General features: G+C 37.5%; 1 pseudogene across 1 annotated transcript; it reads right to left on the bottom strand.

Moving 5' to 3' along the window:
* Window positions 1-31098: 31098 nt before the first annotated feature.
* On the bottom strand, window positions 31099-70911 carry LOC307057814 (vacuolar protein sorting-associated protein 45-like; annotated as a pseudogene). The gene is made up of 4 exons: window positions 70886-70911; window positions 69158-69270; window positions 33453-33559; window positions 31099-32579 (listed from the first exon to the last, which is right to left on the bottom strand). The product of its transcript is annotated as a vacuolar protein sorting-associated protein 45-like (transcript).
* Between the last annotated feature and the right edge of the window lie 1178 nt (window positions 70912-72089).

Raw genomic sequence — 72089 nt, 5'->3', positions numbered from 1 at the left:
TTATAATCCCCCCCTTTTTAGATCACACTTATAATTATTATACAGTTTAAGTCTTTATTCAGAAAAAAGAAGAGGATTGACTCACACTTTAGACATTTTCTCTCCATGTTACTAGTTTTAAAACTTGCTCAACTTAGTAATAACAACCAGTGGTTCCTCACCTGAGGGTTTCATGGTGGTTTCCTCAAACTGAAACCGAGCAGGACCCTGTGGAACCCTCCCGCGTACAAAAGCCTTGTTGTGTCCCCACCTTCCCTACCCCTCATTTCTTGTTTGCAGGAAAAAGGCTTCAGCCTCCTAGAACTTCCCTGAGCTCCGAAGTGCAGATTCAAACAGTTTGTGATTAGGGAAATGAAAGAATGCAGAAACAAAGGAAAAGCAGTCAAGAAACAATAGTGCAGCAAGAAAGCAGAATCCTAGTTCCCTGCTCAAGGAATACACATAACAATACACATTTGAGTTCTTCTAGAACTAAGACCCCCCCATCCAGGTGGAGAATGGTAAGTACATGCTGAGACTCCAGACCAATTGGAAGCAGAAGCCTCCTGATTGAGGTTGTGGGGACACTGCCTTGTTACCTCACCACCAACCAACCAGAAGAAAGTCACACACCCTGCAGCCCTCCCCCCAGATTCTGCCTACAAAAACTCTTCCCTGAAACCCATAGGAGAGTTCAGGTCTTTTGAGCACCAGCCACCTGTTCCCTTTGCGTGGTTCTTTCTCTGCTCCATATTCTGACGTTTGGGTTTATTTGGCCTCACTGTGCATCAGGCATATGAACTTACTTTTGGCAACAAAATGAGTCAACAGCATTAGCTCCAATGGCAGGAAAAAAGATGTCTAAATCACACATCAGTGTTCAGTTGACCAGTTGAGCTAAAAGAATATGAAAGATCAAACAACTTCTAAGAGGCCTTTTTCCAGATAAGAATGAAAGGATTTATTAATCCACTGAAAAATGACTGCCTTTTCTCTATAAGAAAGATTCTTTGCTCTTTGAAAATGAGAAACTGTTAAATTCTCAATTTCATTCCCAGGGATTTTCATAATTTCAGACTTTACTGTGAGTGAGTGTGCGCAGCATTTGGAAGGCTACAAGTAAAGGGAAGAAAGCTGCAGAAAAACACCAGCTTTTGGCATTTGCTCCTGGGCTTTGCAACCAAAGCACCACCGCTTATTTTTGGGGTGACTACACCCTCTCTTCTCCAGGCACTGTGGTCTCTTCTGTATATATAAGAGCATTTGTCTCTCTGACAAAGTTTCATTGTCAGGGAGTTTCTAGGTAGGGATCTCTGAGTCAAAATTCTGAATTATATGTATCCACCTACCCTTATAGTATAATTACTCTTTTGGGGCTTTTAAAAAATAACTACATACATCAACAGTTTCACAACCGCTTAAGTGAGTGGTAAGATTAGTAGGCAAACTCCTAGAGAAATTATGCAGGTGACAACAGTTATTAATGTACACACTGTTAAAATGTTTGCATGTTGTCATGATGGCACCGAGGGACAAAGTTTGAAGATTTCATCAACATGATGTTATTGGCTTGGCACTTCAGAACAAAAATAAAGGAATTTCTAAGGGTTGTTGCCTTAGCTGAATGATGCCTACTTTGGAGTTTTCCCTCATAAAGAACATTGTGCAGTATTTTGGGTGGACATTAAAGAATTTTTCCTTTAAGAACCACAACTAAAATTACATTCTGATAGCTGCTTTATTATTTCTATGTGATAAATAGTCATCAACATTTTTTTTTCTCTATTAACTTTGAAGCAGGAGATACATGGGCTCTGGCTAGGAATTTAAAACTGCCTCCTGTTTACATTTCTTGGGGCAAGAAAAAGATGGGCTTCAGGCTGGACACTTACAACTAGCCTCCTGTTTGCATTTCTTGAGACAGGAGATACTTGGGCTCCAGGTTAGATATTTACAACCAGACTCCTGTTTACACTTCGAAATAGAAGTAACAACAGAAACAGGGTAAATAGCCAGGTTTGTCTTCTGAGGACACTTTAAGATAACAGTCATGGCAGGAACAGATAGGGGCTAAACCTTGTTTGAGTAAAGGATCAAGAGGTCATATATTTCCCATCCTTGGGGCAAGGGAGACACCGCACATGCACAGAAAGGCTCCTTGGGGGTCAAAAAGGAAGGGGCACCATCCCATAATATGTGATGCCAAGGGCCCCCCATAGGTCTCTGGGCTGGAATCCATCTTGGAAAAAGTGGCACACCCATGTTGGGAAGGGTCCTAGGGCAGGTCAGGTGTGGAAAAAGAAACCAGGTAATTGGCCAAAGGTAAACAAAGACCTGAAAGAACTTCCATGTATAAATTACTTAACTGCCTCTTTACTGTGTTCCTCCTCATCAGGGAGGATGCCCACACTCTGTCTCTCTGGGTGTGCATCTCTGCCTTGTTTCTGTCTTAGCTAAACGAACTGTTTCTCTGTGTGCTCTCGCACTTGTTGTTGTACTGTGTCTCTAATAATAAACTTTGTACCTATTTTTTACAGTTTTTGCATCCTCGAGAAATACATTTTTCATGGGGGGCAAGAGCCAGGGAAAATTTGCTTCTAGCCTCTGCCCCTGCTGGTCTAGTGGTTGGGATTCCTGGTTTTCATCCAGGCCACCCAGGTTCAATTCCTGGGCAGGGAACTAAGATCTTGCTTCATGCCACTGCTCACTGCTGCCTCTCCGAGATCAATTTCACTTTGGTCAAATATTTCCCAGAATGAAATTAGAGGACAGGAATTTCCTCATATGAGTAAATTCATTTATTATGAAACAATACACATCATAGACTACTAGAATTGAGAAAGACCATAGAAATATTGATTTTACTAATGAATAAACAATTTGGTCCAGGAGATGAAGTGATTTGCACATTCTGGTGGTGTAGGGCCTGCAAATTTCCTTAAGTTATTTCTGGGCCTTTTACCTTAATTTCTAACTCAAATTAACATTATATAAGTGATCAGACAGTTCATGGAACAGTACTTGATACTACGAATAAATTGGGCTTGCTATCTCCATTTCAAATGCTTTCTAGTTGTCTATCTTTCTGGCCAGATGGAGGATAGGACTTGGTCTAGCAGCTCACTTTAGTAGAAGTGGTGAATTTGCCTAAGCCTGGACTATAGCTTACCCAGCTGGGCCCAGAACATCCTTCTACACTGGTAAGATAATACTTCTGCCGTTGCTGATTCATCATTTTTAATAGAGTATTTAAGCCTTTGTACTGTGCTGGTCTCCTAAATTCCATCTTTTTATGCTCCCAGCACTCAGGCTAAAAAAATAAACAATTTCATCATGAAAGTCTTTTTAGAAATAAAATAATTATTACTTTTTTCTTATTCTATATATCTATTATAAACATTTGAAAATTTACATTAAAATAGAAAGAAGAAGAAAATCACTTGATATGGGATAATCTTTTTTTTTTTTTTTTTGCGGTACGCGGGCCTCTCACTGTTGTGGCCTCTCCCGTTGCGGAGCACAGGCTCCGGATGCACAGGCTCAGTGGCCATGGCTCACGGGCCCAGCCGCTCCACGGCATGTGGTATCCTCCCGGACCAGGGCACGAACCCATGTCCCCTGCATCGGCAGGAGGACTCTCAACCACTGTGCCACCAGCGAAGCCCCTGGGATAATCATATTTTTTGGAGGAAAAAGAAATTTTGTGTTTGTTCTTAACCTCCAGATAGTAAATAAATGCCCATTACAGAAACTTCAGACAATACTGATAATCAAAATAAGTTAAAAATTTAGAAGTCCTAGATAGTAGGCTCATGCCTACTACCATACATTAGGCACTGGTTGGGATTCAGGTCTCACAGTCTCTCCTTGGTCTGTAGAATCTATGAGCTGGGTCTCACCATGAGATCAACAAGTGTCTCTTTAACAGGCTACATTTCCCATCCTTTTCACTGTTGGAACTCAATGAGATTATCCATTAAAAGAATGACACTGAACCTGGCACACAGTAAGCTATTTTTCCTACCTTTATTGAGGTGTAATATTTATCTTGCATAACTGAAAAACAAAGAACACTTTACAAATTTATGTGTCATCCTTGGTATAGGCTATGCTAATCCCTGTATGGTTCCAATTTTAGTATATTTGCTGTGGAAACAAGCACTAGGCTTGCTCGGATTTTTATTTGGGGTGTTTGTATTTTTTAATTATTATTTTGATATTAGTTAGATCTGAAAAATCATCTGAAAAGTCTACAACTCCAACTAAGTACTAATTTACAAGGAAAGACATCTGCTTATTTTTTTATTTGCATTTTCTATGTTACCTTTTAGCATAAGATCTTATATATATCATTTTTCAGTAATAAAACAATAAATACGTATTGAACTAAGAAGTCTAATCAAAGGAAAACTTAATTTTGAGATTGGAGGCAGAAAAAAAATCTTACTGATTATTTCATCCTTAGTTTGAACATTGGCCATAATTTAGTTGAAATATATGCATTTATATAACCAGTATTAAAAAAGGTTATAGAAAGATCCCCCCAAATGTCTCAGCTGTCTTTTCTAGGAAGACTGTATACAAGCATTATAGAAAGTATATATTCCTTTTCACCTTGTAATATTTATCCTTCTGCAATGTGAGGGGGAAACTTTTAGATAGTAGGCTGATCTAAGAAAAGTGATTTATTCTTTTGGCAAATATTTCTAAGGCAAATTTACTTTGACATACCTCTCTGGATACAAGTCTCTGTTGTGTGATGTAAATGACTATTTTCAAAGCACTTTTCAGAAGAAATAGCAAAATATATGTACCCATAGCACTGTTCTTAAGGCAAACTCTCTAGTTGTGTACGTGCTGTGCTAGGCAAGTTTCCTATAATGGCACATGCCACATGTCAGGATTTTTGCCAAAGTTAGTTTCTACATATCATTATGCATTTGTCATCCCTAATGTGAGCTTGTGTATACACAGGTGGATGTGTCAGGACCATTTGGCAATTAATCCATCAAAAACATTGCTATACTGCTTTTCAAAAAAAAAGGAGGTAAGGCATAAATTATTAATGCATACCACTTTCCAGAAGAAATGAAAGAGATATCTTAAATTTTTTTTAAAATCCAGGTAAGGATATAAATTGATGAACAAATAGTGGAGAACAGATGAAAGAGTTTTCAGTTAAGGAAGATTTGAATTCTTTATGTATTTTCTTTGGACAAGATTTATTAACTATTTGTCTGGTTCCTCGCTGTGGTTGATTTGAGAACAGAGGACATCTTGCCTTTGACTATTAATGCTTTCCGGTCACCCTACTCCTTTTTTAGTAGATTGAAAGTATCCTGGGATGGTTTTCTGGCTCATCTATTTCTTGGTTGTCATCACCCTCATTTAATTTTACCCGTTGTTATTACCTCATAATGCCTCTGCCTCAGGCAGCAACCCTCACTTCAGCTGCCAGGGTCAGCAGACTACAGTTTGCCAAAGAGGGTGGTTCTTCTAGGCCCATACACCAAGTGTATCTAAGGGCCCAGCTGGGCTCTGGTGATAACTGGTAACTTCAAAGTTATCTTGTTTCTTCAGTTTTTCCAGTATGTATATATATATTTTTGCATACTCTCTAAAGTTATACATGATAATTGGAACAATTTGAGAAGATAAAAACAAAACAAGAAAACTAGAATGTATATCAATTAGTTAAAAAAAACAGACTGTAAAGAAAATAAAAAGAGAAAGGAATCATTTCAAAATACCATTGGATTAGTGTTTTCTTCTCCTCGTCCTCTTCCTTTTTCTTTTTCTCACTTCCTCCTCCTCCTTATAGTTCTTCTTTCCCTTTCTTTAAGTAATTTCTAAGATATCCAAGGGCAAGGCTATGCATTTACAAAATATTCTACTCCTGACTAAGAAGACTATACATTCTCTCTCTCTCTCTCCCTCTCTCCCTCTGTCTCTGTCTCTCTGTCTGTCTCTCTCTCAATAGATAGATCTGTATATCCACACGGTAGCATGCAAATTTTTAAGATACATGTATAACATATTCTAGATTGAGTTCCAGCACAGACCATAGTGTTAGGTTTCTGCATTAGGAATACTTGTAGGAATAAATATTTGTTGCATGAATAAATGAATGAACCAATAGCTTACTGTGTGCCAGGTTCAGTGTCATTCTTTTAATGGATAATCTCATTGAGTTCCAACAGTGAAAAGGATGGGAAATGTAGCCTGTTAAAGAGACACTTGTTGATCTCATGGTGAGACCCAGCTCATAGATTCTACAGACCAAGGAGAGATTGCGAGACCTGAATCCCAACCAGTGCCTACTGTATGGTAGTAGGCATGAACTTGGATTTTGTAGAATAGGACTGATCAAAAATTCTCAATTTAATTCTGCATTCTATATACTTAATGTTTGAGATCTGTTACATTGTATTGATGGTACAAATGCTGTCCAATATTTCAGATATGCCCTATGAGTGCCAGGAAAGGAGTGAAGGTAGTGAATATTTCATTTGTCAATATTCCAAGAAACTATTGATTTAGGGAAATTTGTGAAAAAGCTCATAGTGTCCAGTCTTACAGTAGACCAATGAAGTACATATCTCTGAGTATAGCTAAAGTTCAAGTCCCTCAGTTAAATCAGCAACGCTTTCAGAGATAAGTAAAATTTCCCCCTTCATTAATTGATATTTATGTGCCTATTAAATATGGTTATGCATTGCACATTCTTTGAACTTTTTAGCATCAAATTAAAAATTAATGTGATCCAATTAAAGAATAAAATTTAACCCTATCTCTTCAGTATATAGAGACACTAGGGGATCACAAAGAAACAATGTTATGTTATATCCTTATTATAGGATGCATAGAACACAGATGGAAGACTGCGGACAATGTTATCATTTGCATTGTTTCACCATCATACTATGCTGTGACTGTGTTTTGACTTCCTGATACTGTGTGCCTACTTCTTTGGAAAACATAGTCCTAGCACTGTTGAAGTCAATGAATGTCGAGCCACTACTGTAGGTATTCTTTCTCTCAGAACTTTAGATAAATTTAGAATTCTTTTGTGTTCCCAATATCTGATCATCTTTTGGTTTCCCTTTCCCTTGCCATTGTATTGGAAAATAATCCTTCCTGAAGTGAGTAATACAAGGAAGATGATACAGAAATATCCCATAGACAATAAAGTGTGTGAGGAGGACAATCAATACTAGCAGATTAACTTGGAATAAACACGTCATTGGATTGAACTAAAATTGGGAAGCCACAATTTGGTGTTAAAGATGGCAACCAGGAGTAAATGACTGAATTACAAATCAGGAAAGATTAGACAGAGAAAGGAATGGAATACAAATGATGGCCGTCAGTGAGAAGGTGGCCAGGGTAAAATGAATTATGAACAGGAAAGAAATATTTTAAGATTGACACCATGGATCTTGAACTACAGCCAGAAATATATTGACAACTGTGAACACTGTGGGTCTAGGGCTGAGAATAAAGGCATAGATGGTCTGGCAGACCCACTCTGATTTCTAGCTCTGGGATTTTTTCTAGTTCCACTCAATGCCCCATCCTCCTTAAAGTCCTTTGCATCCTACTATCTTTCCCCCCTAAAAGCCCATAGTTTCTAGGATACTGCCTTCCAGAAACTGGGGTCTTGCCTTCAGAGTTAAGGTTCCCACTGGTAAGAACTCACTGAGGTAGTCACATTGCTGCCTGGATCTCTGCATATTGCCTACTGACAGACTGCCTACCTGCCATGCCTTGGCCATCTTCTGTTACATTTTTCTCACCTGGGATTTGATTGTTTTCTTGCCACTATTCTTTCCAGGTAGTATGTTCTACTTTGCTTCTCTGAGCAGACCCTTGTGTAATGCTGGCTCTGCCCCTACTTGCTTTTGTTGGAGCTGGTGCTGGACCTGTGTTTTGGACTATCCCAATGGTAAACAAACCATGGTCTTCATTTATTCATTCATTCATCAGACATCACTTATCCTCCTACTATGTGTTCAGCATTGTGCTATGTACTTGAGATATAATGACAGAAATAACCATGGATGGACACAGGAACTCTCACATACTACTGATGGGGATGTAAATTGATAAACTACATTTGGGAGCAATTTGACACTATTTTGTAAAGTTGCACATGGACACTTTCTATTATCCAGCTATTTCCTCTCTCTGTTTACACTTATAAAAGCACTTGTTTCTCTGCATGTGCTGCACTATCATTTACAATATACTTATAGATTACACAAAATTTATAATCAGTAGACATTTTGCATAGGTACTTTTCATAATTATAAAATGAATTAAAACCTAGTCACATCAATAGAATGAATTTGTTAAAAATAACCCAACACACAGAAGGCTTGTTATCCTTTGCTTGCTCTTTTCTGACATGTTGTAGTCTGTACAACATTGCACAGCTTGAGTTCACAATGACTCTTTAGTGACTTTCCATCAAAACTAAAATACTTCTTCTCCTTGGACAATGATGCTTAGCTGGAGTTTCACCTCTTGTGTTTAAGCAGTTCATTCCAAACAGAAGATACCCACCCCACTTCCACATTACATCCAATCCAGATAGTTCACCTCCTGTCAAAATTCTCAGTCTTGAACTGCAGGGCAGCAGATCCTTCCAAATGCAAATACAAACATACAGACCTATACAATGTCAATTTTTTAACATACAGAATTCTCTTCTTCTTTGTCTGCGCCATGCAGCATGCAGGATCTTCCCAGACGAGGGATCAAATCCATGCCCCCTGCATTGGGAGCGTGGAGTCTTAACCACTGGACTGCCGGGGAAGTCCCAGAATTCTCTTCTATACAATTCTATTATACATGTGTGCAAAATATTCATACAGATTAAACATTCATGACAACAGAGGAAAGTATAAGTTTTAAGATGTGTTCTCTGTGAGAAGGCGTGACCCATATCTGAATTGGTGGTACCCTGTAGCCATTAATTTTGTTACTGTTTTTATTTTTTTCCTCATTTACTGACTCCAAAGGAAAACTGCTTAATTTCTGTTCTTTTTAAAGCCAAAGCCTAGCAACATGCCTTCTCAAGAAGTTAAGACTGAGTGAAAAACAAGTGAGAAAATGGTTGTAGGTAAATGTGAAGAGGTGACTGTGAGATGACCTCCCCACCTCCTCCCCCAACATGTGCAGCTTCATCAGCTTGTCACTAAAAACTGAGGTTACCTTTTATTTTTGTGTCTGGATAATTATGGGAAAACTCTTAGTTGCATCATGTGGGATCTAGTTCCCTGACCAGGGATAGAACCCAGGCCCCCTGAATTGGGAGCACAGAGTCTTAGCCACTGAACCACTGACAAAGTCCCCAGAAACAAATTCTTAAACAAAAATTATAAACACAACTTCTAAGACCAAAATAATAATTTTCTGGTAGAGGATAGACTAAATCCAGATTTAAGAGAAACTATCTTCAGCTCTGTGGAAGTGGTCTTGCTAGTAAACCAAATTTATATTTTTATACAATTTTATGTTTATATTTATATACACTTAAGCCCAGTGTCAGACCTCTGATGGGGGCTGCTTCCCCACATTCAGGACTCTCCTCAAGAATAATGGAAAGCTACTTGTGTACAAGTGAAAAAGGGCCCACCTAATTTCCACATCAGAATGCGGAAAAGCTGCATGCCACTTTCTAATTGGAAGTTTCTCCTGATTCAAAATTTAAAGTTCACTCTTCATTACATAGTTCCAGAACCTTGATTGAAGGCAAAACAAAAGTAGAGAAAGAGCAATTCAGACACAGAAGCAGAAACAAGTAGAGTCCCAAAGTTGACCTCCCATAGTAAAAAGCAGCATGATGCTAAGGAGAAGGTGAGATGTCATCTCTAGTTTTTGGATAAGCCAGCTATAGATATCCATTGTAGGGAAGAAACATTGGGTACACTGGAACTACATAACTAATGCCTTTTGTTCTGATTTCATGCTTGCTAGAGAATATTCTGATACTTTTATTTTCTCAGTAGATTTGCCTCCCAGAAGAGGATGTGCTGGTCAGGCCAAACTGAAAAATATATCCCACTTAACTAGATTGACAATATTTCTCATTGTAAATTAACAAACAAGTGTTCTGGTTAAATAGTTTAGTTATACAACTATATTATATAACTATATGTATAAATATATTGGGAGTGTTTTATGTATGTTACATACTCAAATATTTGATAATTTGATTTTAAATAGGCATTCACAGATGGCAACATGGGTAAATTAAAATATCATCTTGTGTATTCATTTTAAACTTTATTCATGGACTTGAAAAATGAAATTTTATTTCTATTTCTCAAATTATTTTTCAAGGATAAATAAATTCACATTTCTCTTAACAGCAGAATTTGCACTGCTGTTAAGAGGGAGGAGTTAGAGAAAATTCACATTTATTGACAGCCTAGTATTGTCTGGCTCCTTAAATATATTATGTCATTAAATATATTATGTCATTTATTCTGCACAATAATCCTGGGGTAAAAAAGTTATTCTTCTCATTTTATAAAAACAGGTTTAGGCACGTTTAGTAAAACTTGCCCTGGGTCACACAGCTAATAAATTGCAAGGTTAACATTTAAATTTAAAGAAATTAAGGATTCTTTTATTTCTTCTGATTTATTATGGACACATTATAGCCTAAAACTCTAAAAGAACATATAATCTTGTGTGTTTTACTAAAAGTTTCAATCTGTCCTAACCAAGGTTTAAGTGGTATTTGAATGAGCCAGATTGGGAGAGGTGGAGACTGAAGTCTGGCAGACATGTGAGGTTGTAGAAGGATAGGCTTTACAGACAGGAGATTCAGACCAGAGACATTAGCCTTCACGTAAAGTTAAAACTTAGATCATTGTTTGTAAGTTGGTGGGGAGGCACAGGGGAATGGATAGAAAATCACCATATGAGCCAAAGGAACAAACTGAGTGTAGCTCCCAAAGAATCAATTTAGTTGCAAAGAAACAAATATATACATGCATACGTAGTAGGCAATTGGCAGGAGGCTTAACGGTAGGATCAGCTATATATTATATCTGAAATATATAAACTTACTTACATATTTAATGTTAAACCAAACTCATACAGAATTGGAAAACAAGACCATCAAATTCTCAATTACTGTTTTCTCTGAAAATGGCTTTGTTTACCCGTTAATTGGACCAGGTATAGAATTTCAGGTTCAAAGTTTTTTTCACTCAGTGTTTTGTTCTGTTGTGTCATTGCAAGCAGTATGCTGATGAAATCTGTTTTTATTATCCTGTAAGGAATCTGTCTTTTCTCTCTAGTAGCCTCAAGACTTTCCTCTTTAACTTGATATCTAAGATTTCATCGTCTAGTCTTTGTGTTTCTAAATTTGTGTGGCACTCGTGGCCCTTTTGAAGTCTCATGTCTCTGCAAAGTTTTGGAGAATGCTAGGTTGTTACCTCTTGAAATATTTCTTCTACCACATTCTCTCTAAATCTGCTGAAGGGTGTTATGCTTGGTGGTTACAACCAGAAAGACTTGATGAAGGTCTTCTGGGTTAGGAGTGCTCCTCATTCCTCTTAGTGTCACCAGCCCTCTAGCATGCTGCCCTATTTCTCTGCAATAAGTGTCCATATTCATCTTTCCTGAAGGGAGGTAGATACTATTTATCTTACAGGAGCGGAGGAGAGAGAAATGCTAGGGTTGACTTGCCTGGCTCCTCCCTTTGTGGTACTCCAACTAACCATCCTGTCAGTTGCACCTGGGTCTAGCTCTTTTTCCTAGATTTCATCTCGAGGCATGGAGTGCTTGTGCTGCTGGTCTTACCTCCTAGGTTAGAACTTTCCTAAGAGAATCCTGGACTGTGACCTTTCTCTTGTCTGCTTGTATTTTTGAAAGGTCAACTACTATTTCTGTAATTCTTTTTCTGTTTGTTTGTTTTATACTATGGCTATTTTATTTATTTTTAAAATATATTTTCCTTAATTTCTATGATTTTAGTGTAAAAGGGGAGATCATATCAAATGTTTACCATTTTGAAACTGGAAGTCTGTCCTCTACCCTTTTTTTTTAATTATTATGTTTGTTTTGTACTTAATAATATGGTCAAATAATTACTAATGGAATTATCTCAAAAAATAAATGAAAAAAACTAATTAGATTTTTCCCTTGTATTCCATATTTATTCCTTATAAACTTACCTCAGTCCTCATTCCCCAGATCTATTTTCCCCCAAACATACACATACACATCATACACTTATCATAATCATATACATTTATTACAGGTAGATCTAACTATAGTTTGAGGACATAACTCTTCACTAAAGGATGATGGAGAAGCAATGAAGGCAAATCTGGTGGGTATGGTTGATAGCATTAAAACAATTGACTTTTAACCTATGGTTAGTCATTACCATGGAACAAAGATGGGTGAAACATTCATTCAGATTTTAAGTTAGTTATTTATAGCTTGATAATATTTTTCCTTTTAATTTTTCCTAATGCCTAAATATTAGGTTTTAGGGGAAGAAATCATTTTCTTCAGTCAAAATAACAGTCCCAAAAGGCAAAGTTTTTCTTGTTTTCAAAAACATTTTTTTTTTTTTTGGGGGGGGGTATGTGGGCCTCGCGCTGTTGTGGCCTCTCCCGTTGTGGAGCACAGGCTCTGGATGCGCAGGCTCAACGGCCATGGCTCACGGGCCCAGCCGCTCCGCGGCACGTGGGATCTTCCCGGACCCGGGCACGAACCCGTGTCCCCTGCATCGGCAGGCGGGCTCTCAAGCACTGCGCCACCAGGGAAGCCCCTCAAAAACATTTTTAAAGTTATTAATAGATTAGATCTATTATTAAAATATTTCTTTTTAACTGTAGGTATTTGGCATGGAGAGTTTAGCTGTATTCAACCCTGTTGATTTGTTCCTGCATTTGTGTAATTTTATTTCTAAGTTTTCTTCAGGTCTTACATATCAAAAGCAAGTGAGAAATAGACTCTGTATGTGCATGTATTGTGAGTTTTTATTAACTGACTGCAAGAGGCTTTTATTTTAGAAAATAAATAGTATTTGTATTGTATCTATCCTCATAGCTATTATTCTATATCCAAGTAAGTACCTTGTTACAGCTCTTATCTTTTACCTCTCAAAGTAATGAAAATGAAAACGTTTATCATTTGACAACTGTCTCAAATCCTTAAGTATACCATATCCTAGATAAAAGGTCTACTACTGGTAAGAAGAATGAGCTTTTCATGGGTATGATATCAAGAACTGACAAACAATATGGAATAATGGAGAACACACAAAGAGAGTTCCCAGAAAAAGTTCTTAGGGATTTGTATTTTGTGTACTTTGAATATTTTGATAACTAGCCTAAAGGAAAGGATCTCAAATCTCAGGCCGGTTTATGGAAGGGACCACTCACTGTCATTATGGCTCCATGAGTATTCATGGAAAGTCCTGTTTGGTGGGACTTATACCATTTTCTTACATACAAGATCAAGTTCAATCATGCTTCTCGTTTACTTAGACCTCTTACTTCGATCCTCCATGGTTTTCAGGAATGCTGCCCTGCTGCATCCTCAGCCATTACTTTCACTAATTTCTCATTTGTTCCCTATGCTCATCCCTGATATAGTGGTTCTGATTTTTTGAACCATGGTTCAAAACCTCCTACTTTTGTCCTCAGCATACTCCCCAAACAACCTCTGCCTCACAGATCTTCTGTCTTGAAAGTCACTGCTAATGTCCCTTTAGCCTGATCCAGCAATCTCTTTCTGATTCCCTTTATGGACTCAGATCTGTAGCCAGACGGCCTGTGTCCTAATCCAGCTACACTATTTACCAACCGGGAGACTTGTGGTACATTATTTATCTTCTCTAGGCTTCTGTTTCTTTATCTGTAAAATAGGGCTAATACTTGTTGTGAGTGTTAAGTGAGCTAAACATATAAAGAACTTAGTATAGTGCTCAGCACACTATAGAAAGTTCTCAGTAATTGGTAACCATTATTGCTGTGGTTGTAAATCTTTCTCATTCATTTATTCAGTAATATTTATTGAATTCCTACTACATGCTAGGCACTGGAGCTATAGAGAAAGGGGTCTAGTCCCTGTGTTAAAGAAGATCATAGTCTAGTTAGGAAAATATACAGGGAAAGAGAAAATAATAATGATGCAAGATGAGAAATACATACAATGAACCACCAAAATTGACATTGGACCTAGATTTACTGATATGGAAAGATATCCATAAAATATTGTTAAATAAAAAAATAGATAAAAACCCATTTTTATTACATATTCTATTATTTTTCCTCTAAGCAATGCTGAGCACCTGAAATGTTTCAAGTACATGGTAGGTACTGGGAATACAGAGGTGAGTAAGACAGACATACATATGGAGTTTGTAAATTTGGTGGTGGGGAAACTGATACTGAACACGTAATTCCAAGTAGTATGCCTGTTATGAAGTAGATGTAAGAAATGCTATACCAGCTTTTCCACAGCTAAAGTAGATTAGAAAATCACTTCTCTGAAAATGTAACGTTTAAACTGAGATTTGAATGATAAATACAAGGTACTTCCATGAAACGCTGGAGTAAAAGTGTTCACAGCGGAGCGAATAGAATGACAAATTCTAAGGTGGACGGAGCATGGTATGTATAAAGAGGTGAGAACTCCAATGTGGCATGAGGAGCAAGAGGTGGGGAGAGTGGCATATAGTAAATATGGAAAGGTAAGTAGCGACCAGATCTTTCCTGGCTTTACAGGTTAGAGTAAGGGTATAAAATCTTTCCCTAAAGGCAATATGAAATTTTAAAAGACTATTAAGGAGAGGAAAGGTTTGAATAATCTACAGTTTAAAAAAGATCATTGCCCGCATTGTGCAAAGTAAGAAGGGGCACAAACACACATAGGGAGGAGGATATATAGCAAAATGTGTTCACTTGTGGGCACAAAGTGAATATCTGGGATAGTAACAGATTTGCCTAATTTGATTCTCTTTAAGCTTGTTTCCTATATTTTTCTGAAATATCCACAATGGATCAGTATCATTTTTTTAATAATAAAAATCAATAAAACATATATTAAAAATGCTAATACAATATAATAGGTGCTATAGCTAAGGAAAGTACAGATTAGGAAGGACATCTAATCTAGACTAATGGAGAACACCTACCTAGAAAAGGTGAAAGATGAATTAACTGCTGAGGGATGAGTCGTTCAGCCAGACCAAGAAAGGGAAAAGAGATCTTCTTAATCAAAAGAAGAGCATTTATAAAGATATGTTGATTAAAGGGAAGGTAGATCAGAGTGCAAAGTATGCCATGACCAATGATGTGGCTGAAGAGGCAGGCAGGGGAAAGGCATTAGATATTATGCTAATAAATTTAAAATTTATTCTTCAACTGGTAAATAGTAATTGAAGAAATTTTAGCAAGAGAGTGACATGGTGAGATTGGCATTTGAGAATGATCATCCTAGCAAGAAGTGGGATAATGTACTGCATGAGAACAAGATCAGATACAGAAAGACCGATTTGGAGTTTGACTCATGTATTCAATAATAATAGTATCAAATGCCTCATAGGTAATAACTATTAGATCAGGCATTGGAGAAACAGTGGTAAAAAAGGGAGCTCCAACGTGCAGAATGGTTCATCAAGAATGTTTCCTCTACTTCCAAGAAAGCAAGTTAATGACATTTTATAGTACATGCTCTTAACAAAAGATCCTTTTCCCCCCTATGTTCTTTTAAAATAAGATATTTTATTACAGGTACTCTGTCTTTGGTGTGTTTTTATTTGCTCTTCTGAATCCACTGTCCCTTCTTCACCCCTCTCTACCTTATTCTTATTCTTCTCTATGCCTTATTCTTATTCTACCTTTGTCCTAGGAGGCAGACCTGTTTAGACAACATTAATAGATTCTTACATCTTCTGACTTCCATTTAGTTTCAGCCAATAGGGAGGCATAGCAGTAAATCAGGGATGCGGGAAAGGATGAGGTAAGGGTACTTACCACCTGGATCCCTCCCTGCAAGTTTGCCTTCTGTGTCCCTCAACTGAAGGTCACTGCTCATCTCAAGCCAAATCACTCTATGTGACTCTTTCTCTCCTTTGACTTCTGGCCTAGGAGCTACAGTTTAGCTGCTACAAAACCTCGGGTTCCTACATTATACCTTATAATTCCCCCACATCCACACCTTAGAAAATAGTCCCTTTATAAACAATCCTCCCTGAAAATAATCTATTTAGTTGTGCCATCTATTTCTTCTTGGGACCCTGATTGAAAAAGAGTTAGTTCATTGTCTAATCCATGACTGATATTTTGAAACTTCACAGTAGAGTCTGACTCAGCTGTACTGAAGGATATCGTACAGAAAGCTTGGACTTGAAGAACACTGAGCTCAAAACATTGTATGAGGGAAGGTCTAAAAGACACGACTTTATGTAGTTTCCCATTGGGCAGGAGGTGGGTGTTTTTGGTGGCACATGAGTTATGCTTGGTGCAGACATTTTTAGAACTACAAGCATGTCTCTCGATATGTGCTAAGCAATGGAAGAATAGATTGTAGTGAATATCCACTATGGTTCTATTTTATGCCAATAATTTTTCTTTTAATCTTGTATTCATAAAATAATCTGCATTAGGACACTTGCTAATTCAGCAAGACTTTTATTAGAACAAAAGAGTATGATAGGACATAAATTTACCTGTCTGGAGACTTCCCTAGTGGCACAGTGGTTGAGAATCCACCTGACAATGCAGGGCACAGGGGTTCAAGCCCTGGTCTGGGAAGATCGCACATGCCACAGAGCAACTAAGCCTGTGTGCCACAACTACTGAACCTGCACTCTAGAGCCCACAAGCCACAACTACTGAGCCCATGCACTGCAACTACTGAAGCCTGCATGCCTAGAGCCCATGCTCCACGACAAGAGAAGCCACTGCAATGAGAAGCCTGCGCACTGCAATGAAGGGTAGCCCCAGCTCGCTGCAACTACAGAAAGCCCATGTGCAGCAATGAAGACCCAACACAGCACTAAATAAATAAATAAATAAATAAATCTATAAAAAATAAAAAAAAATACCTGTCTGTGCATGAAATCCAAAATGATATGAGTAATTGAGTTGTTTTTTTTTTGTTGTTGTTGTTTTTTTTGCAGTACGCGGGCCTCCCATTGCCATGGCCTCTCCCGTTGTGGAGCACAGGCTCTGGACACGCAGGCTCAGTGGCCATGGCTCACGGGCCCAGCCGCTCCACGGCATGCGGGATCCTCCTGGACCAGGGCACGAACCCGTGTCCCCTGCATCGGCAGGCGGACTCTCAACCACTGCACCACCAGGGAAGGCCAATAATTGAGATTTTGACAACACTCACCTTAAATTAAGGCAAGTAACCAGGGAAGTAGCACAGGTGCATTCAAATTTAGTAGAACACCAATATTTGCAATATTTATGGTTTAATCATGTTCTTTTTATCATGATATGGTATTTGATATGACTATTGAAGCGACTATTCATATTTAAACTATTGCCCCTTTTCACATTTTCTTCACCCATACTAGGAGTCCTTAATAATAAATAAGAATGTTAGGGTTAAAAGAGAAATTATTGTCTAGTCTCTTTAGATAATCCTAATCCTAAGTAGTAATACAATATCCTTTTTTTTTGCGGTACGCGGGCCTCTCACTATTGTGGCCTCTTCTGCTGCGGAGCACAGGCTCCGGACGCGCAGGCCCAGCAGCCATGGCTCACGGGTCCAGCCACTCCGCGGCATGTGGGATCCTCCCGGACCGGGGCACGAACCCGTGTCCCCTGCATCGGCAGGCGGACTCTCAACCACTGCGCCACCAGGGAAGCCCAATATCCTTTTTTGAAAAGATTTCACCTAGTCAAAGAATAATTGGTTAACATGACATATCAAGCTTAAGAAACCCTAAATGGGACCTTCTCAATACCTGTCTTTCCCTACAATAAGCAGAGTTTCTTAAGAGGTCACTATTTTCTGACCCTTCTGAATGATGCATGAGTATACCAGGAAGACAGTCATAACAAATCTCTTGGCACTGAACCTTCCTTTTCCTGCAGCTCAGTGAGAAGGAACTTTGCATAGCATCCTATATGACGTGGCAAAATTGTTCTAGTATTGGGTTATAGTAACCTTTTCCCTGATTAAGAGTGGAAAAGAAGACAGTACCATGTAAAACTTCCCACGGATTCATAAGAAAGTACTGCTAGGGCTTCCCTGGTGGCGCAGTGGTTGAGAGTCCGCCTGCCGAAGCAGGGGACACAGGTTCGTGCCCGTGTCCGGGAAGATACCACATGCCGCGGAGCGGCTGGGCCTGCGAGCCATGGCCGCTGAGCCTGCGCGTCCGGAGCCTGTGCTCCACAATGGGAGAGGCCACAACAGTCAGAGGCCCGCGTACCGCAAAAAAAAAAAGAAAAACACAAACAAAAAAAAACTGCACAATGGAGGGGTAGTCCTGCCTTCAGAAAGGGTACTGATATTTAGATCATGTCCTTAATGGATTCATTGATAAAGAACTTCATGCATTTGATAGTACAAGAAGATTACAATTAAACTTTGGAAACGTAGGAAGGGTATAAGTGCACAATAGAATACTGTATGGGTATTCAAAATGATGCTGTAAAAATGAATTTGTTGACATGGGCAGATGTTCATGATATATATACTTAAGTAGACAAAAAGACTAAACTGAATGTGTGAGTTAGGATAGCTTTGGCAGCAAGTAACAGAACATCCAACTCAAAATGAAGTTAAAGTGATACATTTATTATTATAATTATTAGATGTGTTAATCCAATTGATCTAGTCCAGAGATAGGGCAGGCTTTACGGTTGGTTGATTCAGTAACCTAACAATGTTATCAAGGAAACCACGATAGGCAGAGTTTGTTTCTCTTTGCTCTATCACTCAAAATATCTGCTTTATCCTCCAGCTAGCTCCCCAAATAATTGTAAGATGGATCCAGGTGCCATTTGGTATAACTACTGGATTCCTCATTAACACTCAGATGGCGAAGAAGAGAATGGCTATCACTTGCTGTAAAGACTGAAGAGGAACCTTTTTAGAAGTCTCTAGCAACCACCTCCTCATTTATCATTGGCTAGAATTGCATCATATTCAGATTTCTAAGCTCATAGTTGGCAAAGGGAATGTGACTCTCTTTAGACTAGTCAGGCTCACTCACTGAGCTAATAATGTGATGAAGTATAATGAGAGGGGAGACAAGGAAGGAGTGGCTTGGCTATATTTGAATGAAAACTTACTCTGGTTCAACCACACAGAATGGTTTCTTAGAAGTAAAGGGATAGTCAAAAGTGGCATTCAGTATGGGAAATTGTTTCCAGGGTTGCTTATTACACTGATCCAGCAAGAAGGCACTAGCACAAAGACTTTGATTACTTAAGGGGAGAAATTAGAAAAAACAATTGTATTCCTTTCAGACTGAACTTTTTTTGTTGACATCTTACAAGTGTATAGTGTATTTTATTCAAGTCTCAGTACTATTTACTCGTGCTGTTTCTTCTTCCCTGGATGAATTTTCTTTGTATCTTGATGAAATCTTAATCATTGGTGAGTCTTTAGCCTTCCATAAAATCTCTGCCAAGCAGAATCAGTTGCTCCATTCTCTTTCCCCTTAACCCTTTGTTTCATAACACAGGTGGATCTTCCATCCCTATCTACCTCTCCTCCTATGCCCTCCTGCTTGCAAAAAGCAATTAATCATTCTACCTTCTAACCTCAGAACTCTGTATAGTATTTAAACATAATAAATGTTTTAAAGAAATATGTGTATTAAATGGATTAAAATTTAGTTTAATTTTCATAGTCAACTGATTATTTTGATTACTCTATCATTAAGACTATACTCTCTCAGTATTCAAAAGTTTTGTTTATTTTTTCTTTCTTGTTTCTCAACAAAAGAATGAGGTAGTGGTGGTGACATTGGCATTTGTTTTGAAATCATCTTGATTAGGTGAATAGGATGTGAGACCAATTTCCCACTGAGTAATTCAGAAACAAACACACCCAAGCAATGGTGAAATCCTCTAAGGCGGAGATAGAGGGATAGGCCTTGTCCACGCAGTTAATCAGGGCTGAGGAATGGAGTCGAATGAGAAAACAAATGAAGAAAGGCCTGTGCCTACCCTTTCCATGTTCTTCTACAGATGTATAGTCCTGCACCTCAAGTTACTTAAGCAAAAGACTGTCCTATATTTGGACTTTTTCTTTTCCACTGTTAGCCCTCCTTTCTCTTCCATTTCAGGTATATATCAGACACAAAAATGCTGTAGAGTGACTCTTGATACTGGATGTTACCCCTTAAATCTTTTTTAGACCATGAAAAAGTGGCATAGCAGTTCTGACAGCCTGTTCAGGTGTTCAATTTTTAATAATTTGTATCTCATACTTCCACATATTCCACACAGAGGGCAGATCTCATTATCACTTGTGTATTTTGTTATAACTGTATTAGGCCCAAACAGAGCCACTAATAGGTAGGAAAACATATTACTGTAATAAATTAGGATTTGGGATGGTGACAGGAAGTTGTGGCTTTCAAAGACCAAAATAGCCTTTTTTGTGATCTTAGAGGAAAACCAATAGTTGTTCACTTAGGGCCAGTTTTAAGCAAGCAGAACATTGTATCTTACAACAATATTTCTGGTAATTTTGTAAATGCTTTTGAGTGATCCTGCTGTACTAGGCACTGTGCTAGATGCTTTGCAGAATAAAAGATAAATAAAACAAAGTTATTTCCTTAAAAGAGACTGCAGTATCAGTTAACCTTTCCATTCACTGTAATCAAAATCATTTGTAACTTCCAAACAGAGACATATGTGCCAAACACAACCTGCTAGAACTTATTTAAATAGCTATTCTAGATTCCACAGTTCAAGTTCAATTAATTTAGCATCACTTAACCTCATTTAATTTGGACACTTCTAGTATTAGAAAATATCTTCTATGCTATCATCCATCAAATTATTAATATTGTTAAATATCTACTCTTATCTCTTTTTTAGAATGAGGCTTACATAAAATTATAGGTAAATTTTAAAAAGAAACCAACTAAGACTTTGTATCTTTGGATGTTGAATAGTGAACTCCTCCTCTAAGGCAATTTAGATAATTTACATATATAAGTATATGTGTGTGTATATATATATATATATATATATTCTCCTTATGATTAGCTTTGTAGATTCAAAAATGGCAATACTTTTGGTCTTGAATTTAATGACTTATCAAACATAATTTAAAGCTGGAAAACCACCAATCTAGAAGGTAAAAGTGCACTATTAAATTATGGTAGTTAACTCAGCCTATAAACTAGAACTAGACTCATTTGGCTCAAATCCAAGATTAAACACCAGTGTGTCACCTAGGTTAAGTTACATAAGTCCTGTCAACATAACCAAAAATAAACAAGTGGGACTACATCAAGCTAAAAAGCTTTTGCACAGCAGAAGAAACAATCAACAGAGTTAAAAGGTATGAGAGAAAATATTTTCAAACCATTTATCTGATACAGGGTTAACCTTCAAAATACATAAGGAACTCCTACAACTCAAAAGCAAAAATACTAGTAACCTGATTATAAAAATGGGCTAAGTATTTGAATACATTTCTCTAAAGACATACAAATGGCCAACAGATATACAAGAAAAAAACATCACTAATCATCAGGGGAAAGCAAATCAAAACCACAATGAGATATTAACTCACACCTGCCTGGATGGCTATTACAAGAGAAAAATACATTGATTAGAATGTCAGGAAATTGGAACTCTGTGCACTGTTGTGAGAATGCAAAATGTTAAACTGCTATGGAAAAAAGTATGAGGTTCCTCAAAACATTAAAAATAAAACTACCACATGACCCAGCAATCCCATTTCTGGGTATTTATTCAAAAGAATTAAAATCAGGGTCCCAAAGGGATATGAGCACTCTCATATTCATTGAAGCACCATTCACAGTAACCAAGACATGGAAACAACTTAAGTGTCCATAGTCAGATGAATGGGCAAAGAAAAAGTGGTATATAAATACAACTGAATACTATTCACCCTTAAAAAAGAAGGAAATTCTGAAATGTGTGACAGCACGGGTAAACCTTAAGGACATGATGCTAAGTGAAATAATTCAGTCACAGAAAGACAAATACTTTATTATTCCAATTATATGAGGAATCTAAAATAGTCAAATTCATAGAATCAAAGAGAATAGTGTTTTCCAGGGGCTGGAGGAGATAAGAAGTTACTAATCAATTAGCATAAAGTTTCAGTTAAACAGATGAATAGTCTCTAGAGATGTGCTGTACAGTATTGTACCTATAGTAAACAAGAATTTATTATACATTTAAAAATTTATTAAGAGGTAAGATCTCACATTAAGTGTTCTTATCATAATAAAATACAATTTCAAAAAATTACATAAATCTTTGTATCTCAGTACCCTTTTCTGCAAAATGGAGATGGTAATAATGCCTATTTTATAGGGTTGTTGTGAAGATTAAATCAATGAATGTGTGAAGTCCTTAGAAGAGGCTATGGCACAGGTAAACATGCCATAAGTGTTACCTGTTACTATTTTTACTTGAGTGTGTGGGCCTGCTCCCTAATTATACCAGTAGTCTCCCACTGTCTCCCACTGTGACACAAAGTGGCTTTGTGTCACTTAGGTGGCTCCCATGTCCTGGCTATTGGAAATAGAGCTGCAATGAATATTGTGGTACATGACTCTTTTTGAATTATGCTTTTCTCAGTGTATATGCCCAGTAGTGGGATTGCTGGATCGTATGGCAGTTCTATTTTTAGATTTTTAAGGAACCTTCATACTGTTCTCCATAGTGGCTGTATCAATTTACATTCCCACCAACAGTGCAAGAGGGTTCCCTTTTCTCGACACTCTCTCCAGCTTTTATTGTTTGTAGATTTTTTTGATGATGGCTATTCTGATCAGTGTGAGGTGATACCTCATGGTAGTTTTGATTTGCATTTCTCTAATGATAAGTGATGTTGAGCATCTTTTCATGTGTTTCTTGGAAATCTGTATATCTTGTTTGGAGAAATGTCTACTTAGGTCTTCTGACCATTTATGGATTGGGTTGTTTGTTTTTTTTTTGTTTTTTTTTGTTTTTATTTTTTGCAGTACGCGGGCCTCTCACTGTTGTGGCCTCTCCCGTTGCGGAGCACAGGCTGCGGACGTGCAGGCTCTGCAGCCATGGCTCACGGGCCCAGCTGCTCCGCGGCATGTGGGATCCTCCCGGACCGGGGCACGAACCCGTATCCCCTGCATTGGCAGGCGGACTCTCAAGCACTGCGCCACCAGGGAAGCCCTGTTTGTTTTTATGATATTGAGCTGCATGAGCTGCTTGTATATTTTGGAGATTAATCCTTTGCAGTTGCTTCATTTGCAAATATTTTCTCCCATTCTGAGGGTTGTCTTTTCATCTTTTTTATGGTTTCCTTTCTTGTGCAAAAGCTTTTAAGGTTTATTAGGTCCCATTTGTCTCTAGGAGGTGGGTCAAAAAGGCACTTGCTGTTATTTATGTCATAGAGTGTTTTGCCTATGTTTTCCTCTGAGTTTTATAGTGTCTGGCCTTATATTTAAGTCTTTAATCCATTTTGAGTTTATTTTTGTGTATGATGTTAGGAAGTGTTCTAATTTCATTCTTTTACATGTAGCTGTCCAGTTTTCCCAGCACCACTTATTGAAGAGGCTGTCTTTTCTCCATTGTATACTCTTGCCTCCTTTATCAAAGATAAGGTGACCATATGTGCGTGGGTTTATCTCTGGGCTTTCTATCTTGTTCCATTGATCTATATTTCTGTTTTTGTGCCAGTACCATACATACTGTCTTGATTACTGTAGCTTTGTAGTATAGTATGAAGTCTGGGAGCCTGATTCCTCTAGCTCCATTTTTCTTTCTCAGGATTGCTTTGGCTATTCAGGGTCTTTTGTGTTTCCATACAAATTTTGAAATTTTTTGTTCTAGTTCTGTGAAAAATACCATTGGTAGCTTGATAGGGATTGCATTGAATCTGTAGATTGCATTGGGTAGTATAGTCATTTTCACAATACTGATTCTTCCAATCCAGAAACATGGTATATCTCTCCATCTGTTTGTATCATCTTTAATTTCTTTCATCAGTGTGTTAAAATTTTTCTGCATACAGGTCTTTTGTCTCCTTAGGTAGGTTCATTCATAGGTATTTTATTCTTTTTGTTGCAATGGGTAAATGGGACTGTTTCCTTAATTTCTCTTTCAGATTTTTCATCATTAGTGTATAGGAATGCCAGAGATTTCTGTGCATTAATTTTGTATCCTGCTACTTTACCAAATACATTGATTAGCTCTAGTAGTTTTCTGGTAGCATCTTTAGGATTCTCTATGTATAGTATCATGTCGTCTGCAAACAGTGACAGGTTTACTTCTTCTTTTCCAATTTGTATTCCTTTTATTTCTTTTTCTTCTCTGATTGCTGTGGTTAAAACTTCCAAATCTATGTTGAATAATAGTGGTGAGAGTGGTTAACCTTGTATTGTTCCTGATCTTAGAGGAAATGGTTTCAGTTTTTCATCATTGAGAATGATGTTGGCTGCGGGTTTTGTCATATATGGCCTGTGTTATGTTGAGGTAGGTTCCCTCTATGCCTACTTTATGGAGGGTTTTTGTCATAAATGGGTGTTGAATTTTGTCAAAAGTATTCTCTGCATCTATTGAGATGATCATATGGTTTTATCCTTCAATTTGTTAATATGGTGTATCACATTGATTGATTTGCATATATTGAAGAATCCTTGCATTCCTGGAATAAACTCCACTTGATCATGGTGTATGATCCTTTTAATGTGTTGTTGGATTCTGTTTGCTAGTATTTTGTTGAGAATTTGTGCATCTATGTTCAGCGGAGATATTGGCCTGTAGTTTTCTCTTTTTTGTGACATCTTTGTCTGGTTTTGGTATCAGGGTGATGGTGGCCTCGTAGAATGAGTTTGGGAGTGTTCCTCCCTCTGCTATATTTTGGAAGAGTTTGAGAAGGATAGGTGTTAGCTCTTCTCTAAATGTTTGATAGAATTCACCTGTGGAGCCATCTGATCCTGGGCTTTTGTTTATTTGAAGATTTTTAATCAGTTTCAATTTCAGTGCTTGTGATTGCTCTGTTTATATTTTCTATTTCTTCCTAGTTCAGTCTCAGAAGTTGTGGTTTTCTAAGAATTTTCCCATTTCTTCCACTTTTTCCATTTTATTGGCTTATAGTTGCCTGTAGTAATTTCTCATTATCCTTTGAATTTCTGCAGTGTAAGTTGTTACTTCTCCTTTTTCATTTCTAATTCTGTTGATTTGAGTCTTCTCCCATTTTTTCTTAGGCTAAAATTAGTCTGGCTAATTTTGTTTATCTTCTCAAAGAACCAGCTTTTAGTTTTATTGATCTTTGCTATTGTTTCTTACATTTCTTTTTCATTTATTTCTGATCTGATCTTTATGATTTCTTTCCTTCTGCTAATTTTGGGGGGTTTTTGTTCTTCTTTCTCTACTTGCTTTAGGTGTGAGGTTAGGTTGTTTATTTGAGATTTTTCATGTTTCTTGAGGTAGGTTTGTATTGCTATAACCTTCCCTCTTAGAACTGCATTTGCTGCATTCCATAGGTTTTGGATCATCGTGTTTTTGTTGTCATTTGTTTTTAGGTATTTTTTGATTTCCTCTTTGATTTCTTCAGGCATCTCTTGGTTATTTAGTAGCCTGCTGTTTAGCCTCCATGTTTTTTTATTTCTTACAGTTTTTTTCCTGTAACTGATATCTAGTCTCATAGCATTGTGGTCAGAAAAGACACTTGATATGATTTCAATTTTCTTAAATTTGCCAAGGCTTGATCTGTGACCCAAGATATGCTCTATCCTGGAGAATGTTCCACGAACAGTTGAGAAGAAAGTGTATTATGTTGGTTTTGGATGGAATGTCCGATAAATATCAATTAAGTCCATCTTGTTTAATGTGTCATTTAAAGCTTGTGTTTCCTTATTTATTTTCATTTTGGATGATCTCTCCATTGGTGAAAGCAGGGTGTTAAAGTCCCCTACTATTATTATGTTACTGTCGATTTCCCCTTTTATGGCTGTTAGCATTTGCCTTATGTATTGAGGTGCTCCTATGTTGGGTGCATAAATATTTACAATTGTTATATCTTCTTCGTAGATTGATCCCTTGATCATTATGTAGTGTCCTTTTTGTCTCTTGTAATAGTCTTTATTTTAAAGTCTATTTTATGTGATATGAGAACTGCTACTCCAGCTTTCTTTTGATTTCCATTTGCATGGAATATCTTTTTCCATCCCCTAACTTTTAGTCTGTATATGTCCCTAGGTCTGAAGTGGGTCTCTTGTAGACAGCATATGTACGCTGTTGTTTTTGTATCCGTTCAGCCAGTATATGTCTTTTGGTTGGTGCATATAATTATTCATATGTATGTTCCTATAACCATTTTCTTAATTGTTTTGGACTTGTTATTGTAGGTCTTTTCCTTCTCTTGTGTTTCCTGCCTAGCATTTGTTCCTTTAGCATTTGTTTTAATGCTGGTTTGGTGGTGCTGAATTGTCTTAGCTTTTGCTTCTTTGTAAAGCTTTTAATTTCTCCATCAAATCTGAATGAGATCCTTGTTGGGTAGAGTAATCTTGGTTGTAGCTTTTTCCTTTTCATCACTTTAAATATGCCCTGCCACTCCCTTCTGGCTTACAGAGTTTCTGCTGAAAGATCAGCTGTTAACCTTATGGGGATTCCCTTGTGTGTTATTTGTTGCTTTTCCCTTGTTGCTTTCAATCTTTTTTCTTTGTATTTAATTTTTGATAGTTTGGTTAACATGTGTCTCGGCATGTTTCTCTTTGGGTTTATTCTATATGGTACTCTCTGTGCTTCCTGGACTTGATTGAGTATTTCCTTTCCCATGTTAGGGAAGTTTTCAACTATAATCTCTTCAAATATCTTCTCAGACCCTTTCTTTTTCTCTTCTTCCTCTGGTACCCCTATAATTCGAATGTTGGTGTGTTTAATGTTGTACCAGAGGTCTCTGAGACTGTCCTCAAGTCTTTTCATTCTTTTTTCTTTTTTCTGCTCCCTGGCAGTTATTTCCACCATTTTATCTTCCAGCTCACTTATCTGTTCTTGTTCCTCAGTTATTCTGTTATTGATTCCTTCTAGAATATTTTTAACTTCAGCAATTGTGTTGTTCATCACTGTTTGCTCTTTAGTTCTTCTAGATCCTTGTTAAATGTTTCTTGTATTTTCTCCATTCTTTTTCTGAGATTTTGGATCATCTTTCCTATCATTACTCTGAATTCTTTTTCAGGTGGTTTGCCTATTTTGTCTTCATTTATTTGGTCTTATAGGTTTTTACCTTGCTCCTTCATCTGTAACAAATTTTTTTTTTTAGTTTTTAGTTTTATTTATTTATTTTACATCTTTATTGGAGTATAATTGCTTAACAATGGTGTGTTAGTTTCTGCCTTATAACAAAATAAATCAGTTATACATATACATATGTTCTTATATCCCCTCCCTCTTGTGTCTCCCTCCCACCCTCCCTATCCCACCCCTCCAGGCGTTCACAAAGCACTGAGCTTATCTCCCTGTGCTATGCGGCTGCTTCCCACTAGCTATCTACCTTACTTTTGGTAGTGTATATATGTCTATGCCTCTCTTTTGCTTTGTCACAGCTTACCCTTCCCCCTCCCCATATCCTCAAGTCCATTCTCTAGTAGGTCTGTTTCTTTATTCCTGTCTTACCCCTAGGTTCTTCATGACATCTTTTTTCTTCTTAAATTCCATATATATGTGTTAGCATATGGGATTTGTCTTTCTCTTTGTAACAAATTTTTTGTGCTTTCATTTTTTTTTTTTTTGATGGGTGGCGCTGTATTCCTATCTTACTGGTTGTTTGGCCTGAGACGTCCACCACTGGAGTTTGTAGGCAGTTGGAAAGAGCTGGGTCTTGGTGTTGGGATGAGGACCTCCAGGAGATCCAATTGATATTTCCTGGGATCTGAGTTTCTCTGTTAGTCCAGCAGTTTGGACTCAGAGCTCTCACCACAGGAGCTCAAGCCTGACCTCCAGCCTGGGAACAATATCCCGCAAGCCAGTCACTGGAGGTTCTCCCCATCCCCTTAGGTGTCCGTGGTCCCCTATCAGTGCCTGGTAGGTGCCCTAGTTGTCCAAAAAGTATTTGAGTGCTTATATTTCAGGTGCTCTGTAGGTCCTAGGGATAGAGTCAAAGAGAACAAGATAAAGATTTCAGCTTAAGGGCTTTCATTCTAATGAAGAAAATTGACAATTAAAAAGAAACACATATATAAATAATTTTAACAATTAATAAGTACTTTGAAGAAAAGGCAGGCTAATGGGATGAAGAGTGATGGGGGATATTAATGGGACAGACTGTTCCATATGGAATGGTCAGGACTCTTTTGAGAAGATGATATTTGAGCATAGATATGAGTAAAGTGAGAAAGTGCTAGGAAAATCAATGAGAAGAAAATTCTAGAAAGTGGGAACAGCAAGTATAAAGACCATGAGACAGATCTGAATTCAGGGGTTCAAGAGCAAACAGAAGGCCCATGTGGTGGTAACGGGAAATGACATCTATATTTGGAAATGAGGTAGGAGTAGGCAAATAATTTTGGATTAATAATAGATATATTCAATGAATCAACAAAAATGATGGAACATTTTGATAAAAAATACCTCAAGAAGTATAAAATCTTATAGAAATTAAGGGACATAATAGATATACTTGTAAACAAGATTTTAGCTTTTTGAGTAGGACTTTTCCTGTTGCTTATAATTGAAAAGAAGAGCTAAGTAATACCCTTCGTATGAAAACCTCCAAAGAGATGCCAAAAATTGGGGTTAGTCACTGCCCTCCACCAAGGGTAGGCACACTGTGAGGTAAAATAACCTGCTCTCCTAACAAGAACCAGCACTCAACTCCTCATATGTATAAGGAGAAAACTAGGGAGACGAGTGGTAAGAGCCAGCAACTCCTGAAGATCACAGACCTCAGAGGAAAAGGTTTCTCCTCTTCCCAAGGGAAGAAAAGAGATTATTCTCTTCTATTCCTGAAGCCAAATGATGGCTGCCCATTGGGAGAATCATATGTAAAGAATGTTTGTGTGTGTCTTCAAGAAGCAAGAGAGGTCCACCTGGAGCTGCTATGGCAGAGCCCTGTTGTGAAAGTCTTCTTGGGGAAGTTAAGCATTTGCCATCTGATGTTTAAGCACCACCTGTGAACCAAAGACAGCTGCTCACTTCTAGTCTTCAGATTTTTGAAGAGGAGGAGCTCACTGCGTTAGCTCACATTAACAGGGAAGTAAGGGACTATGGTCTGGAGTTTGTTCCTGAGAGGGAATACATAGCCCCCTCTATCCCATGCTGGTGTTCTGTGGCTCTTGGAGGGTTCAGAAGATGATGTCTGTGGTTACCTTGACTATGTGGTTACTTACTTTGAAGCAGCATAGACAAAAGGAAAGGGGTAGGATAGCTGCTCAGTGAGGCGAGGGAGTCAGGAGCAGAACCAGTGTCAAAGCCCAAAGTGGACATGGTTACTTTTCCCTGAGGGATTGCTCAGTGATTGGGAGGCTAGGATAAAGCTGAACACCATCCAAAGAAAATCAAGCACATCATCAGCAAAGAACTCTCAATAACAGAATCTATTAGCGGTAGACACAACTGGATTGAACCAGAGAAAGACCTGGGATGCTTTCCCACACTGACACATAGATGATTATGTAAAATTTCTACTACCCTATCTCCCCTGTTTGACCCCAAGCTAGGAGAAATAAGCAGTGAGGAGGAGGAGCCAGACCTCCTTCCAACTTCTTTACTCCAAGCAGCCAGCATCATAGTTTATGCTTGTGTTAAGGGGAAAAGGAGGTGATCATATTTATATCAGATTCACTATTGAAGTTTTACACTAGACAAAAGTTTAAAATTAGACTATAATTAATAGAAAAGGATCGTATGTACCCAGATTTCTTTAAAAAATATGAAAAGGAGATTTGGCACATCATGGATAGAAGCTTTTATTGGAATAAAGATTAACCTATTGTGCATTTATGCACCTATTGAGATACATTATACAATTCATCAAACTATGAGACATAATATTGCAAACTACACAGGAGCTAATAAGGAGTCAAAGTGCACTAATCTAAAATCATAATCTCATGGGGTTTTATGTTACTTAAAAGTAAAGTTTCCTCCCGCTCCTCAGTTTTGATAAAGTATCGATATTGTCAATTGCCTCTTTGGTGTAACAAAGTAAATTAATCTTCCCTCAATCAGCAATGCAGAATCCTAACTCTCCAGACCTTTGTCAAGGATATGAACTCAGAATCTCCTTTTCTGTTCCTATAAAGATCTTCTGAGAGAAGTGATATTTAGAAGTGTTCACCTAAGGAACATAGTATCCCTAGTTAAAGTAATTCAAGTTCTACCTTTGGATCAAGTTAGACCAAAAAGTTTTTTCTTTTCTATAATGAGAATTGTCTAAGTTTCTGTTGTTATCCTTACTGCCAGGAAGTTCAAAGCCAAATTGCCAGCTCTATCAAAGCAAGTATAAACAATATAGAGAGATAGCATATTTGCATTTGTAGTTTTTCTTGAATTTGATCCTTATTTTATCAATATATTTATACATCTTGGGGTGTCTATTTGTAAAGACATAGAGTGTAGATAAATAAATTCATATATCAGGAAGAGTCTGTTCAGAAGACTGAAAGGTGATCCCTCAACATGAAACTGATAAATCTTTTGTGGGTATGTGTGTGCTATCAAATACAAGGAATACATTTATTTATTTGATAAAGAAAATATGAGAAAAGTAGGTTGGAATGGGCTCAGACTTATTCTCAACTCACCACTGGCGTCTTGGTGTCCGTGCCAACAGTTCAGGAATCAGCAGGCTACCTGGAGATGGTTTATAACAAGAAGCACAAAACCCAAGTCTCTTCTCCAACACCCCTCTGGTCAGTGGAGAAAGCCTGTAGTGAGGCAAGAGGGGAAGTTGCGCCATTCTTCTCACCTCTCCATCACCATTTCATCTTCTGCTTGCTAACCTTGATGTAACTTGAGAGCTGTCCTTGCTTCGGCTGTGCAGTCCAGAAGCCAGAACTTCCTCTAGGAAACTTTTCGTGTTATGCACAGTGGGTCCCCCCAGGACAATCCTCACTCCAGGAGTAGTACGGTTCAGGTTATAAACTGTTAGAGCCTCTTCATAGGTGGCCCCTCCAATTATAAACACAATGATGTCCTGAGGTCTGTCTCTGAGTGTGCTGGGGCCTAGATAAGGATACAGGTTTTCCTTGAGCTTTCCTTTGATGAGATGGTCCAGGGTCTCATGTAAGAAAGGCTGATGCTGGGTATATACATTTTCTACTCCTTTCAATCCTTTGAGGAACTGTTTGGTAATAGCCGCAACATCTTTGGGGCTGAAGATGTCACTTCCTCTGACCCGTTTACCACCATATTCAACAACTGTAGACACAAGCTTTCGATACTTCTCAGAAACACCTTTATTCCTATGGTCTATCATAATCCTGGTAGGCTATTGCTGCTGTGTCACTCATAATGTAGAGCATAAAGCATCACCAGGCACACAGCATCAAACTCTGTCACTTTGGGGTTCTGCAGGAGCCTCTTTACGTTCTGGAGAGCACTAGAATTGTCATTTTGACAGGCCAGTTCTTGCTCAACCTCCGAAACCTCCAGCAGATTCCACTCACTGACCAACCAAGACAGCTCTCCAACCACTGTCATGTGCTTTGATACAGTCCCAGACATCTTCTTGAATTGTCGGTAATTTGCAACAAAGGTCTTCACATCTGCTATTGATTCTAGTTTTTGCTGTTCTTTTGGTTTCTTCTTCTGAAAGTCTTCCATGAGGTTCTTTATGTTGCTACCAATCTCAGCAAAGTTCAGGTACGTATTGTTAGAGTAGAATTCATCATTTTCAGCAGATAGGAACACCTCTCTCAAGTCTTTACTGATCCCTGGCACTCTGGAAAGATCAAACCAACTGTTGTTTATGCCCAGTAGTTCATGGACCATGGCCTAATATGTCCACTGGTTTAGCAATGGGGTGATGGCATCATCGCAGCGATCTAAAATAAGTAACAATGGAGGAACCTCAGTCCGCCGGAATTCAAACAGTTCATATTCTTTAGTTATCACTTGCTTAACACATTCTGCAAGTCTCTTTGCTGATGAAAGCTGGTAACGAATCATGGGACATTTCTTCAGAGATAAAAGGAGAGCTGTCAGTCCTTGAGTTGCTCTGGATAGTTGGACTGGATCCCAATTTCGACCCTGACAGCAACCCAGAATATTGAGGGAAAACAAATGTGGATTCACAGCAATGTAATCACCATAAAATTCCTGAACCTCAGCCACAACTTCCTGTTCCTCAGGTTCAGCTAATGACTTCACATCACTCTTGCTGATCACATTACTGAAATAAATAAAATATATACTGTATTTGGGTCTTTGGAGCTCCTGAATCAGATAATCCACATTCTCCTGCTAGTGTGGGAGGGTCTCCTGCAGAGGCAGAGGGTGGCTGTGGCTCACCATGGGGGCAAGGACACTGGCAGCCTGATAAATCTTAAAAATGTTTTTAAAAGACTAATTAAAAATGGGTCCAAAAATGTTATCATCATTCACTCACTAGTTTAACGACATTAACTAGTCTATACTGTATATCCCAATACATTAAACAATAAAGATTGTTTTAGCATTGTTATTGTCTGTTAATTGTAAAAACCATATCTCTGGTTTTTGCTATATGTATCACTATGTATTGTAAAACTTAGCAGATCCTCATGTCAATGGCCAGGAAAACTATCCCTAGCATCATGGAGATAGTTATAGCAGGTGCAAAACATCTTATAGAGGACTTTGTTTTTCATTTTATAAAACTTTATTTGATTAAAAATTTGCCTTTTCTGTGTACACTGGAATGCTTTATTCCCTATGCATTTTACAGAGTTACAATCTCTCATTTTAAGTATTACCCCAAAAGTAATTTCAGAAAAAAAAAAGGTTTTGTGAAACTAAACTTGGCTTTTAAAAAATCATATGGACAAACAACTCTCAAACAAAACTGGATTAATAATATTTCTTGCCTGTTTAACTACATGACAGATTTCTTGTCCCAGTCCCCTTTCTCAAAAAAAAAAAAATCATGTGGAAACTAATTTAGAGAAAAGATTCTTCCCTAAAGGAGTTAAGGGAAAGGGAAGGGCCAGAAATTTCTTTGGCAAAAAATTCTATCCATAGCCATTTGTGTGTAACTGTTTTGCTTCAAGTACAGTACACTCTTTGGAGGGAAGGCGAGATGTTGTTCAGAGTGAGAGTGGTACTCTCCAACTAGCTGAAGTGCAGGAAGTCATCTACAGCCTCTTCCCCATGCTTGCGGCTGCATCCTGGAACCAACTCTGCCAACCCTGAGTGCAATACCAGGTTAAAAGCCAATGCTAGTTTGGCTGAGATGGTCTCTTCCACTGCAAAACAATGGATAAGATGGGACTGAGAAACAACCACTACATGATGACACTCAATAAAAAAGGTTTAGGGGAGATAAAAAAAGGATTTCAGAGACAGGGACAGATAGGCTGGTGAAAAACAAATCACATTTTTGCTAAGAAAATTAGATAAAGGAGAGGGACAGAATGGTGATAGCTTGTTCTTCAGAGGAGCTCTGCATGCTCTCATTTTGCTGAAATAGAGGCCAAAGGTCAATTAATTATATTAAGCTTCTGTTTTCTCAGCTTAAACAAACTAAGGTTCATGGGTACCTTCAAAATAATACATGATAGGAGGAAATGGATCCACAAATGACAATACAGCTATGTTTACTCTGATAACTAGCTCATTCACTAGTTTAACATTGGTCTGTTTGTCATGTACAACCCAATAAACTGGCCAATGAAAGGATTGCTTTAGCATTACAGAGATATAATCTAGGTATAACTTTGAGGGTTTCCGTAAATTAATCAGATTACTATCCTTAAGCATCCATGCATTGATATTATCAGGCATAAAAGAACTTGGTTCAAGCCAGGGGACTTGAACCACCCATGACTAGCCACAATGGCACTATACCTCTTTAGCATACTCATCCTTGTGGCCATCAGATGCTTCATTGCTATGACATTGCTAAATATGTAAAGAACTATGGAATAGTTTGTTGGCTGGTAAAAATGCCTGTGGTCTAGTTGCTATTTTACTAGTTATGCAATGTGACATATCTACTGTGGGTTTCTAAGAGACTCGAATCCACAAATATATTCCTCCTGACTCTGCTTCCACATTGCACAGAAGGACACAGGTAAGACAGATTGTCCTATCTCAGAAACAAAGAGATGGATAACCCTGAATATATTTTCTTCACACCATAGTTTAGGGCAAAGGATTGCAGATAAAATTTATGATTTCAGAAAAACAGTATAAAGAAAATAAATATTTGAATGAAAGACAAAATTTTGCTCTAAGATACTTTTTTTCCCTCTTAGAGATCAATTAATTTAAAGCTGATTGGCTTTGTTTTTGTATCCCATAACTCTAAGAATAACGTTTTTTTCTTTTTTTTAAATTTTGAATTTTATTTAATTTATTTTTTTATACAGCAGGTTCTTATTAGTCATCAATTTTATACACATCAGTGTATACATGTCAATCCCAATCGCCCAGTTCAGCACACCACCATCCCCACCCCGCCATGGCTTTCTCCCCTTGGTGTACATACATTTATGCTCTACATTTGTGTCTCAACCTCTGCTCTGCAAACCGGTTCCTCTGTACCATTTTTCTAGGTTCCACATACATGCGTTAATATACAATATTTATTTTTCTATTTCTGACTTACTTCACTCTGTAAGACAGTCTCTAGATCCATTCACATCTCAACAAATAACTCAATTTCGTTCCCTTTTATGGCTGAGTAATATTCCATTGTATATATGTACCACATCTTCTTTATCCATTTGTCTGTCAATGGGCTTTTAGGTTGCTTCCATGACCTGGCTATTGTAAATAGTGCTGCAATGAACATTGGGGTGCATGTGTCTTTTAGAATTATGGTTTTCTCTGGATATATGTCAGTAGTGGGGTTCCTGGATCATATGGTAATTCTATTTTTAGTTTTTTAAGGAACCTCCATACTGTTCTCCATAGTGGCTGTATCAATTTACATTCCCACCAACAGTGCAAGAGGGTTCCCTTTTCTCCCCACCCTCTCCAGCATTTGTTGTTTGTAGATTTTCTGATGATGCCCATTCTAACTGGTGTGAGGTGATACCTCACTGTAGTTTTGATTTGCATTTTGCTAATAATTAGTGATGTTAAGCAGCTTTTCATGTACTTCTTGGCCATCTGTATGTCTTCTTTGGAGAAATGTCTATTTAGGTCTTCTGCCCATTTTTGGATTGGGTTGTTTGTTTCTTTAATATTGAGCTGCATGAGCTGTTTATATATTTTGGAGATTAATCCTTTGTCTGTTGATTCATTTGCAAATATTTTCTCCCATTCTGAGGGTTGTCTTTTCGTCTTGCTTATGGTTTCCTTTGCTGTGCAAAAACTTTGAAGTTTCATTAGGTCCCATTTGTTTATTTTTGTTTTTATTTCCATTACTCTAGGAGATGGATCAAAAAAGATCTTGCCGTGATTTATGTCAAAGAGTGTTCTTCCTATGTTTTCCTCTAAGAGTTTTATAGTGTCCGGTCTTACATTTAGGTCTTGAGTCCATTTTGAGTTTATTTTTGTGTATGGTGTTAGGGAGTGTTCTAGTTTCTAAGAATGACTATTAAAGAAATACCTTGAGTGCATGAAAGTTTCCATTCAGTGGATAATTTTGTATAATGTTTCATTCCTCCTTCTTTCCCTGTTATTCTTCAAATTTCTATTAAAAGGTAAGTAATATCATGAAATTTGATGACACACACTGTTAATGCTCTTTGGGTAGGATGAATGAAGGCCTTTTATATAGGAAGGAAATCGTTATGAAAATATTTTGACTGACATCCACTCATCCTCTATTTACATATCCTTAGTCTCTGGTTTTCTGGGTTTCTATAATTTCTAGCTTATATTCATAGGGTTTTAAAAAAATTCATGAAAGCCCTCTCATTTTTTTCATTTACATGTTCAGGTATAAATAAACTTAAGTAACAGGACCATATGAAGGATTTATTTGAGTTTGGAGTCTGGATTTTGGTAAAGAGAAAGAGTTATGGGGTTCTGTTAAAATAAGTCTGACAAGTCTTGGCCCAAAGTCACTCTGAGGAAGAATATGTCTTCCTTTGAAAGCAAGAGTATAATCAATATTTTCATAAAATATCAATATGAAGTAGAATATAGTATGTCAAGCCAGTATTAACATTTCATTAATGAGTATTTCATTTTTTAAAGGCTATATAACAAGAACAGATTAATCTCATAACCTGAAAGTTTTTACTTCATTATTGTTTCTTCTTTATTTCTGGCTAAATTGTACTTTCAAGTGAGTAGACAGAAACATGATGCTATATATTGAATAACTTCAACTAAATATCCATGTTATTCTTCAGTGTTAAGTGATCTCTTAGCTAGAATAAAAAGGGTAGATGTGATGCTCTCTCCAGTCCCAAGTACAGTGTGCCCCAACGTAGAGGTTTCTTGAGTTACTGTTAGAGAATGATTCCAATTCTTGGCAGCCTAATCTCACACTTCAGTATGGATCCCAACTTCTACATCTGTTCAGATGAGCCATTGGCTAAATGGCTGTGTAGTAGTATTCAACAGTATTTATTTGTCTTCTTTATGGTGATTTTTAGGACTGGTCATACATACCCCCTTCCTCCTCCCTCTCTATTTTCCATGCATATTTTTGAGAGCCCATACGTCTTAGGAATAAACTTACTGTCTGTTAAGAATTCACAGTCTACTGGGGTTGGGATAAAAATAAAAAATTCTAGTACAATATGGTAAGTGTTATGATACCATGAGAACACAGAGGAGAAACACCTAATCTAGTTTATGGGGATTAGGGGAGGCAATTTAAAGATTATACCTGACACAAATACACAGATATTTGCATATACATGTGTCGGCACACATTTTAAAAAACTAGATTATTATCATTTCAGAAATAAGGTAGTAATGCTTCAGTGTTGGCTGATATGCCTGTCTCTACCATAGTAAAAGAAACACACTGTCTTAATTGGGGGTTAATATTTGCAAACTACTTGACTTTTCTAGTAGAACGGTGGCACATAATTTTGAGGTATTAATGCTTTTCTAATCTCTGCTGTATTTTCAACAGCTGACTTATAGTAAATACCAAATTAAAACTTTTATAATATGCATGGTAGAGTGGAAAGCATGTCAGATTAGTTTAAAAAAAAATAGATGTTAGTCCTACATAGAGGCATTAACTATGTGATTTTGACCAATTTAACTTAATTAAACCTCAGTTTCTTCATTGGAAACATGAAGAAGCTGAGCAAGATGATTTAAAATAATTTTTTTTCTAGATTTAAACATCTGATTTTATTTTTAAAATCTGGTTTATATTAACATTTTGAAATCATTATAATCAGAAGACAATAGATTTTAAGTTCCCACTCCTAGGAAGTGTTTGTATTGTTGATGTTCTCTCCCTCCCTATAAAATTTGACTTTATCTTACTAGTCACACCGTTCCCATCATACTAGCCAAGACCTGTCAGACTGGTTCTAGTTAGATCATCAGTGACTTCTTTCTTCACCTCAATTTAGCCTACAAAGTTGCTGATAGAGCCTGGATACACACACTTGGTGGCAGACCTCGGTCTCCACAGGAACATTGCTTGCTGGTCAGCAATGTATCGGTGAGTTTTCTTCTCTTTTCCTTTGTCTTAAGTTAACTTGTTTAAAATGGCATGAACCACACCAAGGAATGTGTAGATCTCCAATTTATTATTTGCTTAATGTGGGAAACTATTTTTTGATATTTAACATTAAATTATGTCAAGAAATAGGTTTCTCTTCTTTCTATACTAGTGTTCCCTGTCCTCTTGTGACCCATCCCAAATGTTTATGTACTTTCAGAAGAGCTCAACAAAAGATAAAGCCACATGGTGTTTGACAACTGTCTTTTAGTTTGTTTTGTTTTGAGAAAAATAGAATGTGTTTTTAGCTTGGGTTTTTTTTGTCCCAAGTTATATTATATTGTATTATATATTATATTTAATACTCAAAATTATACATGAGAAAAAAATCTAAAACCATGAAGATCAAACTTACACTTCTTTCTGTAAGTAAATAGTATAAACTAAAAAAATTATATATGTTTTAAAAGAACAAGAAACAATTTAAGAAGACAATGTGATTAAATTATTATAGTTGGATTTTTAAAATAAATCCAATGATGTACCTGGCCACAATCAACTTCTCTAATAGAGAAGTCATAATTATTCTGAGGTTGTTTTCTTTAAAAGTTAGAAACTAAACAGTAACAAGATTTCAGTGTACCAGTTTGGGCTCTGAAAATAATTTTATCTTCATGTTAAAAATTCATTTTCTCTGATTGAGATATTGGCATGCTCTTTTTTGTTAATTTCTGTTTTGAGAAGAAAACAGTTTGAAAAGTATAAAGCTTCTAATGGTATCTTAATAGTGAAAAACACTCAGGCTCTGTAGTTGATAGGAAGAAATTTCTACATAGTTCTCATGAGAAATTTAATACTCTCTATATTTGTTGATGAATCAACTAAGAGCTACAGACATCACAAATTAAATCAGACTCTTCAAGGCTTCCTGCCTTCTGCAAGTACTTCTCTATAATCCATGATGGTTTTGTGTCTTACCCTTTTTACCTGGATTATCTTTAAGAATATTACTATAGAAAACAGTGCTTTTATTTAAACATATAATTTCTATCAAACTCAAGATTCTAAATTGATTTCAGGCTTTGTCTACACTAAATCTGAGTGAGTCTGGAGTTTGTGTAGGGGAGTTATAATTTGGAGATATTGGAATGAATTTTTCTGAGTATAGTCTCTAATTTGAAGCAAAGATGTTTTCAGTCTTGCTTCAGAATAGATGGAAGATACCTCTCAAGGAAAAACAAACAAACAAAAAACTCCTTCCTGATCTAAAAATTGTATACAAAGTGGAGCATATCGATGTTTGAGTCGGCCTAGGAGATGTTCAGAGAATGGGCTAGAGTGAAAAGGGATTAAATTTATTAGCACATTTGCTGGAATAAGTGTACCAACAAGAATGCTTTGAAAAAAGAGGTATATTGAGATATATAGGCAATTTCTTTTTAAGGCCATTTGCTCATAACTGGGAAGGCATATCAGAAACATGTGGAGAGTTTTATCAAATGGCATGTTCCTTCCTCTTTGACCAAATTTTTGATAGCCCCTTCCTCACTCTACCTGTTCTAAATGAAAACCACTATGTTAGAATTTAAAGGTTAGAAGAAATTTGGACCAGGTAAACATTATTCTTCAGATGCTATCGTTTTCTTCAAACTCTGATTTTATACTATCCTTTGAATATGAAGAAGTCAACACATTAATTTTATAAAAACACATACAACAGAAGGTTAAAGAAGACTTTTTCCAGTATAAGTTTATAGGGAAGAGATTTGAGAAGAGAAGAATATATTTATTAAATATATTTATTATTTATGGGAATGTCTGCCAACTCTATTCATCAGCAACCACCAAAAACCAGCAACCACTGACAGCAGACCAAATCTGTAGACATTAATATCTACACAGGTTTAGATAGATGAAGGTAAACTGAGTAATATTCAAATGAAACAAAATGGACAACTTTAATTTTTACTTGGTAGGGTAAGCATTATCTCTCAACATGTGACCCATGGACCCCCTCCATTAGATTCACTGGGTACTTATTAAAAACAGAAAAGTCCAGTTCTCATCCAAGAAATTCCCATGAATCTCTGGTTGAGGCATGGGAATTGTATTAAAAGTTACACAAGGTAATTCTTATTTACTGTACAGTTGGAGAAGAACTGATACAGTACAAAGCCATAAAAAAGGAACTTGTAAGATAGAAAGAAATTAAAGTGGAAATGAAATAGGTCAGTTTTTGAAGTGATAGCTCTTTGTTTTATTTAAACTGGTATAATTATACCTCAATGGGAGGTGTTCTCTCGCAGTTTACCTTTTCCTCCAAGGGAGAAGAGTAGTCATTTATGCAACATAGTGATGATTAAGGAAAAGAGGATAATTTCAGAATGTCTGGAAAACTGAAGGGAGGATACAGACATAATTTGGGTAGTTTGTGTCAGACAGGGAGGGTGGTCTTATTTGGATTAAGAATCTATTTGTTTACAGGGAAAAATGTCAATGTAAAATTAATCTATTGTAGCAACCTCTTCCTTTTTGCCCTGAAATTAGTCAATAGATAATGATACTGAAGGGTCCCTCTACTGAGGTGCAGGTCCAGAGTTGCTTTATGATAGTGCTCCAAGTGTTTAATGCTGTGCCTCACTTCTCCTTCAGCTAAGATCAGTCCTGGTCCATGTAACAACTTTTAATGAGTTCTCATTGTGTACTAAGTTCTGTATGGAAGAAAACTTTGTTGAGCACCTATTATGTATTGCACATTTTGTAAAATGCTTTCTGATTGAATTTTGGCAATACTTTGAGAAACCATTATTGTTATCTCTCCTTAAAAAGATGAAATAACTGCAGCTCAGATGGTCCAGGGTTAGTAAGTGTTGGATCTAGAACCTGACCTTGGCATTTCTGGCTTTAAAGTCTATGTTCTTTCTACTGTAACACACTGTCTTATCATGTGTGGGAAGCTAAAAGAAGAGTCTTTGGAAAGTTTACCCTCTAACAGAGAAATGGAAAACGTGCACACATGCATATACACACACAGAGAAAATGTGTATGTATGTGTAGGCATACATGTTTATATAATGTATAGGCAAAGAAACAGGTCAATACAAGTTAATATGAAAGAATGCACTTATGCTGAAGGAGGAAGGGTGGTGGTATAATTTTACTTTCATTGACAGGTCTTTACAAATGTTTTGAAGAATGCACAGACTGCCATTGTTTAGTTTTCTCAAAACTGTCTCTGTTTAAACAAGATAAGAACATGACCTAACTTTTCCGCACTATCTCAAAGGTGATCAGTGACTGAGAGCACAGCACTTCAATTTTATCCTCACTGTTTTCTAAAAAAGATTGCAACCTTTGCTATTGTGTGAAAATCAAGTTCATCTTAGTGCAGCATTTCATGGAAGGAATTCATCAGTCTGTAATAATTACAACTGTCTAGTGAACATTTGTTATTTTTTCATTATTGTCTGCTTTCCTCCAAAAATATCATTGCTTCAATATAATAAGGGAATAAATAGAGACATTCAAGAAAAAAAGCAACATCATGTGCTTCCTTGTCAGCACTGAGATTTATAATTATGCCTGATGCTTTTGTGCTTGAGGATGGGGCTCTTGGGCAGTTATGGAGCAGGTCTTCTAAGATGGTCGGTGGTGAAATGAGTGCTCTGTCTGCATTTCATGGCTTTATCAGGGTTAGATTTTAGAGGAACTCCACTAAATACGTCTCAAAGTACACTCCTCTGGACATATTCTCATCGAAGATGGTGGATAAGAATTGTGAGGAATGTTCTCAGGGTTTCAAGCATAATTTGATAGGTTTGAAATGAGCGGATTAGAGGGTAGGAAAGTTTTAAGAGGTTGAGAAAAAAAAAAAAAAAGGGCTGCAGAGATACCAGGTCATGCCAGAACCTGCAAGCCGAACCTTCTCCCAGGTACATATATGGCCTGCATGGTTGAGCAATTTCTGAGATTTTTAGAATAGTAATTCTGAGATGATAGAACTAAGTTTAGGGGAATCCAAAGTATCAGTCATCATTAAATTCTATCTTGTAGTCTTTCAACCTTTTATCTGAAGATGTCAGATGATGTCTTTTGTTTGAAGCTGCAAAAGCAGATACAGAAGGATTTAGCACTCTGTTTAAAGTTGAGCTATGAGTCAGTGCAGAACAAATAATAATTGCTATCATTTGTTTCACATGTACTGTGTACCAACTACTATTCTAAAATAGCATGTGCATTTAATTTTTATAACAAACAATGGTTATATTATTATACCCATTTCACAGATGAGGAAACTGAGGCTCAGACAGTATTTGCCCAGAGGTGATAATGGCAGAACTGGGAATTAACCCAGGTCTATCTGACTCCCACCCATGCTCTTAATCAATGCTATATCATCCCCACAATTCCTCCTTTATCTACCTAGGTGATGCTACTGCTATGCTGATTTAACTGTCTTATTGTGTTAAAAGATACAAAAGTTATATTTACAAGGAACAAAGTTATTGTTCAATGGATAATCTTCTAAGTAGACCTCCAAGGCTTGGAGACAGGAAGTATCTCTGTGTTCTATAAATTAAGGGATACCACAGTCAAAGATTAGGTAGTTTTCATGTGGTCACAGGAATGGGTGAGTCAGTCAATACTAAAGCTCGAATCTGTCCTCCCAGTTCACCTGTGTACCGATTCCAATGTTGTCAAGTAGAAGAGTTAAACCAACACAGGTGTCTACCTGACCCAGGAAATATTATTTTTACTGTTATTACTATTACCATTTGAATTTGTATAGAATTATATGGACTTTTAAAAATTGGTTATTGCACATTAAAAGCTTAGCAGGTCACAGCAAAATTCAGAGAGGGTATATATAGTAGGATATATATGTATATACACATATATAATGTATGTTCTTTACACATAATTCTAACATATATTCTTATTTGATACCTATCAACAACTGTGAAGCAGACAATTTTAATATTATCATGATTTCACAGATAGGAAAACCAAAGATTAGGAAGACTGAGATTTCTAAATCTCTGAGTAAGTGATTGGTAGAACTGGAGTTTGACATACATTTCTAACTCTGGTCCTGAACTTTCTAATACTCCCTACTGCCTCCATTACATCATGATCCCTGGAATCACAAGTGTTCCCCTTGGTTAAGCAGAGATAACTTTCCTTTCTCTTTAAACAATTAGCTTAACCCTTGTGTCTCATCTTTTCCTAGTCCAGAAAATACCAAAGATAATAAATAATACATCTAAAATATTTCAAACCAATCTTTCAAACCTTAGAGTACATTCAAGTTGTAATTAAGCACTTGGATATATATTACTGGATTCAACAGCAAAGCTAGATTTGGGATTCTTTTTTTTTTTTAACATCTTTATTGGAGTATAATTGCTTTACAATGGTGTGTTAGTTTCTGCTTTATAATAAAGTGAATCAGTTATACATATACATATGTTCCCATATCTCTTCCCTCTTGCATTTCCCTCCCTCCCACCCTCCCTATCCCACCCCTCTAGGTGGTCACAAACCACCAACCTGATCTCCCTGTGCTATGCAGCTGCTTCCCACTAGCTAGCTATTTTACGTTTGGTAGTGTATATATGTCCATGCCACTCTCTCACTTTGTTACAGCTTACCCTTCCCACTCCCCATATCCTCAAGTCCATTCTCTAGTATGTCTGTGCCTTTATTCCCGTCTTACCCCTAGGTTCTTCATGACCATTTTTTTTCTTTCTTAGATTCCATATATATGTGTTAGCATACGGTATTTGTTTTTCTCTTTCTGACTTACTTCACTCTGTATGACAGACTCCAGGTCCATCCACCTCACTACAAATAACTCAGTTTCGTTTCTTTTTATGGCTGAGTAATATTCCATTGTATCATCTGACACCAGTCAGAATAGCCATCATCAAAAATTCTAGAAACAATAAATGCTGGAGAGGGTGTGGAGAAAAGGGAGCACTCTTGCACTGTTGGTGGGAATGTAAATTGATACAGCCACTATGGAGAACAGTATGGAGGTTCCTTAAAAAACTAAAAATAGAATTACCATACGACCCAGCAATCCCACTACTGGTCATGTACCCTGAGAAAACCATAATTCAAAAAGAGTCATGTACCAAAATGTTCATTGCAGCTCTATTTACAATAGCCAGGACATGGAAGCAACCTAAGTGGCCATCAACAGATGAATGGATAAAGAAGATGTGGCACATATATACAATGGGCTTCTTAAGTAGAGTTCTAAATCCTTGCACAAAACTGTACACATCATGGCTGACCATTGGCTTGATGTATAGATTCTTAGAGCTAGAAAGGTCCAAAGGTGAGTAGTTTTACACATTTTCTTTACCAGTTGAATCCCTTTCACACATAAGGCTAATGCAAACCCCTGCTGCGTGGAGCAGGTTGCTCCGGGTGGAGTGGGAATAAGGCTTGGGAGCCTCACCTGTTCCATCTTCTCCTTATCCCCTCAGTCACATGAGGCAATTTGAGGGATTTTTCAACCTGTTTTGAAAACAAATTAATTCCTCATTATGAAGGAGGAATAATGACAAAGTCAACATTTGCTGTACATGTACTGTGTACTTGGCATAATGCCAATGGCATAATGCCAATTCCTCTATAAGTGTTATTCCATTTAATCCTTAGAAGAAACCTATAGTTAGGTTCTATCATTATCCCCATTTATGGGAGGGGAAACGTAGACTTAGAGAAGGTGAGTAACTTGCTTGGAGCCATCTAGCTAGTAAGAGGTAGAGCCAGGGCGAAACCCAAGCTATTTGACGCAAAAGCCCAGACCTATATCCACTAAGCAAGAAAATAGAAGTCATTTGCTTAAAGTTGTAGAACTTTTTACAATGAGATCCTCGATGAAAACTTGGTCTCCTTATTTATTAGTATCAGATTTATTACTTGTATCTCTAAATTGTGCAGCTAGAAAATATTAAGTAAAAATATTTTATTAAGTAAATATATTTCTTGAATGTCCTCTTCTCCCAAAGGTAATTACATAAAAAATCACAATTTACCTTGATTGCAACTAATCTGTTTTGCATATTGCAATAGTATCAGCTTAGATATGAGTGACAGGAAGCTTAGGATAAAGTGGCTTACATAAAATGTCACTTTATTTCAGTTTAATGTAAAACAAGTCTGGAGATAGTCAGGTAGGGGCTGATAGGGAGGTTTACCAAGTAATTAGGAATCTAGGCTTCTACTGCTGTGCTGTCCCATCAATATGAACATATATCCTCCCAATCATGGTTTAGTGTGGTTGCCAGAGCTCCAATTAGCACATCAGGATTCTACCCACTGGAATAGAGACTCCATTGGTCAGAACTTATATTCATAGGGAGAGTCATGGATAAAGGACATTATTCTATTTTCCAGGGGGCCATATGCTCAACCAAAAATCAAAGGTTCTATTATTAAGGAAAATATTTGGGACAGGCACCTATGAGTCTGTAGCACAGACATGCTTAGTTTGAATGATGAGAGGTATATCTTGTTGTGATGAACAGTAGGCAGATGAATATATGGGTTGGAAGTTTAGACAAGTGATCTGTATTTATAGATTTGGTAGCCATCAGCATTTAGATATGAATTAAAGACATGGACATTAGTGACTGAAAATATTTAGCCCTTTTGGACAAAATAATACTTTTAAAAATAAATTTATTATTTTTGGCTGTGTTGGGTCTTTGTTGCTGCTCATGGGCTTTCTCTAGTTGGGGCAAGAAGGGGCTACTCTTCGTTGCGGTGCGCAGGCTTCTCATTGCGGTGACTTCTCTTGTTGCGGAGCATAGGCTCTAGGCACACGGGCTTTAGTAGATGCTGTGCATGGGTTCAGTAGCTGTGGCTCATGGGCTCTAGAGTGCAGGATCAGTAGTTGTGGTGCATGGGCTTAGTTGCTCCTCGGCATGTGGGATCTTCCTGGACCAGGGCTCGAACCCATGTCCCCTGCATTGGCAGACAGATTCTTAACCACTGCGCCACCTGGGAAGCCCTAGATAAAATAATACTTTTATAACTTTATAGTATTTGCACAGTAAATTCTACCTTATTCTAATATGAATCTGAGCATATTTCACTATGTTATTATTAAAATGCCAATATATTAAAGTATAATTAAGTAAATATATTTATATTAAGTAAATATATAATGATCAACTTCACAAATTTGTGTTCCATCCAAAAGTTAAGACTCAATACTTCCATTATATTATAGGTCAGCAACTGAGGCAGGAAATTCATTAATCAAGAAATCCCTCTTTTGGAAGAATAATACAAACACTAACAAGAGTTAATACGTTTCTAGTTGTCCCTCATTGCTAAATTAATTCAGATAGGGTTTTATTATATACAGAAATTTCTAGATTATCTGAGGGATTCTTTGTGTATGGCTTACAGTACTTGCCAGGGAAACAGCAGCCAGGAGGACACCACACAGTCTAGCACATGTTGCAGCTGGCACACTCCAATTTTAAGGCCCATCAGTGGCTTGCACAAAATGCAGTTTTACAAGTCTAGGAATTTTAAAACTGGCTTAGGATGCAAGTAGTCAAGAAACTTAATGACTTCCTCATATGAAACTTGGATTATTTCAAATAACTTGCAGACTCTTAATTTGACCATTCCAAATGATCTGGCATGTAGCCATCAGAAAAATAACGTGAAAAATTATGTTAAAGTTGATTGTTTAAAAATGCTAAATTTTAATTATAATAATGTTGAGCATTTTTAGGTTATTTGAGGCATGGAAGGCGAGCTTTGGTGGAAACTAAAGAGCAGCTAGATCAATTAAAATTCTCATTGTTTTCTAACAAATGAAGAAAATGAGAGCATACTTCACATCATTTAAGTTGGGGGTTACAGGATGCTGGAACTTCCGTGACGTTGAATATGCTCTCAGATTTCTCATCTGAGAAACTTAGGACTTAGATGAAAGGACTTAGTCTTTCAATAAAAGTTCTAAGATGGAGACACAGGTCACTGGTCTTCCAGTTCAGAGTTATTTCCACCATATCATGTCAACTTTCATAAGAGGCATCTAGACAAAGTCATGAGAAAGATTTGGTAGAAAGATATCTAATGTTACAAAAAATTTCTGAAAGGCAGTGTTATACATTAGCAGCTTCAAGAGTGTCTCTAGCTCATGTTTCTCAACCATTTTTTCTTCTGATACAACAGCCACAACATAGTCACACACTCCCTGTTAATGCTTTTTTTTCCTTCCACATTTATTTATTTATTTATTTATTTATTTACTTACTTACTTACTTACTTATTTATTTTTGCGGTACGCGGGCCTCTCACTGTTGTGGCCTCTCCCGTTGCGGAGCACAGGCTCTGGATGCGCAGGCTCAGTGGCCATGGCTCACGGGCCCAGCCTCTCGGTGGCATGTGGGATCCTCCCAGAATGGGGTACGAACCCGCGTCCCCTGCATCGGCAGGTGGACTCTCAACCACTGCACCACAAGGGAAGCCCTTCCACATTTTAAAGTGCATACGATTCCCTATGACTAGCTGCAACGGTGTCTCTTGTCAACATTTCTGTGGGAAACTGCTGCTTTTAAAATTGCTTACTCAGATCATTTTGACTTATTATCTTGAACTGCAAAGAGTGTGAAGAAAATAAAGCAAATATGTTAGTGTAATTAAGTGTTAAAGTAGCTCACTTTATAATTCTATAGACCCATACCTAATTACTTAATAATATCTTTAAATTTTTTGCACCCCATCTATCTGTGACTGTAAATTTCTAGACGTCAGGCAGCGTGCCAACCTAAATCTCAGTTTGTAGTTTCCTGTGCTGCATCATATCTGGCTGGGAACTTAACAAAGAGCTAGATGATAACACAGTGGAGATCAGAGACATTCGTTACAGTTGAATTATCAGTAATAGTTATATAACACACGTGTCCAATAAAAGCCTGATGATACCATATTTGTAATCACAAATTCCTTTTAAAGTAGGTGGGAGGAAACATATTATCACTGGAGTTTTATGGTTAGTTAAATATAGGAGTCGTTAAGCTATGGGTTTTACCTGGGTTAACAGTCAGTGGTAGGGTTTTCTTTCATTCCCAATATTTATTAAAAACTTACTATTGCACTAAGTAATACTATGTTTATTAAAAACTTATTATGGTACTAAGTAATAACATATTTTTATGTCTATGATTTCAACTTTTAGGTACTTTATAATGTGAAAATGCCACACAGAGCCATTTCAATAATTCACAAAGTGTTGTCAGATATTTAAAAGAATTATCTTCGAGTTTGGAATAAATAATTTCATACTGCTTCCCCCACATAAAATTTCTTTTACTGAATAGTCATTGGTGCCATTTTCCAGTATTGAGGGGCATACTAAGAGTGTTATAAAACAAATTTTTGTTTCTATGCTAAGAATATTGTGGAGAATAGAGTTCATGATATTACACAGTATTCTTTTTATTAGAATCTAAAAGAATTGTATTGTGGCTAAGTAATTGCTCAGTTTTAATCTTATGGGTGATATGAAGAATGTACCTGAATAGAGTTTAGTTGTTTTCTTGTTTAGTTTTGTTTAGTTTTGCTTTTGAGTTGGCTGCTAGAAAGCTACAAAGTTTGTTGGCTGACTTAAGGAAATATCTAGATAGGAATTATGATATGTAGTTTTAGTACTATTCTAATTTTGTGTTTTCACTTATGTTTTGCTTTATTCTTGCATCTCTATGTTTAATTTAATACCATATCTATAAATGTAATTTAATACTATATATAATTTAATAATTATGTAAATGTAAATATATATCTTTATAAGCTACCTTAAATCAGTCTAGAACAAGGTAGAATATAAATAAAACATTTAGAATAAAAACAATGAGTTTTCCACCATTTGTCTTGGTGCATTAAAAGAAAATGGAAACAGTTGTCTGGTAATTAGACTACCACCTTGTTATGATTGTAACTTCTCTTTGAGAACTATTCATAGTTATTATGGTAGGGAATGCACACATAATTCAGTCCAAGGGCCTGGCTGATGCTATCAGACACTTTATAGGTATGTTTGTATAACAGTGGACACGACAGCAGTAGGTTATTTGTAATTTATTTTTTGAATTGTATTTTATTTATTTTTTTATACAGCAGGTTCTTATTAGTCATCAATTTTATACACTTCAGTGTATACATCTCAATCCCAATCTCCCAATTCATCACACCATCCCCCCACCCCCCGCCGCTTTCCCCGTTTGGGGTCCATACGTTTGTTCTCTACATCTGTGTCTCTATTTCTGCCCTGCAAACCGGTTCATCTGTACCATTTTTCTAGGTTCCACATACATGCATTAATATACGATATTTGTTTTTCTCTTTCTGACTTACTTCACTCTGTATGACAGTCTCTAGATCTATCCACATCTCAACAAATGACCCAATTTCGTTCCTTTTTATGGCTGAGTAATATTCCATTGTATATATGTACCACATCTTCTTTATCCATTCATCTCTCGATGGGCATTTAGATTGCTTCCATGACTTGGCTATTGTAAATAGTGCTGCAATGAACACTGGGGTGCATGTGTCTTTTTGAATTATGGTTTTCTCTGGATATATGCCCAGTAGTGGGATTGCTGGATCATATGGTAATTCTATTTTTAGTTTTTTAAGGAACCTCCATACTGTTCTCCATAGTGGCTGTATCAATTTACATTCCCACCAACAGTGCAAGAGGGTTTCCTTTTCTTCACACCCTCTCCAGCATTTGTTGTTTGTAGATTTTCTGATGATGCCCATTCTAACTGGTGTGAGGTGATACCTCATTGTAGTTTTGATTTGCATTTCTCTAATAATTAATGATGCTGAGCAGCTTTTCATGTGCTTCTTGGCTATCTGTATGTCTTCTTTGGAGAAATGTCTATTTAGGTCTTCTGCCCATTTTTGGATTGGGTTTTTTTCACACACACACACACACACACACACACACACACACACACACACACACTGTATTTTATTTTTACAAGAGATAAACTGACACCAAGCATTGTAAATGGATGACTACAACAAAAGCAACAATGATTGCACTTACCAAACATGAAACATACTCATACTATGTCATAATTGATATTCAGTCCAGTAATCCTCCACTGTAACAGCTCCTTTACTTTGCAGTGAAAATTGAATTGTATATTGAATTGAATTGTATATTTGAATTGTATATTTTTTGCCTCTGAGTCCTTGTGGGCTTTTTTTTTTTATTCAAACAGAAAGTCACAAAAATTATAATCATCCTCATAAGTTCACTCAGTCCCATGTAATATTTTTTCATCTTGATCTTTTGTTAGCACTTTTATGAATTCATCAGTTTTCCATTAGAGTTCTGAAAATGCTTATTCATTCAGTTCAGCAGTATAGTCAGTTACCAGAAACCTGTACTGGTCAGAGTTTTTTCCATGAATTCCTTGAAGATGAAACCCTTTTATAGGAAGATATTTGCAAAAGCATCACAGTGGGCTGTTTGTTTTTTTTAATATTGAGCTTCATGAGCTGTTTATATATTTTGGAGACTAATCCTTTGTCCACTGATTAGTTTGCAAATGTTTTCTCCCATTCTGAGGGTTGTCTTCTCATCTTGTTTGTGGTTTCCTTTGCTGTGCAAAAGCTTTGAAGTTTCATTAGTTCCCATTTGTTTATTTTCATTTTTATTTCCATTACTCTAGGAGGTGGATCCAAAAAGATCTTGCTGTGATTTATGTCAAACAGTGTTCTTCCTATGTTTTCCTCTAAGAGTTTTATAGTGTCCAGTCTTACATTTAGGTCTCTAATCCATTTTGAATTTATTTTTGTGTATGGTGTTAGGGAGTGTTCTAATTTCATTCTTTTACATGTAGCTGTCCACTTTTCCCAGCACCAATTATTGAAGAGACAGTCTTTTCTCCATTGTATATCCTTGCCTCCTTTGTCATAGATTAGTTTACCATAGGTGTGTGGGTTTATCTCTGGGCTTTCTATATTGTTCCATTGATCTATGTTTCTGTTTTTGTGCCAGTACCATACTGTCTTGATTACTGTAGCTTTATAGTGTAGTCTGAAGTGAGGGAGTCTGATTACTCCACCTCCATCTTTATCCTTCAAGACTGCTTTGGCTATTTGGGGTCTTTTCTGTCTCCCTACAAATTTTAAGATTTTTTGCTCTGGTTCTGTAAAAAATGCCCTTTGTAATTTGATAGGGATTGCACTGAGTCTGTAGATTGCTTTGGGTAGTATAGTCATTTACACAATATTGATTCTTCCAATCCAAGAACATGGCATATCTCTCCATCTGTTGGTATCATATCTAATTTCTTTCATCAGTCTTATAGTTTTCTGCATAAAGGTCTTTTGTCTCCCTAGGTAGGTTTATTCGTAGGTATTTTATTCTTTTTGTTGCAATGTTAAATGGGAGTGTTTCCTTAATTTCTCTTTCAGATTTTTCATCATTAGTGTATAGGAATGCAAGAGATTTCTGTGCATTAATTCTGTATCCTGCAACTTTACCAAATTCACTGATTAGCTCTAGTAGTTTTCTGGTGGCATCTTTAGGATTCGCTATGCATAGTATCATGTCATCCACAAAGAGTGACAGTTTTACTTCTTCTTTTCCAATTTGTATTCCTTTTATCTCTTTTTCTTCTCTGATTGCCACGGTTAGGACTTCCAAAACTATGTTGAATAATAGTGGTGAGAGCAGACATCATTGTCTTGTTCCTGATATTAGAGGAAATGCTTTCAGTTTTTCACCATTGAGACTGATGTATGCTGTGGGTTTGTCATATATGGCCTTTATTATGTTGAGGTACGTTCCCTCTATGCCCACTCTCTGGAGAGTTTTTATCATAAATGGATGTTGAATTTTGTTAAAAGCTTTTTCTGCATTTATTGAGATGATCATATGGTTTTTATTTTTCAGTTTGTTAATATGGTGTATCACATTGATTGATTTGCATATATTGAAGAATCCTTGCATCTCTGGGATAAATCACACTTGATCATGGTGTATGATCCTTTTAATGTGTTGTTGAATTCTGTTTGCTAGTATTTTGTTGAGAATTTTTGCATCTATATTCATGAGTGATATTGCTCTGTAATTTTCTTTTTGTGTAGTATCTTTGTCTTGTTCTGGTATCACGGTGATGGTGGCCTCATAGAATGAGTTGGGAGTGTTCCTTTCTCCACAATTTTTTGCAAGAGTTTGAGAAGGATGGTGTTAGTTCTGTAAATGTTTGATGGAATTCACCTGTGAAGCCATCTGGTCCTGGACTTTGTTTGTTGGAAGATTTTTAATCTCAGTTTCAATTTCATTACTTGTGATTGGTCTGTTCATATTTTCTATTTCTTCTTGGTTCAGTCTTGGAAGGTTATACCTTTCTAAGAATTTGTCCATTTCTTCCAGGTTGTCCATTTTATTGGCATAGAGTTGCTTGTAGTAGTCTCTTAGGATGCTTTGTATTTCTGCAGTGACTGTTGTAACTGTTTTGTTTTCATTTCTAATTTTATTTATTTGTGTCTTCTCCCTCTTTTTCTTGATGCCTCTGGCTAGTGGTTTATATCTTCTCAAAGAACCAGCTTTTAGTTTTATTGATCTTTGCTATTGTTTTCTTTGTTTCGATTTCATTTATTTCTGCTCTGATCTTTATGATTTCTTTCCTTCTGCTAACTTTGGGTTTTGTTTGTTCTTCTTTCTCTAGTTCCTTTAGGTGTAAGGTTAGATTGTTTATTTGAGATTTTTCTTGTTTCTTGAGGTAGGCTTGTATAGCTATAAACTTCCCTCTTAGAACTGCTTTTGCTGCATCCCATAGGTTTTGGATCATCGTGTTTTCATTGTCATTTGTCTCTAGGTATTTTTTGATTTCTTCTTTGACTTCTTCAGTGATCTCTTGGTTATTTGGTAATGTATTTTTTAGCCTCCACGTGTTTGTGTTTTTTATGTGTTTTTCCCTGTAATTCATTTCTAATCTCATACCGTTGTGGTCAGAAAAGATGCTTGATATGATTTCAATTTTCTTAAATTTAATGAGGCTTGATTTGTGACCCAAGATGTGATCTATCCTGGAGAATATTCCATGCGCACTTGAGAAGAAAGTGTAATCTGCTGATTTTGCATGGAATGTCATATAAATATCAATTAAGTCCACCTTGTTTAATGTGTCATTTAAAGCTTCTATTTCCTTATTTATTTTCATTTTGGATGATCTGTCCATTGGTGTAAGTGAGGTGTTAAAGTCCCCCACTATTATTGTGTTACTGTCAATTTCCTCTTTTATAGCTGTTAGCAGTTGCCTTATGTATTGAGGTGCTCCAATGTTGGGTGCATATATGTTTATAATATTTATTATATCTTCTTCTTAGATTGATCCCTTGATCATTATGTAGTGTCCTTCCTTGTCTCTTGTAACATTCTTTATTTTAAAGTCTATTTTATCTGCTATGAGTTTTGCTACTCCAGCTTTCTTCTGATTTCTATTTGCATGGAATATCTTTTTCCATCCCCCCACTTTCAGTGTGTGTCTCTAGGTTTGAAGTGGGTCTCTTGTAGACAGCATATATATGGGTCTTGTTTTTGTATCCAGTCAGCAAGCCTGTGTCTTTTGGTTGGAGCATTTAATCTATTCATGTTTACGGTAATTATTGATATGTATGTTCCTATTACCATTTTCTTAATTGTTTTGGGTTTGTTTTTGTAGGTCATTTTCTTCTCTTGTGTTTCCCACTTAGAGAAGTTCCTTTAGCATTTCTTGTAGAGCTGGTTTGGTGGTGCTGAATTCTCTTAGCTTTTGCTTGTCTGTAAAGCTTTTGATTTCTCTATTGAATCTGAATGAGATCCTTGCCGGGTAGAGTAATCTTTGTTGTAGGTTCTTCCCTTTCATCACTTTAAGTATATCATGCCACTCCCTTCTGGCTTGTAGAGTTTCTGCTGAGAAATCAGCTGTTAACCTTATGGGAGTTCCCTTGTATGTTATTTGTTGTTTTTCCCTTGCTGCTTTCAATAATTTTTCTTTGTCTTTAATTTTTGCCAATTTGATTACTATGTGTCTCAGCATGTTTCTCCTTGGGTTTATCCTGTATGGAACTCTCTGTGCTTCCTGGACTTGGGTGGCTATTTCCTTTCCCATGTTAGGGAAGTTTTCGACTATAATCTCTTCAAATATTTTCTCAGGTCCTTTCTCTCTCTCTTCTCCTTCTGGGACCCCTATAATGTGAATGTTGTTGCATTTAATGTTGTCCCAGAGGTCTCTTAGGCTGTCTTCATGTCTTTTCATTCTTTTTTCTTTATTCTGTTCCGCAGCAGTGAATTCCACCATTCTGTTTTCAAGGTCAGTTATCCGTTCTTCTGCCTCAGTTATTCTGCTGTTGATTCCTTCTAGTGTAGTTTTCGTTTCAGTTATTGTTTTGTTCATCTCTGTTTGTTTGTTCTTTAATTCTTCTAGGCCTTTGTTAAACATTTCTTGCATCTGCTCGATCTTTGCCTCCATTCTTTTTCCGAGGTCCTGGCTCATCTTCATTATCATTATTCTGAATTATTTTTCTGGAAGGTTGCCTATCTCCACTTCATTTAGTTGTTTTTCTGGGGTTTTATCTTGTTCCTTCATCTGGTACATAGCCCTCTGCTTTTTCATCTTGTCTATCTTTCTGTGAATGTGGTTTTTGTTCCACAGGCTGCAGGATTGTAGTTCTTCTGGCTTCTGCTGTCTTCCCTCTGTATTATTTGTAATTTTTTAAGTAGTAATTTATTTGTATTTCTTTAAAAAACATAGCAATGAAAACAAATGATCCATGAGCATGTATTCAAAATTTTAGTTCCACTCTGGATATTTTAATAGTCTTGTTCTAGACTATAATAAGAATCTAATCTTATAAGATTGAAGATCTCACCAATGCCAGCTGATATGATTCTTCCACAAAGCACAAAGCATCTGAAGTGTTTGTGTGAACAAGACAAGCAGGCACAATCTATAAGGTTAAGAAATGAGCTAGTGCCAAATACTCAACAAAAACTGAATAAATATTTATTAACTAATATTTTAAAACGTAAACACTGACTTAGTGAATTAGTAATGTCATGAGGTACTATGCTGTTACTTCATTGTGGTCTCTTTCCTTATGCTTTTGTTTGGATATTGTAATTATATACAGACATTCAATGACTGCAAATAAGAAGTGTCTCCTGAAATTAATGTCTCCTTATTTTCATTTATCACTTTCTGAACTATGATAACACTTTACAGTAGATATATAAAATCATAGTTGGAAAATTATATATGTTAAACAGGTGAAATAGACATATTAACCACAAAGCTTGATTATTATACAAAGTGTTTTATGGAAATCAGGCTTTACTTAAATTGTAATTATTCTTCACAATGTGTGAACTTTCTTTCCTTTTTGTAATATTCCAAGTTCTTTTCTAAGACTAAGGCAGAACAGAAGTGTTTTGAGAGAGCTTGAAACCCATATGGTGGTACTGACAAATGATCAGTTCAATTTGGCTTAATCAACTTCAGTTCAATCCCCTCTGTGAATATATATTGAGCATCAGAGTGGTCAGAGAATAAAGAGATAAGTAAGGCACAGACATTATCCCCAAGGGGCTCAAGATGTATATTATGATGTGATACTTAGGAGTGAATATAGTTTACTGAAATAAAGGGGACTTTTCTGAACTGGCTCTTAAATGCACAAAGGCTTTTAAGATGCAAGCAAATTATCAACTCTGAGTTACTCCATATAGGAGGCAGCAGGAACAAAGGCAAAGAGCTAGAAAGCTCATGGGGAAGAGGGGGAATGCCAGGCTAACCGAGGCCAACTTGGGTTTCAAGTGATCTCAGCCATTGGCTCTATCACTTCCAGAAAGCACTTACTGTAATGGACAATGATTCAGAGATTGGGGAGGCAGACGAGAAACCTGTTATCAAGCTGGACAATGAGTTTTAGTGACAATTATCAGAAAAATGTTAGTGGTAATGGGACTGGAGACACACTAAATTAGATTTGCCATGCAGTTGAGACTAAAAAATGAAAAGACTATTATAACTTCCCAACACAATTATCATTGACTTGTAGGCTATTGCTTATGTCAGCCATCAGTAAACTATGGCCCAAGGGTGAAATCCAGCCCACGACCTGTTTTGAGCTTGAGTTAAGAGTGATTTTTATACTTTCTAAATGGTTGAAACAAATCAAAATTAAAAAAAATATTTCATGACAAGTGAAAATTATACAAAAGTCAAATTTCAGTGTACAGAAATAAAGTTTTATTGGAACACAGCCATGTTCATTTGTATATGTATTGTCTGTAGCTGCTTTTGCAGTACAATGGCAGAGCTGACTAATTGCAATAGGGATTATATGGTCCAGAAAATCTAAAATAGTTACTATCTGGACCTTCACAGAAAACTTCGCTGACCTCTGGCTTAAGTAGTTAATGATGCATTAGCATCACCAGCTTTATAGATATTGTGCACGTGTTCATTCAAAACAGCTCAGGTGGACTGAGCTGGTGAAACATTCCAACTAAGAATATCAGCACTGCTTACCATTACAGAGAATGGGCAACGAGTTGGACATCTACTATTAATCGGTTCATGGTGGTGGTGTTAGGAAAGCGTTTGTTCTGGTAAACTTTCCTCTGAAGCACTGTGAGCCTCGACTTATGGTTCTCCAGTGCTTGCCATGTGGTTTATTTGTGGTAGTATGTTTTTTCCTCTCTTCTTTTTGTTGTTGTTTCTGCTGCTTTTCTTTCTTATACTATTCTAGAAAAAGACACATTAAGAAGTGATAATGATAATGCACCTCTGGATTTGTCTTCTGGCAATTTGGAGCTTATAAAAATATAACCATATTTTAACTGCTATATTCACCTGCTACATTCACCGTCTAATTACACATCCTCAATTGAAAAGAAAAATCATAGGAAGAAATCTGATACCACTGAAGCTATTAGAATTTATCCAGCCTGTCTGAAGGTGGTTTTACAAGAGCAGGTTCATATAAGTTTCAACAGGCCCCAATAATGATTGGACAAGTGTTTATGTGCAGGAAGAGGTTAGTTACACAAGTGTCTGTTGATATGTAAAACAGATTTATTCCTCCATTTTACTAATTTTTTTTTAGCACACTTCTACTACATCTAATTTGGAGCAATTCAGTATGGAATCACTTGCTGAGTGAGCAAACAAAAAAAGTAATTTAGAAACAGGGTGAATCAGTTTGAAAAGCAATCTCATACGGACTGGGAAGGGAAGAGATAATGTTTCAAATGAAAAATCTCAGTAATGTGGTCATTACCATTATTATTAATAATTAAAATAATGATGATAATAATAATAGTCCTTACTATTTGTACAATGATTTTCTACTGGGCAGCTCAAAGTAATGAAATACTTCATCATTTTTATCTCTAAGTGCTCATAAAGTTAGGGAGCATCTGGAATTCTTATCCTGTTTTTCATATGGAGAAAATAAGGGAGAGAAGTGAATCTGCTGGTACCACACTATACAGTAGGTTGGTGGTCAGAATCAGAAACATACTCTCTTAACTGTTTATTCGAAGTGTTTTTGATGGATTCTCTTTTTTCTTTATCCAATACTATCCCTATTATTTCCCTCAAAGACACCAAAGACAGAGCATCCCTAAAGTAGTTTTGAAAGGTGGGAGACAGGAAAAGAAGACACAGCAGTACCTCAAACAAGATAGTGATAGGAACTCCATGAAGAGACATGTATAACAGTCCTCATTACATTCTCTCTCTTTCTCTCTCTCTCATTTAATTAGAAAGCCATGATGTTTCTTTTTTAAAAAAAAATCCATCATAACATAAAAAAGTACATAAACTAAAATTAAAGTTGTTCTCTTACTTCTGTTATTCCACTTCTTACTGTTAAAAATTTTGTGTGTCTTTCTATATATTTCACTATGCACCTACACATATAGTTTTATTATGTACAAAAACCGGAACATAGTATGCATATTATTCTGCAATATTTTTTAATTAAAATATATCATTGGCATTTTGCATGTTAATACGGGTAGCTCTACCTCATCAATTTTTTTTTTTTTTTCCGGTACGCGGGCCTCTCAGTGTTGTGGCCTCTCCCGTTGCGGAGCACAGGCTCCGGACGCGCAGGCTCAGGGGCCATGGCTCACGGGCCCAGCCGCTCCGCGGCATGTGGTATCCTCCCGGACCGGGGAAGGAAACCACGTCCCCTGCATCGGCAGGCAGACTCTCAACAACTGCGCCACCAGGGAAGCCCTACCTCATCAATTTAATGGCTGCATTGTTTTAATTTTCTGTCTTGATTAAGAGTTATTGTAGAATAAATAGAACTTCTGTCTTATATTTCACAGTTCTACATATTCTTTTGACGATTATATCAATATCAATTGTTTCCTACATTTACAAATTCATATTCTTCATCTGGCATGTGTTGAAACTAGTTGAGAAGCCCTTCCCTCCCCATATTCCCTCCAAACTTTTGCTTATGTCTGCTATATGCATCTCCTTTCTTCTGCAACAAATGAATAGCAAGCATTCAGGGATGAAGGAACAGGAGTCAATTTATAAGTTTCTTACGCATGTTTTCATGTAAGAAATGTGCAGAAGAGAAGTGGCGAAGTCTTTTTATATTACAGTGATTGTCATTCTAGGAACAGGTGCTTGGAATCCCACTCAAGGGAGAACTGGAGATGGAAGAGATTGGGGAGAGAAAGATAGTTTCCTCGGCTACAGCCCCATGGGGATATCACAGAAATAAGGGAGGAGACCAAGTAGAGTCCCTGGAGCCTTCCACTACATTCCAGTGACTTCAGCAGGGCAGAGTCATGTAGCGATGACACCGTTGACTTCTGCAACAGTGTTCCCACCAAACAGGACATTGAGACAGAGTCAAGATGGTATGATGGTGTGCCAGGGACCAGAATGATTATGTCACTTCCTGGTCTTGTATCATCAGAAAACAGAGTTCCCTTGATTTCTGTAAGCAACGATTATTTTTGTGAAATGCTTCACAGTTTCCAAGAAGTTTTCATATTCATGATCTCATTCTGGGTCCCACAGCCAACCATGTGCTTTAAACAGAATGGGTAGGCTGTCTCTTATTGATAGATGGACACACTTAGTTCAGAGTCTAAATAACTTGTTCAAGCTGGTAAGGAAAGGTCTGGACTTGGAATTCTCTTTATTCTGAAGCAACCCCAGGTGCTCCTTCAGGATAACACTTCCCTTTCCCTCAGTTCTTGTACCAGACTGCTCTGGAGATAAGAACACATGCCTTGATTCTACCAACATGCTAAATACCTCAAGAAATTTAAAATAACAGCATCGTATTTAAACAACTTGACCAACTCTGACTTATTTCATTTTCTCTAACTTTTGAGTTTGTTTAGCAGCTATTTTAACACAAGGGAACGGCAACTTAACTAATCAAACAAAAATCAGGTTGATCAACATTTTTCAGTAACATGTATTTTTGAAGGCAGAACAAATGGGAGAGGTTGAGGAAGTTTCATGCAGAAGGGATTTCCTGCAGCATTGCTGAAGCTTAGAGGTAAATATTAGCTCAAACACTCAGGTTCTTTAGAAGAGACCTCTGGTTATCTCTTATGTGTATCTTCTAAGTTTGTTTCAGAAAAATAGTAAGAGAATAGAATTAGAAACTCTGCCCTGAACCTAATATGGTTCAAACTGTAACATACATCATAGGCCACTTAAGATTCTATAGTGGAAGTGCCCGACTTGGTATCTCTCACATAGCTTGCTCAGCAAATCATAGCTAACTCTTCAATAGCACTTTCTACATGTGAGGCTCTGTTGTAGGCACTTTACATACAGTAATTCATTTAATCCTTACAATAATCCTATAAGATTGGTACTATCATTATCATCTTCATTTTTTGAACGAGGAAACTGAGATACAGAGAAGTCAAATTACCTGTCTAAGGTCAAGCAACCAGAGCCAGGAATGGCTTCAGCAGCCAGGGATTAGGGTGTGTTCTAAAACAAAACAGTACTCTTCCTTCTAACTGAGTGTCCTGAATTAGTTCCCCAGGAATATCTACTTCACCTAAGGAGTGGGTATGGGTGTGCACTGTAATATAATCCATCATTTGCTTTCTTTCTCAGGCCAGCTGTGGTGAGGGCCAGGACGAGAGCCAGTTTGGAGCCCTGGGTTATTGGCCTCATCACCTTTATATCCCTGATTGTCATGGCAGTGTGCATCGGACTCATCATTCATTATGTGAGATACAGTAAGTATGGGTTGCCCTGGCATCATGTGATTTACCTCAAATATTTCCTGATTACATACCTGTTTTGATTTGCCTCAAGCTTATTCATTCATTACTATAATTTGTTTGCATAGCTGGTACAAAGAACTCTTCACCTGCCTTGTTACTCATTTAAGCCTCACAAGCCAAGGAGGATTCTTTCTTCTATCTTTGATGTAGCAATGCTTTCTGCTGGGAATAGCATGCTAGTTTTCATATTCATTAACAGCAATAATCAAGTCTTAATTAAGAGAAAACCATAGGAAACCTACAGTCCAATGTTTGGAGCTGTTTGAGGTCATAGGACAATCATCTTGATTTAAAATAACTCCAACTCATTGAAATCCTGACAGCTCAATAAATTGTACAATCAGGGATCATAGGGAAGTAGGATCTATTTTGTACTAGTAAGTCAGGGAAATGCTTATAGTAATATATTGTTGAATAAATGCCTATTCGTTATTTTAAAATCATCTTGGTATATATTGAAAATGATTAAAGGAGATAGGATATGCTGAGAATATTAATTACAAAGAGGCTCACTCTATGGTAATCAGGTACCTCCCTGTTAGATGAATCCTGAACACTGCTATGTTATTAGAAAGGTCCCCAGGGTACTTCAGAACTGTTCTTCTAGGGCATAACAACTCTTCTGAAGTTTCCTTCTTACTCTGTCTCAGGTTTTAATTAGTTGACTCCACTTTGATCTATTTGTTTAATATCTCCCTTAGTGACTAGATAATGCTTTGATGTTCAAGACCCTGTAACCAAAGAAGCTAATCACTCAATTCTAATTGAATTGGGAATTTGCAGCAGTTGCTTTTTTGTAAAGAGAGATGGTGATCTGTAAATTGGTTATCTTCTACTAGCAGACACAAATCCAATCTTAATTTCTTAAACAAGGTGGATAATTCCTGAAAGAAAAAGTATTCAAAGATTTTTTTTTGGGGGGGGTAGAGTTTGCCCACATGCAGGTCTTTGAATTTGGACTATCTGAATTTTGATAATTTCTCTGGAGCATGTTTTTTAATAAAAAAAGAACAGCTAAAATAACTTTATAATTCTACAGTTCTGTTCTGAATATATTAGGTCCCATTATGTTGTAAGCATCATTATTCCTCTCCATGGATGCCTATGTTTTACTCATTTTTATATTTCTAGAACTTATTAAAGAACTTATTAGGCACATATTAGATAATTAATGTTTACTGAATACTGAATGATAAAAATAAATGAATCATACCTACGATATTTTCTTGGTGCATATTTTGGTTTGTTTGACTTAACAAGGAATTCCTAGTCATGTTAGGGATCTTATTACTTCAGTGAGAGAAAATGTTCTTACTACTTCTCCTTTGCCTTTTCCCAAGCCAAGTATTATAAGGCTTACAAATCTTACTCATATGCATACAATAAAAACCTGGTAAGATTTCAGTAACCTGTTCCTGTGTACACTATTGTTGGGATGATCAGCTGAGTAATATGGAACACACGATGTCTGCTGCCCACACAGCACACCTGAATAAACAGCAATTGTTTTTTTTTTTTTAAGTTTCTGCTTTATAACAAAGTGAATCAGTCATAAATATACATCTCTTCCCACATCCCTTCCCTCTTGCATCTCCCTCCCTCCCACCCTCCCTATCCCATCCCTCCAGGCGGTCACAAAGCACCGAATTGATCTCCCTGTGCTATGCGGCTGCTTCCCACTATCTACCTTACGTTTGGTACTGTATATATGTCCATGCCACTCTTTCGCTTTGTCACAGCTTACCCTTCCCCCTGCCCATATCCTCAAGTCCATTCTCAACTAGGTCTGTGTCTTTATTCCTGTTTTACCCATAGGTTCTTCATGACATTTTTTTTCTTAAATTCCATATATATGTGTTAGCATACGGTATTTGTCTTTCTCTTTCTGACTTACTTCACTCTGTAGGACAGATTCTAGGTCTATCCACCCCATTACAAATAGCTCAGTTTCGTTTCTCTTTATGGCTGTGTAATATTCCATTGTATATATGTGCCACATCTTCTTTATCCATTCATCCGATGATGGACACTTGGGTTGTTTCCATCTCCGGGCTATTGTGAATAGAGCTGCAATGAACATTTTGGTACATGTCTCTTTTTGAATTATGGTTGTCTCAGGGTATAAGCCTAGTAGTGGGATTGCTGGGTCATATGGAAGTTCTATTTTTAGTTTTTTAAGGAACCTCCATACTGTTCTCCATAGTGGCTGTACCAATTCACATTCCCACCAGCAGGGCAAGAGTGTTCCCTTTTCTCCACACCCTCTCCAGCATTTATTGTTTCTAGATTTCTTGATGATGGCCATTCTGACTGGTGTGAGATGATATCTCATTGTAGTTTTGATTTGCATTTCTCTAATGATTAATGATGTTGAGAATTCTTTCATGTGTTTGTTGGCAGTCTGTATATCTTCTTTGGAGAAATGCCTATTTAAGTCTTCTTGGACTGGGTTGTTTGTTTTTTTGCTATTGAGGTGCATGAGCTGCTTATAAATTTTGGAGATTAATCCTTTGTCAGTTGCTTTGTTTGCAAATATTTTCTCCCATTCTGAGGGTTGTCTCTTGCTCTTGTTTATCGTTTCCTTTGCTGTGCAAAAGCTTTGAAGTTTCATTAGGTCCCTCGTGTTTATCCTTGTTTTTATTTCCATTGCTCTAGGAGGTGGGTCCAAAAGGATCTTGCTGTGATTTATGTCATAGAGTGTTCTGCCTATGTTTTCCTCTAAGGGTTTCATAGTTTCTGGCCTTACATTTAGGTCTTTAATCCATTTTGAGCTTATTTTTGTGTATGGTGTTAGGAAATGATCTAATCTCATACTTTTACATGTCCCTGTCCAGTTTTCCCAGCACCACTTATTGAAGAGGCTGTCCTTTCTCCACTGTACATTCCTGCCTCCTTTATCAAAGATAAGCTGACCATATGTGCGTGGGTTTATCTCTGGGCTTTCTATCCTGTTCCATTGATCTATCTTTCTGTTTTTGTGCCAGTACCACACTGTCTTGATTACTGTAGCTTTGTAGTATAGTCTGAAGTCAGGGAGCCTGATTCCTCCAGCTCCGTTTTTCGTTCTCAAGATTGCTTTGGCTATTCGGGGTCTTTTGTTTTTCCAAACAAATTGTGAATTTTTTTGTTCTAGTTCTGTGAAAAATGGCAGTGGTAGTTTGATAGGGATTGCATTGAATCTGTAGATTGCTTTGGGTAGTAGAGTCATTTTCACAATATTGATTCTTCCAATCCAGGAGCATGGTATATCTCTCCATCTATTTGTATCATCTTTAATTTCTTTCATCAATGTCTTATAATTTTCTGCATACAGGTCTTTTGTCTCCTTAGGTAGGTTTATTCCTAGATATTTTATTCTTTTTGTTGCAATGGTAAATGGGAGTGTTTTCTTGATTTCATTTTCAGATTTTTCATTATTAGTGAACAGGAATGCCAGAGATTTCTGTGCATTAATTTTGTATCCTGCTACTTTACCAAATTCATTGATTAGCTCTAGTAGTTGTCTGGTAGCATCTTTAGGATTCTCCATGTATAGTATCATGTCATCTGCAAACAGTGACAGCTTTACTTCTTCTTTTCCAATTTGGATTCCTTTTATTTCCTTTTCTTCTCTGATTGCTGTGGCTAAAACTTCCAAAACTATGTTGAATAAGAGTGGTGAGAGTGGGCAGCCTTGTCTTGTTCCTGATCTTAGTGGAAATGGTTTCAGTTTTTCACCATTGAGAATGATGTTGGCTGTGGGTTTGTCATATATTGCCTTTATTATGTTGAGGAAAGTTCTCTCTATGCCTACTTTCTGCAGGGTTTTTATCATAAATCGGTGTTGAATTTTGTCGAAAGCTTTCTCTGCATCTATTGAGATGATCATATGGTTTTTCTTCTTCAGTTTGTTAATATGGTGTATCACATTGATTGATTTGCATATATTGAAGAATCCTTGCATTCCTGGAATAAACCCCACTTGATCATGGTGTATGATCCTTTTAATGTGCTGTTGGATTCTGTTTGCTAGTATTTTGTTGAGGATTTTTGCATCTATGTTCATCAGTGATATTGGCCTGTAGTTTTCTTTCTTTGTGACATCCTTGCCTGGTTTGGGTATCAAGGTGATGGTGGCCTCATAGAATGAGTTTGGGAGTGCTCCTCCTTCTGCTATATTTTGGAAGAGTTTGAGAAGGATAGGTGTTAGCTCTTCTCTAAATGTTTGATAGAATTCGCCTGTGAAGCCATCTGGTCCTGGGCTTTTGTTTGTTGGAAGATTTTTAATCACAGTTTCAATTTCAGTGCTTGGGATTGGTCTTTTCATATTTTCTATTTCTTCCTGATTCAGTCTTGGCAGGTTGTGCATTTCTAAGAATTTGTCCATTTCTTCCAGGTTGTCCATTTGATTGGCATAGAGTTGCTTGTAATAATCTCTCATGATCTTTTGTATTTCTGCAGTGTCAGTTGTTACTTCTCCTTTTTCATTTCTAATTCTATTGATTTGAGTCTTCTCCCTTTTTTTCTTGATGAGTCTGGCTAATGGTTTATCAATTTTGTTTATCTTCTCAAAGAACCAGCTTTTAGTTTTATTGATCTTTGCTATCGTTTCCTTCATTTCTTTTTCATTTATTTCTGATCTGATCATTATGATTTCTTTCCTTCTGCTAACTTTGGGGATTTTTTGTTCTTCTTTCTCTAATTGCTTTAGGTGCAGGGTCAGGTTGTTTACTCGAGATGTTTCCTGTTTCTTAAGGTGGGATTGTATTGCTATAAACTTCCCCCTTAGAACTGCTTTTGATGCGTCCCATAGGATTTGGGTCATTGTGTCTCCATTGTCATTTGTCTCTAGGCATTTTTTTATTTCCTCTTTGATTTCTTCAGTGATCACTTCGTTATTGAGTAGTGTATTGTTTAGCCTCCATGTGTTTCTATTTTTTACAGATCTTTTCCTGTAATTGATGTCTAGTCTCATAGCATTGTGGTCGGAAAAGATACTTGATACAATTTCAATTTTCTTAAATTTACCAAGGCTTGATTTGTGACCCAAGATATGATCTATCCTGGAAAATATTCCATGAGTACTTGAGAAAAATGTGTATACTGTTGTTAATGGATGGAATGTTCTATAAATATCAATTAAGTCCATCTTGTTTAATATATCATTTAAAGCTTGTGTTTCCTTATTTATTTTCATTTTGGATGAACTGTCCATTGGTGAAAGTGGGGTGTTAAAGTCCCCTACTATGAGTGTGTTACTGTTGATTTCCCCTTTTATGGCTGTTAGTATTTGCCTTATGTATTGAGGTGCTCCTATTTTGGGTGCATAAATATTTACAATTGTTATATCTTCTTCTTGGATCGGTCCCTTTTTCATTATGTAGTGTCCTTCTTTGTCTCTTCTAATAGTCTTTATTTTAAAGTCTATTTTGTCTGATATGAGAATTGCTATTCCAGCTTTCTTTTGGTTCCCATTTGCCTGGAATATGCTTTTCCATCCCCTTACTTTCAGTCTGTATGTGTCTCTAGTTCTGAAGTGGGTCTCTTGTAGACAGCATATATATGGGTCTTGTTTTTGTATCCATAGAGCCAATCTGTGTCTTTTGGTGGGAGCATTTAGTCCATTTACATTTAAGGTAATTATTGATATGTATGTTCCTATTCCCATTTCCTTAATTGTTTTGGGTTCGTGATTGTAGGTATTTTCCTTCTGTTGTGTTTCTTGCCTAGAGAAGTTCCTTTAGCATTTGTTGTAAAGCTGGTTTGGTGGTGCTGAACTCTCTCAGCTTTTGCTTGTCTGTAAACGTTTTAATTTCTCCATCAAATCTGAATGAGATCCTTGCTGGGTAGAGTAATCTTGGTTGCAGGTTTCTCTCCTTCATCACTTTAATTATGTCCTGCCACTCCCTTCTGGCTTGTAGAGTTTCTGCTGAGAGATCAGCTGTTAACCTGATGGGGATTCCCTTGTGTGTTATTTGTTGTTTTTCCCTTGCTGCTTTTACTATGATTTCTTTGTGTTTAATTTTTGACAGTTTGATTAATATGTGTCTTGGCATATTTCTCCTTGCATTTATTCTGTATGGGACTCTCTGTGCCTCCTGGACTTGGTTAACTATTTCCTTTCCTATATTAGGGAAGTTTTCAAGTATAATCTCTTCAAATATTTTCTCAGTCCCTTTCTTTTTCTCTTCTTCTTCTGGAACCCCTATAATTCGAATGTTTGTGCGTTTAATGTTGTCCCAGAGGTCTCTGAGACTGTCCTCTGTTCTGTTTATTCTTTTTTTCTGTATTTTGCTCTGCATCAGTTATTTCCACTATTTTACCTTCCACCTCACTTATCCGTTCTTCTGCCTCAGTTATTCTGCTATTGATCCCATCTAGAGTATTTTTCATTTCATTTATTGTGTTTTTAATCGATGCTTGATTCATCTTTAGTTCTTCTAGGTCCTTGTTAACTCTTTCTTGCATTTTGTCTATTGTATTTCCAAGATTTTGGATCATGGAAATAGAATCTTGGATCATCTTTACTATCATTATTCTGAATTCTTTTTCAGGTAGACTGCCTATTACCTCTACATTTGTTAGGTCTGGTGGGTTTTTATCTTGCTCCTTCACCTGCTGTGTCCTGTGTTTGGGGTCTCCTTTTTGCAGGCTGCAGATTCGTAGTTCCCGTTGTTTTTGGTGTCTGTCCCCAGTGGCTAAGGTTGTTTCAGTAGGTTGTGTAGGCTTCCTGGTTGGGGGGACTAGTGCCTGTGTTCTGGTGGTTGAGGCCCGATCTTGTCTTTCTGGTGGACAGGTCCACGTCTGGTGGTGTGTTTTGGGGTGCCTGTGGCCTAATTATGTTTTTAGGCAGCCTCTCTGCTAATGGGTGGGGTTGTGTTCCTGCCTTGCTAGTTTCTTGGCATAGGGTGACCAGCACTGTAGCTTGCTGGTCGTTGACTGAAGCTGGGTGCTCGTGTTGAGATGGAGATCTCTGGGAGATTTTCGCCGCTTGATATTATGTGGAGCTGGGAGGTCTCTTGTGGACCCGTGTCCTGAAGTTGGCTCTCCCACTTCAGAGGCACAGCACTGACTCCTGGCTGCAGCACCAAGAGCCTTTCATCTACCCGGCTCAGAATAAAAGGGAGAAAAATTAGAAAGAATTAGTAGAAGAAAGAAAGAGAGAGAGAAAGAAAGGAAGAAGGAAAGAATGGAAGGAAGGACGGAAAGAAAGAAAGAAAGAAAGGAGGGAGGGAGGGAGGAAAGAAAAAGAAAGAGTGGAAGGACGAAGGGAGGGAGGGAGGAAGGAAAGAAAGAAGGAAAGAAAGACAGGAGGGAGGGAGGGAGGAAAGAAGGAGAGAAAGAAAGAAAGGAGGGGCAGAGGGAGGGAGGGAGGAAGGGAAGGTAGGAAAAAAGAAACAAGATAAAGTAAAATAGAATAAAGTATAAAATGTAGTAGTGTTATTAAAATAAAAAAGTAGTTATTGGAAAAAAAACGGACAGATAGAACCCTGGGACATATGGTGGAAGCAAAGCTATACGGAGAAAATCTCACACAGAAGCATACACATTCACAAAGAGATAACAGGGGGAGAAAAATCGAAAATCTTGCTCCCAAAGTCCACCTCCTCAATTTGGGATAATTCGTTGTAAAAAGAGGAAAAGGGGAAAAAGTCTGAAATCTTGCTCTCAAAGTCCGCCTCCTTAATTTGGGATAATTCGTTGTAAAAAGAGGAAAAGGGGCAAAAAATCTTAAATCTTGTCCTCAAAGTCCATCTCAATTTGGGATGATTCGCTGTCTATTCATGCACTCCACAGACGCAGGGCACATCAAGCGGACCATGGAGCTTTAATCCGCTGCCTCCGAGGCTGAACAGAGAGATTTCCCTGTCTCTTCTCTGCTCTCACAGCTCCCGGGTCTCAGCCTTGGACCTGGCCCCGCCTCTGCGCATAGGTCGCCAGAGGGCGTCCGTTCTTCGCTCAGACAGGACGGGTTTAAAGGAGCCGCTGATTTGGGGGCTCTGGCTCACTCAGACAGAGGGGAGGGAGGGGCGCGCAGTGTCGGGCGGGCCTGCGGCGGCAGAGGCCGGCGTGACGTTGCACCAGCCCGAGGCGCTCCGTGCGCTTTCCCGGGGAAGCCGTCCTTGGGTCCCGGCACCCCGGCAGTGGTGGGCTGCACAGGCTCCCCGGAAGGGGGGGTGGACAGTGACCTGTGCTCGCACACAGGCGTTGTGGCGGCGGCAGCAGCAGCCCCAGCGTCCCACGCCCGTCTCCGGGGTCCGCGCCTTTAGCCGCGGCTCGCGCCCGTCTCTGGAGCTTCTTTAAGCAGCCCTCTTAATGCCCTCTCCTCGCGCACCAGGAAACAAAAGGGAAGAAAAAGTCTCTTGCCTCTTCGGCAGCTCCAGACTTTTTCCCCGGACTCCCTCCGGGCTAGCCCTGGTGCACTAACCCCTTCAGGCTCTCTTCCTGCCGCCAGCCCCAGTCCTCTCCCTGCGCTCCGACTGAAAGCCGATACCCGAGCCTCAGCTCCCAGCCCCGCCCGCCCGGGCGGCCGAGCAGACAAGCCTCTCGGGCTGGTGTGTGCCTGAGGGCACCGATCCTCTGTGCGGGAATCTCTCCGCTTTGCCCTCCACACCCCTGTTGCTGTGCTCTCCTCCTCCTCCGCTACTCCGAAGCTTCCCCCCTCCACCACCCGCAGTCTCTGCCCGCGAAGGGGCTTGTAGTGTGTGGAAACCTTTCCTCCTTCACGGCTCCCTCCCACTGGTGCAGGTCCCGTCCCTATCATTTTGTCTCTGTTTTTTCTTTTTTCTTTTGCCCTACCCAGGTATGTGGGGAGTTTCTTGCCTTTTGGGGGGTCTGAGGTCTTCTGTCAGCGTTCAGTATGTGTTCTGTAGGAGTTGTTCCACGTGTAGATGAATTTCTGATGTATCTGTGGGGAGGAAGGTGATCTCCGCGTCTTACTCTTCCGCCATCTTCTTCCGTCTCTCTTCACAAACTCCCGCTTGCGAGATGACCGGAGAAAGTCGGCCGCCCTTTCTACCCATCGGAGATCTTCAGACAGAAGCCGAAGCTGCCTTCAGGATCAGCAATTGTTATGATATGTGTTATTGTCATATTTGTGGCCTGTCTTTTGTTTAGAGATGTAACTTAAGAACAGAGTAGATATAACACATGAGAATTCAGGTACTGGCACGCCTAGATAACCAAACTGAGCCAAACAAATCTATTGTAGAAACAGGCAGATAAAGATGGAGGTGATCAGACTGCATCATTTTGGCATAAAACCCAGGACAGCATAGAACTGTGTGTTCAGTTTTTATCCAGTGGCCTTTGGGACTGTGTTTCTCTCCCTTTTGTGATTTGAATGACAGCAGGTGAATCTATCATGAACATCACTGTAGGTTATAGAATCACAAAGCTGTTACAAAATTATCAGCAAACTCATGTTCATCCTTATTTTTCTTTTCTGTTAATATTCTCAATAATATTTTTCAACAACTGCACATGCCATATAATTCTGGTAACCGGAAATATGTTTTGACACCTAGTAAACTATTTGAGTCTATCAGGCAAATTAAAATATTGACTATAGATAAGTTGTTCATTTGGTTGAAGCATATAAAATTGCTGATATTTGACCATTTTTAACCTACATAAATGGCAATTTCAAATAATTCAATCTAATAACTGAAAAGAAACAGGTCTAAGGATGTAGAAGAGTATGTTTTCCTCCTCTTTAGAACCTTACTATTCAACATATGGTTAGGTACCAGCAACATCTGCCTCATCTAGGAGCTTGTTAGAAATGCAGAATCTCAGGCCCAACTTTATTTCTTTAATTAATTTTTTTGGAGTATAGCTGATTTACAGTGTTGTGTAGTTTCTGCTGTACAGCAAAGTGAATCAGTTATACGTATTCATATATCCACTCTTTTTAAAATTCCATTCTCATATAGGTCATTACAGAGTATTGAGTAGAGTTCCCTGTGCTACACAGCAGGTTCTTATCAGTTATCCATTTTATACATAGTCGTGTGTACATGTCAGTCCCAAGCTCCCAATTTATCCCTCCCCCCATTTCCCCCTTGGTAACCATAAATTTGTTTTCTACATCTGTGACTCTATTTTGTAAATAGGTTCACTTGTACCATTATTTAAAATTCCACATATAAGCAATATCATATGATATTGGTCATTGTCTGACTTCACTCAGTATGACAATTTCTAGGTCCATCCATGTCACTGCCAATGGCATTATTTCATTCTTTTTTATGGCTTTCTTATTCCGCTGTGTATATGTACCACGTCTTCTTTATCCATTCCTCCGTCAATGGACATTTAGGTTGCTTCCATGTATTGTAATAGTAAATTTACAACACAATACAATTTACAATACAACACAATTGCTATTGTAAATAGTACTGCAATGAACATTGGGGTATGTGTATCTTTTTGAATTATGGTTTTCTCTGGATACATGTTGGGCCCAACTTTAAAGCTAAAGTAAACTATTGGTCAATATTTAGATACATTTAAAATGTTACTTGAAATTGTGTATATTGTGATCTGCTTGCATTTCAGGTCAAACAATCCTCAGGGCAAGGGCAAGGTCATTCAGTGAAAGAGAGGGAGGAAGGCAAATCCTCCCTAGACCCTCACTTAATTGGCTAATGCTCAGGAGACCCTGACCGTTCAGTGTCATCCATCTCCTTCATGATTAACCAACCCCTCCCCAGGCCTTGTCCGAGTCTGACCAGAGGTTTCCCTTTCTGTCCCAGCAAATCCTCTGGATGTCTAGAATGTTCTTTTGGAATTTACTGGTAGTTTTTTTTTTTTTTTTTTTCTTATATAACTCTCATGTAAAACCAGAGATTTCTCTTATAGCCCCAGTGAGTGTGTTTGGTTTTTTCCACTCCAAGAAGCAATATATAATGAAAATTTGTGCTTTGGGAGTTAGACCTTAGCTTGAAACCCAGTTCAGTCTTTTCTGGCCATGTCATGTTGAGGTTGGGCAATTTATTTACACTTCTGAGACAGTAGTCCTTATCTGTTAAATGTGGATAATACTACTTTCTTATGGGAGTTATTTTAAATTGAATGAGATATGCAAATATGCTTGGGACACAGGTGTCTAATGTTAGTTTCCTTTCCCTCCGGGGTTTAAGTGAGGGAAAGGATGAGAAGCAAGAGAGCACCTGAGATTGATGAGGCACACTCCAATGTCCTGTCATAACCATACACAACCATCGTGTTCCAGATGCTTGGCACAGAGTCTCTCACAGAAAAGATAGTCAGCATGAATATTCATGGAATGAATCTTCTGAGCTCTGTGCTTACTTCATGTACAGGAGGGTAGAGGAAAAGCTGTGTTGCACTAATTCTTCAGCAGACCAAAAACATGGGCTGCTTGAACTAGATGCAGAAAGTGGAGACAATGGCTAAAGAAACAGACAAACCAATTCCTATGGCTGGTGGGAGAAAATAAATGGAGTGACAAGGAAACCAGGTGAAACTAAGTAGTGTCTCTGGAGGGTTATGTCCGGTGGCAACTCTACCTCCTTAAACTTCTATATACTGAGCTCCTAGCATTTTAATCCCCACCCTCATCTCCTTATCCAAAATAAATATTCTTACACTAGAGTCCCTAAGGCAAGAATTGATGTGTAGTTTATGGAATTGGAAGAAAGCTACTTTTAAAATATAAAAATGTATTTACTCTTGGGAAGCTTCTGAATCTATTCCTGTTGATATGCTCAGATGGGGTGACTTACTGCTTCTTGTGGCTTATTCAGGAATGGATAACACATGACTAATTAGCCTACAGGAACACCAAGCATTTCATATGGCTTTTATACTCTAAATCTTATGATGATGAACGTTGTTGTCTTTTATT

The sequence above is a fragment of the Hyperoodon ampullatus genome (assembly GCF_949752795.1).
Source record: "Hyperoodon ampullatus genome assembly, chromosome: 1".
NCBI lineage: Eukaryota > Metazoa > Chordata > Mammalia > Artiodactyla > Ziphiidae > Hyperoodon > Hyperoodon ampullatus.
This window is presented reverse-complemented; position numbering and strand designations above follow the sequence as displayed.